Genomic DNA, 71,196 nt, shown 5'->3' on the forward strand with positions numbered 1-71,196 from the left:
CACTGATAAGGCAGTTCTTAACACTGAGAAGCCTCTGGTTAAGAGAAACACCCTGCTTTATTCCCAGCACTTGGGAGGCTTAAGCAAGCAGCTGTCTGAGTTCGAGACCAAGCTGGCCTAAGCAAAACAAGAAAAAGACGAACAGAAACTTTCCAAAGTCCATGAATCTCAGGGCTTTTCCAAATAAGGGTTGAAAATGTCTTTTAAATTCATTTCTCTGTATCAGCACAGAGCTTCTGTAAAATCAACAACCATCACAGATGATCCTGATATAGGCACACATGCAAAACATATATCATACATACATTTATAATGTGTGCATCTATGTATGTGCACACCTATAAATGTAACACCTGAAACCTGTATGGCCATATATAGCGTTTACATCTGTACACCTGTGAATGTGGGCACAGGAAAAGCAACACTTTGAGAACTAACGGCCTCACTGCAGAGGAAGTTAAAGGTGCTTGGCCGACCTTCCCAGTTTGGAGATAGCTGTAGAGAAACAGCCACTGGGGACCCACACATTTCAGGTCACCCTTCTTTTAAACGTCTTTTTTTTTTTTATTTTTCACTCTTTTCCTTTCTTAAATCACCCCTACACTTCTAATTTCGTTAAGTTAGAAAAAGTAATTTATTGAGCCCCTAAATAATGTGCATAGCTTATTAGTTTGTTTTTTAAGACAGTCTCCACTTTGTAACTCAGGCTTTCCTAGAGCTATGCACAACAGGCTGCTTCAAACTCCAATTCTCCGACCTCGGAGCATTAAACTATGCTTCTCGTTGTTGCTGTCATCTCAGTTTGGGGGAGGAGGACTTGAGCTCCTGGCTCAAGTGGCCTTTCTGCCACAACAGCTGCACGATGCAAATCTTGAGCAGCATTTCCAGCCCTGGCAAGAGGCAAGACGTACGGGGGCCAGGCTGCCGGCCACGCTCTGCCGGCCACCAGTGGCATCTATGGTGTCTGGCCATCTTGGTTTACCCTGGCACCACTTTACAACTGTGGCTTAGGCATGAGGAAGGACATCCCTGCTTGGAGTTGAGGCGCACACCATCCGATCCACAGCTCTCCTGTTTCTACTGTGAGACAGGGAATGGTTACATACATCTAATAGCTTTTTGTTTCAGACAGCTTGTGACTTCTATTTTTGAAGTTTCAAAACTTAACTTCTGATTATGAAGATTCTGATTAGTCTAATTATGAAATTAAATATCCTTCAAACAATACTTTCTTCTGGTTAACAGTATCTCTTCAATCAGCTTAGGCTCACCTAACTATGCTTTTATGTAAATACTGACATCCAGGTCAATGAGTACCCAGGAGACTTGGTACCATTATTTTCGGGGTTCTCTTGTGTTTGTCGGGGGGGGGCTAAAGGCACACATGAGCTATATTGTGTGTTCAGGTCAAAAGACAACTCACATGAGTGTGTTCTTGCCTTCCACCATGTGGGTCCTAGGGACTAAATTTAGGCAACCAGGCTTGGTGGCAAGCACCTTCCCCAGCTGAGCCCTCTCACCTGGTCCTCTACTCCTGCTCTACCTCAGTCTCCTCACCTCAGCTTGCACGCAATGTACAAGCCATGCCAGGTTCTGGACACTCCCCACCATCAGTGGGACTGGTGACATAAAGTCCCAAATCCAAACACGTTCTCACCCGAACCTACACCTCGTACCCACAGCAGAAATGGAAAGGACATCAAGACAGAGCCCAAAGCACTCAAACAGAAGGAATGGTAATCATACATGGCAGTAAAGGACAGGGGCTGATAGAGAATGAGAGCCATCATGTCTGACCACTAAGCATTCTCACACTTCACACAAGGAAAACTGTTTTTGGAGTAAATACATTTATTGATACCCATTTTACATATAGTTCAATGAAATAATCTATAAATATAAAAGCATTTTTCCTTTGGATATCACCATGGTCCATGTAAATACTCAACAGTCAGTCACCTGCAGGAAGCGCTCCCAGTCTCACTGCCTAGGTACAGACCTGAGCGTCACTCAGCAGCGGCACTGATGCACTCATGTGGCCCAGCGGTCCTGGACTGTGGCTACTGGGCATCTGCAGCAAAGACAATGTGGAAGTCTAAATCAATGGGAAGGGTATCAGCCATGAACAGGAGAAAGAACTATGAATTCATATTCCAGGCAAAGTAAAGTCCCTCAGCTGACACTTAGTGTCAGGACTCCGGAGACAGGGATGTAGAGTAACACACACTGCCCACTGCATGCTTCCTCCAAGCCACAGTGGACAGTCCACCCGAGCCTCAGGGCCACCTGCGTCAAAAACAATTCTTAAAGAGCCTACAGAGCACAGAATAAAAGACAGGGCATCAAAATTAAAGAAAAGTGAGTTAAGCACTTCAGTGACGTAATGAGTTTGCCCCTCTCTGCGGGGACTGTGGGGAAAACCCTTCTGTCCTAAATTCCCTTTGTTACACTGTGCATGACCCCGACCAAACAAAGAGAGCACATCCGTCTGCCACCAAAACACGGGTGTGGAAATCCTCTTGTTTCAGTTTTTTCCTCGACACATCCAGGGAACTGATGCAGCCCTTGTTGAGCCTGGCTCTCCCCGATGCTGCACAGACACCTCCTCTCTTCTCTCCTTCAGGACAAACACAGAAACACCCTTTGCAGCATCTTCCAAGGCAGCAAGTTAACGCATTTCCACAGGCTGCGAGGTACAGTGAAACCTGAGCTCTGAGAGGCAGTGTTAGAACGTAAGCAAAGCAAGGTCTTTAGCCACTACTCAAGTGAGAGCCTAAGGGAAGCATACAAAACTCAGTTTTCCTATAGTTTTAGGCTGGAACTGACAGCAACATTCACTGGTAAAGATGGATAACTGGTATCATCTCCAGGTCCAAATTATTCCAACTATTTAAGGTTGGACCCAAAGAGGAGAAAGACACACTGAGTTCTGAGGTCTCTGTAATTCTTTTGTGCCGTATTTTAAAGAGATAGTAGTTTCAGGTGCACAGACTGAAGGCCTTTCATCTAAACGAGAAACTCCACCACCGTCTCTAGACTCCCACAGGCAGCAGCTCCCGTGTCCTGTAGCACATGGCATCCGACTCTGGAGGGAGGAGTGGGCTGGCACTGGGCCTTGATCGCTGAGATTCAGACTAGATGGCATTCCGCGGCGTGCCATTGTGTGCCAATGCTTTCAGGCTCGGGGCACTGGTCTGGTGACTGCAACTCCTGTGAGACGTCACACCCACCTCAAACACCTCATGGATAGCTTTTCGGAAACAGTGGAAGTTGTAGTCTATCAAACCTGTGAGAGAGCAAAAAAGCCTGTCTGTTTAATGTCAACCGTGAAGCTCTCCACTCTCTGAAACTCTGTACACTGCAATCATGATAAACCAAGAACTCAGCTGCTGACACTGTTGAATTTAAAGCAGGAGTGGACAAGAAGGACCAGTAATATAACAAATCAAGAGGGGCCCTGCGGTGGTGACACACACCTTTAATCCCAGCACTTGGAAGGAGCAGAGGCAGGCAGATCTCTGTGAGTTGGAGGCCAGCTTGTTCCTAGATAGCCAGAGCTGTTACACAGAGAAACCCTGTCTCTAAAAACCAAATGAAATGAAATGAAAAGAAATAAATAATCAAGTGGGAAGGTGGATGCGTTAATGAAACCTGAAGTGAGGGATGCAGGAAGCAGGAGGCAGCATGAGTGCAGCTCATCAGGACCCAGCAGCCTGCACCCAGCTTCAGGAGGGGAGACTTCCTCTCCATTTGTTTTAGAAACTGAACATCCACTTGAGGCTTTGGGGGAACAAAGGTTTCTCCTGTGACAGAAAAGCAGATCAACAGTCTCTCCCTGCCTTTTTTTACATGTGGAACCCCAATTCCGAATGAGCAGCTGATATTGAGCTTAAAACACTCCATTTCTCAGTCTCCCGAGCTACATCAGGCACTTGGCTTAAAATTCTGAAATGCCCAAACTGAACAGCAAACTCTTCAATTCTTAGAACCACCAATATACACCCACTGGCGTAGTAAGACCACCCACCTGCACTTGTCCATATCAAACACCAAAAAGCACTCTGTGGCCTACATAAACATCATGTGACCTTTCAGTAATTTATAGCAGACTGGATAAGTCACTGAACCCTATTGACAGCATGACAGCGGATGTAACGTGTCAAAAGCAGCAGCATCAGGTCCACACTTTCGAGCATATGCTAGCCAGGGCAGAAAGCCAAAACACAACAAATCAAAACAATCTGCCAGCTCAAGTCCACAGAAGGGAGAGCTAAATGCAGGCAGGGCAAAGCTGGCAGTGAAAACTTCCTAGATGGGGCTGAACTTTGGATATACTGGCTAGATTTCAGTAAGTCCTCTCACTTTTGTACATGTGCACACATACACATCAACAAACGTAACAAAATTCTAAAAACAAAAACAAGTTACCAAAGAAAGCTGACTGTCTATGAAAAGATAACTGAAGATTAACTATGTAGACAAGAGACACCATTTCACACCTACAGACCGAAAACACGGAAGTCCAACAGTATCAAGCCTTATCAAGGACACAACATGATGAGACTCCCTCACATTGCTGCGAAGGTGAAAATGGAGAAGTCATTTGGGAGAGCCCTTTGTCAATGTGTCTACACATTCTGTTCCTGCATACTCACCCTAGAAACAGATGATGCGGTACAAAGCAAATCTGGTCATGGACATTGGCTTTGGCTTGGGGTTTGTTGCTGTTACTGCTGTTTGTTCCTTTTTTTTTTTTTTTTTTTTTTTGAGCAGTATCTCATGCAGCACAGGCTGGCCTCAAATCCATTAAGTAGCCAAGGATGACTTAACCTCCTGATCCCATCTCCATCTCCCACGTGCTGGAATTATAGGTGTGCCATACCCAGTTCATGTGGTGCTAGGAACTGTGAACCCTACATGCTACAGAAACACTCTAACAGTGGAGTTACATTCTCAGCTGAAATGGGAGGTCCTTCTGTATATGTGTTGCTTTTATTGGTTAATGAATAAAGCTGATTTGGTCTATGATAAGGCAGAATATAGCCAAGCTGGAAGATATAGAGAGAGAGTAGGAGGCGCCAAAGAGATGCCCTGTAGCTGCCAAAAGAGAAAGACACCCACAAGAACCTACCGGTAGGCCAGTCTTGTGGTAATACATAGATTAAATGAGTTAATTTCAGATGTAAGAGTTAGTTAGAAATATGCCTGGGTAATTAGCCAAACCGGGTTGTAATTAATACAGTTTCTGAGTGATTATTCAGGTCTGGGCAGCTGGGAAACAAACAAGTAGTCTCTGCTTACAAAATGGCGCCCAACGTGGTAATCCCATAGAAATAACATCACCTTCATGAGAGCTGGAACTAATTCAAGAAAACAATGTCCCCTCTCTCCCAACAAAGTTTGTCCTTAAAAAAAAAAAAAGAAAGAAAAGAAAAGAAAAGAAAAAAAAAACAATGTTTGTCCTCAGGGCTAGGGATATTATTAGGGGTTGGTTATAACTGGTATGGGGTTGGGTGTGGAAATGAAGTAGGCTCAAGGATCTCTCTTGAAAAAAGAAAAAAAGGAATGGATGGGATGGGATAATAGGTAGATTACTGTGAGCTTACTCAGACCAATAATAATAATAGGGAGTAATAGTGAGATCACTTGTGAGCTATTATTTATAGATAATTTACATTGGTATAGATTCTTGTATATTGATACAAATTCAAATTATATTTGTTATATTGAATATGCTCCTATTTCTGTCAATAACATTTGTGCACCCATGCAAAGTTATTTTGTCTATTTTATGCATGCATATTTCTACCTCTGCTTAAGATATTTTGCATAGTGATACAATTTTAGAATATATTTATCATATTGCATGACACATTTCTACCTCTGATCAAAATACTTATATATTGTTTAGATTTTGAGGTCACTTTCCTCATTTGCTGCACATTTGTTTAAAGATTGTTTAATATTCTAATATGAAGTCTTAGTCTTTAAGCTATATAAGTATTAAGAAATACAGGCCAATAGTCATCCACGTTTGTCATGCTTATAGTTAGACTAATCAAGTTCTTTAGATGCATAGAGATTGTATTCTACATAGGGAGATAATCTTCAAATACTTCAAATAACTGTAGAATATGACATTTAAATAACTTAGGGTTCTGTTGATGTGAGACACGATTGCTCCTGGCAGCACCAATCCATTCCCAAGCGAATGTTGGGCACCAAAGACACTCCACTTGGACCTTTTCTTTCTTTCTTTTTTTTTTAGATTTTTTTCTTAATTATGTATACAATAATCTGTCTGCATGTATGCCTGCAGGCCAGAAGAGGGCACCAGACCTCATTACAGATGGTTGTGAGCCACCATGTGGTTGCTGGGAATTGAACTCAGGATCTTTGGAAGAGCAGGCAATGCTCTTAACCACTGAGCCATTTCTTCAGCCCCAGGACCTTGTTTTCTTCTTGGCAAAACTAGCCTTTGGGCAAAGAACTGTCCCTGCCTTGACCACTGACAAAATGCACAGTGTCCAGATTGGACAAGCAAAATACAGGCAAAAGACCGTCAAACCTTGCCAAGACAGAATAAACAGTTTTTCAAGCTTTTCTGCCTCTGAAAATGGTCTATTAGATACTCTAGGCCTTAGTCAAAGTTGGTGGCCCCAATGTTACATATGGGACTTTCGATTATTGCACAGGTAGTCGGTTGTCTCTGTCATTTCTTGTACCTTTTAGAAATTGCATGATTGCACCTCCTGTTTACTCGGGTCTTTGATGGGATTGAAGATTAGATAAGTCATAGTTACTTTTCCTCTCTCATGACTTAGTCAAGACATTTTTAATATAAGACAGACTCCTTAGGATAGAATATAGGGTAACTACTAAAATATTTAGGGTACATTTCTTGTTTGGTGTTGTTCATGCTGGCTGTAATTCTAATTTTTATATATGTTTTTGCCTCTTCTTTTCCCTGGACAATACTTGATATTTGTTCTTATTGTATATGGTTTTGTCATAGGCTTATAACTCTCTTATTTAGACAAAAGAGGGAGGTGCTGTGGGAGCTCCTTCAGTCAATAGTCTTTAAGATAGAGGTCCACTTTGGGCATGGTCTCATGTACATGCAGATGAAAAGCATGCATGTTTTGTGTCAACTTGACATGAGACATGAGCAAGTCATCTGGAAAGAAGGGATCTTATCAAGAAAATGCTGTCTGAGGAGATGCCTGTAGGAAAGTATGTACAACACTTTCCTGACTGATGATTGAGGGCCCACCTTTGTGGTGGTGCCATTCCTGGGCTGGTAGTCCTGGGTTCTATAAGAAAGCAGACTGACCAAATCATGCAAAGCAACCCAGTAAGCAGCACCCCTCAATGGCTTCTGCCATCAGCTCTTGCCCTGTTTAAGTTCCTGCACTAACTTTTCTCAGTGATGGACTGATTGGAACTATGAGCTGAAACAAACCCTTTCTTCCCAAAGCTGTTCATGGTCATGGTGTTGATCACAGCACAGAGACCCTAATACACCTAGCTGGCCTCAGGCGTACAACAACCCTCCTGCTTCTGCCTTCCAAGGCTGGAACTAAAGAGATGAGCCATCATATATGGCTTACTCATGGGTATTTGTCACAAAATTAGTTGTACCTTTAAAATAATCCAAATGGGAACTGGACAGTGGTAGTGCATGCTTGTTATCCCAGCACTTGGAAGGCAGAGGCAAGTGAGTCTACAAGTCAGTTCCCAGACCACATAGAGAAACCCTGTCTCCAAAACAAAACAAAATTTAAATGTCTAGCAACAAAAACAAACTTCAAAATGCAACAGTAGGAAATCTCAAAAATAACCTTGAACAAGGAGAAAAACAGATGTTGCAAAAACTAACTTCAATTCCGCATCATTTGCACAATATTGCTTATGGATAGGTACAAAACAGAATAAATTATGCATAGGAAAAATAAAATACACAGCACCAAAAAAGGAATCTAGATCAAGAAAAATATACAGAAGACTGCAGGTGAATGTCATGCCAGCTCTTTTCTTAGCTATGTGCATATGTGTATGTGGATTTATGCACTTGAATGCAGTGCCCATATAGGCCAGGAGGCATCAGATCCTGGAGCTACAGTTATAGGTGGTTGTGAGCTACCCTGCCTGGCTGCTAGGGGCATTTGAAAGAGCAGGACATGATCTTAACCACTCAACTACCTCTCCAGACTTCACACTGGTTCTTAATATGAATGCACATAATTTGTTTAATATGGGGAAAAATTTATATATAAATCTTTCTTTTAAGGATCAGGCAGAAAAATGAGATTTTTTTATGTGTTTTTTGAGACAGGGTTTCTCTATATAACAGCTCTAGCTTTCCTGGAATTCTATCATTCAGGAGGCAGAGGCAGAGGCTGGCAGATCTCTGTGAGTTCAAAGCCAGCCTGGCTTACAAAGTGAGTTCCAAGACAGCTAGGGCTACACAGAGAAACAGTCTTGAAAAAGCCAAAAGAAAAAAAGAAATAATTGATAAAAACTCAATGTGAGAAATGCAGAAGAATGAAAAAAGGAACTATGAAACCCCATCTATGGACACCAATCTACAAAGAAATCTTAAAAACACCAATTACCTACCATAAGAAACTGAAGTTTAAACATGAGAAAAATGACATAAGGTATGTCAAAAGCAGGGTAGGGAAGCATCAGAAGGGAAAAGAAGATGTGGGGGGTCATCATCAAAGATGATGCACACAACGGCCAGAACACTGGCAAATACTGAAGCAGGGATGCTTCACTAATAGGTCCACACACAGTACAACACAAGCTCCATAAAGTTGCAGGTGTAAATTTTCAGTCACAAACTGACTAACCCAAGCCATGAACTAGGGCTGGAGAGCCAGCTTAATGGGCAAAAGCACTTCCCCATTTAAGCCTAACAACCTAAATTCAATCCCTGGAGCCCACGGTAGGAGAAAACAAACTCTCCAGACATCTACTGAAGGAGCTGACCTGAAGAGACAGAAGCAAGCAGAAAGATTTGACTCTGAAGAACATGGGATAAGGACAAAGGAAACCAGCCAGAAGGGATTAGGAGACAGAAAAAATACACAAGGTGATCCAGAGAAGAAAGTCGTGATTGCTCAAGGAAGGACTGACAGCCACACACTCCAGAAGACTGGGGAGGCTGCAGAAGAAAAGGCCATCGATGAAACAAGGGAAGATAGCTGAGGACTGATTCAGATGGAAAACAAACCACAGGCAAGAACGGCCAACACAAGTACATGGAGGAAGAGGGGATGGGATCAAACCTTGATTTAAAGCATAAGATTAAAAGGAAAGAGAATGTCTGGGCTATGTGTAGTGAGTGATATTTCATTTTTTATTTTAATAAATAAAGTTTGCCTGAAGATCAGAGAGTAAAACAGCCCCACTGGTCAGCCTTAGAGACCAGGCAATGGTGACACACCTTTAATCCCAGTAGCCACACTAGTTTGCCACAGAAACTGGGCAGTAGTGGTACACACCTTTAATCCCAGCCCTAGAGAGTAAGACGGGAGGAAACAGTCTCATTCTGAGATTCCTGGAGGCAGGATTGCCATTTTTGGACTGAGGTCAAGGTAGTGGTAAGAGCCAGTGGCTGGCTGTTTTTGCTTTTCTTTTTTTTTTTTTTTTTTTTTTTTTGCTTTTTTGAGACAGGATTTCTCTGTGGTTTTGGAGCCTGTCCTGGAACTAGCTCTTGTAGACCAGGCTGGCCTTGAACTCCCAGAGATCCGCCTGCCTCTGCCTCCCGAGTGCTGGGATTAAAGGCGTGCGCCACCACCGCCCGGCTGTTTTTGCTTTTCTGACCTTCAAGTTGAACTTCAAAGTCTGACTCTGGGTTTTTATTAATCATGCTACAGCAATATATAGACAGAAGGCATGGAAGTATTTAAGTATCACTTGTATGATAGTAATTAGTATTATGGCATAATACTACTTTCAAGAACCTGAGAAATCATAACAAAAATTGTAATTTAACAGCTTTTTAGCTGGGTGTTTTGGCCCATGCTTTTAACACCAGCATTCAGTAGGCAGATGAGTTTCTGTGAGTTCAAGGCTGGCCTGGTCTACGTAACAAGTTCAAGAACAGCCAGAGTACCATGATAGAGACCCTGCCTCAAAACTCAAAACAACAGCAAAAGAACAGCTCTTTAAACTGGAGATGGCTCAGAGGTTAAGAGCTCTGGCTGCTTTCCCAGAGGACCAGGATTTGATTTCTAGTACACACATGGTGGCTACAACCATCTGTAATTCCAGTTCCAGGGCATCTGACACCTGCTTCTGGCTTCTGTGGGTACTGCATACAAGTAGTTCACAGACATACATGCAAGCAAAATATGTACATAAAATAATAAAAATTAAAAAAGAGAAACAAGCAACTCTTTGAGGGCTAGAGAAATGGTTCAACAGTTAAAAGTGCTTGCTGCTCTTGTATAGAACCCAAATTTAACCAAATTTAATTACCAGCACCCAACGGAGCCTCAAAAGCACCTATAGCTCCAGCATTCCAGCGGCTCCAATGGCTTCTTTTGCCCACCTTGGGTTCCTGCATCCCTGTGGTACTCATACATATACTCAGGCATACATACAAACATATAAAATAATAAGCCTTTTTTTCTTTTTTTTAGTTTTCTAAGACAGAGTTTCTCTGTGCAACAGCTCTGGCTGCCCTGGAATTCACAAAGACTCCCCTGCCTCTGCCTCCTGAGTGCTGGAACTAAAGGTGTGTGCTGACACAGGCCTTTTTTCTTTTTAATGATAGTTCACAAAACCCTACACTCTGCAATTCCAGTTCAAGGGGAGCCAATGCTTTTTTCTGGCCTCCACCAGCACTGCATATATGTGATACATAGACATGCACATGTACATGTATACCTAGACACACACACACACACACAGTAAAAAAATAAAAAGGAAAGAAATTTAAACAATGAATAATAAATACAAACAGTTTTTTAAAAATCTTGAAAAAAACTTTACCTTTTCGTTCAAAGCTTTCTTCCCTAAGAATGCAAACCAGTGCCAAAAATTTAGTGACTTCCTTTAAATAAAGGACAGTTGTGTTATTCAGCTTGATAATGGCCATCGATTCTTTGTCATAGGCACTTCCACTTCCGTCTTCCTTCAATCTATTTTAAAAGAAAGCACCATTTATTACAAGTTTCCCAACTAGGCATTTTGTACAGGAGCAAACCTTTCCACCCCATCCTAAACATCTTTTGACAAGGAACAATACTGCCTTGAATACTGGGGCAGCCATCACTTTAGGGAGAGATTCCTAATACAACCCAGGAGCCTCTGCTAGCAGCAAAGCTATGCATATCCTTCTGCATTACCATCATCAAGCATTTGGAAACAAAGGTGGCAATGATGTAGCTCCGAACCACAGACATTTCCAAAATCATGCTGGCCAGGCCACTTGCCTGCCCAGACCGTGCTCTCTCTCACGTCCCTCAAGCTGGTGTAAGGTGGCCAGCCAGTTACTGTAGGATATATTCTACAGGTCAATCTAATCACACCTTCTCTCAGACATCTTTTGTTGTTTTCTCAATCCTCATCACCCCAAAAATAAAAACTCAAGAAAATTCATAAAGTCTATAGAAGACTAGTCCCAGACAGGAATTATGTTAAAAATCAAGAACTTTTAGATGGAGTTTCAGGGCTGGTGAGGCAACTTATCAGGTAAAGTTTTTGGTGCTAAGCCTGACAAGTGGAGTTTGAGCCACAAATAGAAACACAGGAATGACTCCTGCCACTTGTCCTCCATGGCACCCATGGCACCAGAGCAAGCATGCAGCTGTGCCTGCTCAGAACTGACAGTCATCAAAACTGCCTCTTTGGGGGCTGGAAAGATGGCCCACTAGTTAAAAGTACTCACTTCTCTTCTAGAGGACCCAGGTTTGGTTCCCATCACACACATCAGACAGCTCAGAATCCTGCCATTCCAGTTTCAGCAATCTGAGGTGCCCTCTGGTCTCAAGGACACACACATACACGGTGCACATAAACTCATGCAGGCACACAGACACATACTCATAATAAACAAAATACATCTTAAAAGAAGTATTTTTGCCTTCCAAAGGAGGATGAAAGGCCCAGCACTCAAGAGTCTAGGGAAGAGGATGACAAATTCAAGGCAAGCCTGGCCTAAAATAAGACTGTTTCAAAGACAGAAAAAAAGCAATCCAAAAAAATTGTTTAAAAAAAAAAGTGAAGGAAACATACAAAGAAAATGCTATCAACAGGTATCTGGAAGGAAACAAGGCTCCCCTCCTGTTTTCTCTTGAATTTACCATCTCATGTATTGTTCTCATGAAGAAGGACTTAGTTTTCAAATTGCTCTAAATCTTACAGCTCACCTTTTCATACATTAATTTGATTCCCACAGCCCAGAGACAAATTGTTACTGCTGCCTTATTTAACCACTTTAACACAGGGGTGGAGCAAAACATAGCAACCTAAATACAAATAAAGTCATAAAACTCTATTCATAAAAAGTAAAAATATGTCTGGCAAGGTCTGGACTCAAACTTAGGGTTTTCATTCAGTCCCAAGCAGTAGGGAAGTCTGATCCATATGCTTTACAGTATAAAAGGAAACCGCTTCCTCCTGATGGAAGAAGAGGAAACGCTCTGTGCTGTCAGCTGATAGCCAGAGGTCAAGGAGATCCTATTCTGTGCCACACAGGAAGTGAGAGCAGGCACCAGCTGACAACAAGCCAGTTCAGACGTGTATGGACATCTGTGGCTGGACTCATAGCCAGCAGTTGCAGTATCCGGTGTGGAGCCACATGATTCCAAGTCACACACTAACATGAGAAAGTTATGTCATGAAGCCCTGAGTTCAATCCCTGGAACCCACATTAAGGTAAAAGAAAAAAAGTGACTCCAAAGTTGCCCTCTGACCTCCATGTGTGTGTCACAACACACACACACACACACACACACACACGCACATTAATCTTTTTAATTAAAAAAAAAATGTTACAAGTACATCCTTGACTGGGGACACAGATTTATAAGCACTTACTTGCTTAGCAAATGCAAAGCTATAGGGGCAGAGAGAACAAGAGAGACATCTAGACAGCTATTTATGTCTAGATTAGACAGATTTTGATGATTAATAAAGTTAAGAAATAAAATATGCTAATGACCTTTAAAAGTAGACTTAAAACTTACAGGGTTTTTTTTTTGTTTGTTTCTGTTTTGGGTCAAACTCTCTATGTAAGATTTTGAGGCGCCTAAATTAGGGATGTAGCTGACTTCCATCCCCAGCACCACAGAAAAGCACGTGTGTGTGGTGATGGACACCTGTAATCCTAGCACTTGGGAGGTGGAGACAGGAGGATCAGAAGTCCAAAGTCACCCTCAACTAAATATACCAAGTTTGAGGCTAGCCTGGGCTACTTGAGACCCTGACTCCCAAAAAACAAACAAAACAAAACCAAAAAAAAAAAAAAACCTTTGAAGCAAGTATGCTTACTCGAATTTTAATCAAAATATGTCTAAGCAGGAGCAGGAAGGTCCCAGACAAGAGGAAGATTTAGAAGCAACAAGACCTAAAGGGACTCAGCTGAGAGGAGAGGAAAGGGAACCTGACAGGTGCTGAAATTCTCAATGAAAAGACTGCTGCGGCAGATACCCTTAGAAGAACGAATGCCAAGTGTCAACACACACATCTCTCCTATGACCCAGCAGTATCCGGTATCCCACTTATATGCTTACAGAAGATGCACACAGCAGACTTCAAACCTTCCCTCATATTTATTTGTACTGACATAGTTTCCAAATGAGAGATCTAAAATATGAAAACTGATAGCAGTTTTTTGTTTTGTTTTGTTTAAAAAAGGGGGGAGGGCACAAAAAACCCAGGTGACAGTCTGCTCTACAAGAGCTAGTTCCAGTTCCAGGATAGGCTCCACAGAGAAACCCTGACTCGAAAAACCAAACAAAAAAAAACCAAAAAATAAAAACAAAAACCAAAACAAACAAACAAACCAAATGACAGGGCCAGAGCTGTCTCAGCTCGTAAAAGCCTGACATCACAGCTGCATGATGAGATGGAAAGGTGGAGACAGGAAGTTCAGCACACGAGGGCCAATCGAGCCTGGAGTACGCTGCACATAAGAAACCAGAGAGTGGCGGGCAGTGGTGGTGCATGCCTTTAATCCCAGCACTCAGGAGGCAGAGGCAGGCGGATCTCTGTGAGTTGGAGACCAGCCTGGTCTGTAAAGCGAGTGTCAGGACAGGCTCCAAAGCTACAGAGAAACCCTGTCTCGAAACGAAACAACACAAAACAAAACAAGGAAGGAAGGAAGGAAGGAAGGAACCAGTGAGACCCTGTCTCAACAGGCAGAAGGTGAGAACCCACTCCTGAAAGCTGCCATCTGACCTTCACTTTGAGCACCATGGAGGACGCACACACAAAATAAATAAATAAATGTTAGAAAAATGTACTGGCTTTTAAATTTTTGGCTAGTTTTCTTTTTTTTTTTTAAAGCAATATGCTCTGATCATCTATTTTTAAGAATGGAAAACATGAAAGTTTACTGAGTAACAGACCACCTCAGTTTTATTACAGAAAATAGTACAAGGGACAGCATATAATCAGCGAGAGTAGATAGAAACAGACAAGGTAAGGCATTCTGTTCACAGGCAGTTGAAGGAAGGTGCTGACAAACCAGGCACGCAGACAGGATGGGCAGGTGTGCATGGTAAGAGACTTATTTCAGGAATCTCATGCACATATCAGATATTTTACGTGCAAGTCCTTCTAACAACTAAAGTTCCGATTTTTTTTTTTTTTTTTTTTTTTTTGCTTATCTGTTTGAAACATGGTCTGTCTCATTAATGATGTAGCCCTGGTTGTCCTAGAACTCACTCAAATTCAGAGATCGGACTGCCCCTGCTTCCCGAGTGCTGGAGTTAAAGGGGTGCATCACCATGCCCAGCTAAAATTCTGATTTTTTTTTTTTAAGACACTGTTAAGATTAAGAATCCTCCCTTTTACCAGGTGTGGTGCTATGTGCCTTAAGTTCCAACACTCAGAAAGCAGAGGTCGGAGAATCTCTGTGAGGTCAGTCTGGTCTACATAGTGAGTTATAGGCCAGTCAGGGCTACATATTAAAACCATCTCAACCAACCAACCAACCAAATCCCAAAGTCCCTCATTCCATGAAACCTGAGTTTAAATTAGGAAACAGCATTTATTCACACCATTTTAGTGTGTTTTATTTACTGTTATTTGGTTATATAGGGCTACCTTCGACTTCTGATCCTCCCAGGGCTTAGATTCTCACATGGCTGTTCAGACATCTTGGGGACAGTTAGAGATGTAGATCTCACTTTGTAGCCCTGGCTGTCCTGAAATTCACTATGTAGACCAGGCTGGCCTCAAACTCAGAGATCTGCCTGCCTCTGCCTCCACATTTCATTCAGTGTAAGCCCGAGGTAGGAATTAGATAAGGTTCCCGCCTACCTGGGATCTTGCAGGAAGGTGTAAAGCACTTACCCATATATACAAGACACATCAATTACAACATCAATCATGTCACAGCAAAGTTCGTAAGACTGCATATCCACAGGAGAACTGTCTGTTGCAATGTAGATTTTGCTGACAACATCAAAGAGAAAAGCTTTTTCAATACCTGAATTCTTGGGAAAACAAAATTGGATAAGTGTTCAGTTTCTTTTAGGAATCACAATTTGCAATTTTTTTAAAGGCCTTAAATTACTGAAAAAACATTCTTAATTTTAAAAGTAATATTCCACATTTTTTTAATGGTTCTGGGATAATGAATGCAGAGTTCAATAAATGCTCTACTAATGAAATCCACCTGAACCCTTCCTATCACCTTTAAGAATACAATTAAACATCAAAAACAAATGATGCTTGGTTGGGAGACCTTAAACAGAGCCTTACAAAGCATGTATCTCAATCATCCTGCTTCTGTGTCTTGTGTTTTGGAAATACAGGTATACACAGCACAACCAGCAACGATTCATTATTATTATTATTATTACTTTTGTGTGTATGCAGTGCTAGAAACTGCTCCTATGGCTTTTCACATACTAAGCAGTGCCCTACCACAAAACTACATCCCAACCTTCAATTAAATAAGCTTACAATTAAAAAAGTACAGGGAAGCCGGGCGGTGGTGGCGCACGCCTTTAATCCCAGCACTCGGGAGGCAGAGGCAGGTGGATCTCTGTGAGTTTGAGACCAGCCTGGTCTACAAGAGCTAGTTCCAGGACAGGCTCCAAAACCACAGAGAAACCCTGTCTCGAAAAACCAAAATAAATAAATAAATAAATAAAAAAGTACAGGGAACTTTACCTAAAAAAACAAACAAACAAACACCAACTACCACCATCACCAACAACAATACACAAGAAAACAACTGAAGCTATACTTTATGCTATTATTTATCCTATCCGACATGTTGAGTCACTGATCTTTATTTCAAGTACCATTTTTGTGGAGAATTAAATGCAAACACATTTAATAACGATGACAGAATTGAAAAATCATATCAAAAGTAAATAGTTCACTTACTGATATAAAAATATTTAATAGGTTTTCCAAAGTTGGCAGTTGTGGAATGAGTTTCTGTACCACCTTACTGAAGGCTTCAAATATTGAATGGTCATAGATGCTAGTCAAATAAAAGCTGGAAAATTCAACACCAGATGGTTACTTCATAAATTCAATAACTACTGTCACAATGCCTATAATTTCCGTTTCTTAACGCTCAGATGTATCCTGTCTCATATCCCCATCATTTCTGATAGCTAAGACCATTTCCCAAACTGGCCGTGCCAATCACCCCCTTGACTACACTACACAGAGGGCAATTAAGGGAGCACCCAAGAAGGCTCATCAAAAGAGAAACCCAGAGGGTCACACACGCTTTGCAAACCACCCCTTAAGGCTTACTTCACAAGAACAAAACTGAGACAAAAGCCAAGACTAAAATTCAAGATAGAGACAGGGTCATTTGTTTTTATGTATGTATGTATGTATGTATGTATTTATTTATTTTAGACAGAGTAGCAGGAACCCAGGTTGGCCTCAAGCCCACTATATAGCTGAGGATGACCCTGAATTTCTAATCTTCCACATCCCCAAGTAAAGCTGGGATTACAGTCCTTTGTCACCACACCAAGCAGAGTTATGTGGTATTTATTAAATAATACAATTCACATTTCAACTAAAACATCACCTCAAGAAGTTCTTTCCTGTCAGCCATGGTGGTATATAAGTCTGTAATCCCAGCCTTGGTAAAAGGCAGATGGATCTCTGAGTTTGAGGCCAGCCTGGTCTACATAACAGAGTTCCAGGACTATACAGTTAAATCCTGTTATTTCCTCTCCTCCCACTACCAGCCTACATACATAGTAAACCTGTTCCTGCTACCCTTCTGCCATAATTTGTTCTTCACAGCACTGGTAAGTACTTAAACTCCACCATACATTTCTTACGAGCTGTATCCTTTCAATCGTGCGCCCCAAGAGAAAAGCAGCTGTCATCTCTCTCACAGTTGCAAGCCCATTGCCTGAATAGTGTTCAGGATTTGCTGAGTAAACAAATCAGTCTGCAGCCATAACACCCTGAAACACCTGACCTCTTCTGATTGCATGACTACACTGGTCCTCAGGATTAAGTAATTAGTCTAGGGAAGATTGAGAACTATAAAGAGTAGGAGTTGGACTCTAAAAGGATTATAGTGAAGAAATCACATGTAGATTTAATAAAACACAAATTTGTCCTTAAACATTATGGACAATTCCACTTGTTTTTTTCATTAAGGACATTTTTTTATTTAATTGCATTCATGATCTATTTTATATAAACATTACCACATCAGAAATGAGGAACTGTATTTGTACTTTACAGATGGCGTAAAGAAAATTTGAAGGAAGTACATAAGAACTTAATCAAGAAGGGGCTCTACTCTAAAGGTGGCAGGTAAGGCTACGTGACTCCTGACACTAGCAAAGAAGGGACATTTCAGTGTTTCCTTTAGGCAAAAACTTGAGAAATGTTAGAGTCATCAGGACCTGTGAGGACTGGAGATGGTGGGGACTCACAGAACCTGCAAGGCACAGAGCATGTTCAGAAGCTGAGTTCCTAGAAATGGAAAAGCAAGCTGTACCTCACCCATATAACTGCTGGTACTAAACAGAGGTTTGGGATGTGCTGGCAGAAGCTCAAGGGCAAAATGCTTACAAAGAGTATGTACAAGGTCCTGGATTCAATTCCCAACACACATAAACAGTAAAAGTCTGATGCAAAATTCTGCCGAGGCTAGGCTTATTGCAGTGCCTTCTAAGTACAGGGGAAAACATGGAATGTCCTGGAGAGCTCGGCAGGAGTTGACAAGGAGCAGACAGAATAACAGTGGTTCCTCACCAGTATAAGGAAGCAGGCTTTAAGTTCTGGCAAAAAATAAAATTAAAAAAAAAAAACTATATTACCAGATCCCTAAGATTTTATGGGATGGCACTTTTACTTTCTCTTATGAACATGTATTTACTTTTGCCTTTCAAGACAGGATCTTACTAAGTAGCCTTGGTTGGATGACTTCAAGTTTGCACAATCATCCTGCCTCTGTTTCCCAAGTGCTGGGATTACAAAGGTACAACACCATGCCCAACTCTGATAAAGACTCTACTTTATTCTTTTTAAGCATAAATTACCTAGAAATGTTTTAAAATTTTAATCTAAGAGGATCAATGGGATTTTCCCTACCATGTTTCCTTAGAACTACCTGAAATATTCTACAGCCTAAGGCCCAGATACTTTAGGAATAGGACAATTGGCTGGAATACAGAAGCAAGTTTTTATAATAGAGCAGGGATAAGGAAACTACACTTGCAACTCTTCTCGGTTTCCCCTTAAGCTGTTTTTATGATCAAGTGGACATCCTCCCATGTACTGTAATTACTCATTTCTTTCCATTATCACAAAAGATAGACAATAACATTCCTCATACACTTTTAGAATACAAATACACAAAATACATAACCATCATTCCATATTAGTATGTGTTCTTTAGGGTAAGTTCTTGATATTTAACTGCAAAGCAGCAGTCCTTCAAACTCAGTAGCAGCACTATGTAAGCACAGAAGACAACTTACCTAACTCAGACTGTCTAAGAACCACAGCTGTCTGAAAAGCTAAGACACACCAGAATCAGTCCACACTTGGGCTCTTCCTACTGAGACACTGACAAGACCCAAAGTCAACTTTCACAAAAATTATGACAGATTTCTTGCACAAAGCCAACTGGGGTTAAAAGGTGAAGAAACCAAGAGGGGGAGAAGTCCCAAGGCAGACTCACGCCATGAGGAAAGAGCCTGATTCCAGTCCCTCGAGATGAGTTTGCAAAAGCACCACTGGAAATACTTCACATGACTTCAACCACCAGGAAAATGAAAAGGGGGAAAGTAATCTCTCAGTAACACAAAGCTTACAAAACAGCTTGGAATTCAACAAAGAAGAGATCAAAATGATTACAGAATTGGGAAAGGGTCCACCAGTCACAGAAAGCTGGTGTGCGTAATGACAGAGATGGGAATACATTTACAAGGCTCTCGTATCAAACACACATGTTGTTACCTAAGATGGAGCTTTTCTAGCCCAGCATCTGCAAGGTCATCATTGGCCCTTTGATGAATGTCCCTCTGTGTTTCTATTTTGTGATCATCAGACAGACCATCAACTTTGTGAATAAAAACCTCAAAATTCATGTCTGGGTTAACTTTGTAGGCTTTAGAGACAGTGATGTGAAGTCGTGTTAAAGCCTCCATGTAATCATCCTGAAAGTCAGAACAAAAGAGTTTTAACAAGAAACCTTATAAAACACAAGTAACAAGTTAAGAAAGCCTCAAACCACCTCTTTCCCCAACCACAGAAAATAGGCTATCCTAATTACTCATAAATATTCAGACGTGCTGACATATAACCAGTAAATAGCTCTTCCGTTTCTTAAGATAGGAAATCAAATACCAAGTCAATGCCTCAAGTTTTAATGCTGTCACTGTAACAGAAGGAAAGGCAAAACGCACATTTTCCCCAATAGAACTGTTAAAGTAATCCCAGCTCTGCCATTTGTCAGGAGTGTGGCTCTAAGTAAACTGCTTAAACCCTGACCTCAAGTCAAGGGTAACTACCCACACCACTCCATAAATCAGATGGTGTAAGAGAAGGCACGCACCACGGAGCTGGCAGCGCTCAGAAAGCATTCCTTCCCTACACAGCCCGCCCATCCGACTCCCTACCATGCAGTGGGCCCTTAGTGTGTGCTGCTAGATTAAGTTCAACTTAAATCAGGAAAAGTAGAATGGACTCATTTCTCATAGTCTTCCTGTGGCCACTGATGGGGATACTTCAATGGATGAGGTGACCACTGTAATATCTACTATCTACAGCAACAGCTACTATTAACCAATAAACATACAAAGTCAATGGTAACTGTTCATTAAGTGGGACTCAAGAAATGTAAATGACATCTTCTAAGCACCTGAGAGTCTGGAATTGTACAATAACAGGTCTGCTCCCAAAAATCCCTCTGTAGCTGACTGTCTTACACTGTCAGGGGATCTACTGGGAAGAGACAAGCTTCAAGCATGTGACAAAGGAAACAAACAAATTTCCTCTGTTCCTACATCTTTTTGCCACCAGAGAAGAAAGCACACATATCATGCCTGACTACCTGCGCATCAATGACATATATCAATGCTCCTGTCCCCCTGAAGATCATTTCGTAGTCAAAGGTTGGGTCAAAGAAGTCCATCTGTCCAGGAAAATCCCAAATCTGGAAGTTCACAAAGGAGCTATTGGAAATGTCATCTTTATAAATCTTGTTTGTACTTTCCAAAAAGAGAGTCTCATTTGGTGACATCTTATGAAACACCACCTGTTAAGAGAAACAGAAACGATTTCACAACTATTTAACTACAGAATTTATATTAAAAATCCCATATCATTGACAGTAAAATTTTGACCTATAACAACAACAAAAACCAAAGAAATAATAATTGGAGGCTAAATCACTGGTAATGTTCTTCTACTTCTGACAGAAGACGCTGAGTCAGCTCCCCTCACCCACTGTAAAATGAGTTTTCTTTTACTATCTTAACTACGTTACTACTAGTGGCACCATCTCTTGCTTACGCTGTTCCCATGTGTTTGGTTTTCATTCAGGGTATTTGTAATTTTTTATTCTGGGAGGGAAGGGGTTTTGTTTTGAAAAGGGGTCTTAGCTATACTGTAGCCCAGACTCAAAATTCAATTCTCTTTACTTCCTCCAGTACTGAAATCAGTGCCATTTCGTCAGGCTCTACTGTTTTAAACTTGTCAACACCTGCTTTAAGATCATGAAACTATTCTAGATGAAGTTTAAAACTAACTCATTCAAAAATAACACAAGCTTACCTCCGCCTCTAAGGAACAAGAAAAAAAAAAATAGATTGGATCCTGCCCTCACTGAGTTCACAATCTGAACAGAATGAGCCGGGCGGTGACAGCACATGCCTTTAATCCCAACACTAGAGAGGCAGAGGCAGGCAGAGCTCCGGGAGTTCGAGATAGTTCCAGGACAGGCTCCAAAGATACAGAAAAACCCTGTCTAGAAAAACAAAAAAAAAAAAAAAAGAAAAGAAAAAAAGAAAAACCAAACAAACAAAAAAACCAATCTGAACAGAATGCAAAATTGTCCAGAGTGAGAAGTGGGGAGGCCTGTGGGAGGAGGGAAGCGGCAGCTACACAAGAAAAGAAATGGTAAAGACAGCAAATTGTTAAGTCTCACAGCTGGGAATGAGCACCAGGTAAAACCTTCACCGTGCTCACACCTGTAATCTCTCAGCACTCGGAGGTAGACTCAGGACCAGAAATTCAATCAAGGCTAGCCTGAGATATGTAAAAAAGAAAAGAAGGAAGTTGGAAGGAAGGAGGGACAGAGGGAACCAGCAGGGCTGGAGATGTAGTTTTTAAGGCTTGCCTGATACAATCCTAACATATAGCAAACTTGCCTCTCAGTGTTAACTTGGAAGAGAGACAAAAATTCGCAGTACCAGTTTGAAAAGGCCTGTGTTCAAGCCTACAAAGTACTGCCGCACCTTTCTTCCCCCCAAAAGCCCAAATTTTGAGACTGACAAAAGAATTAAGGTAAATAAAATAGTTCAGCAAATGCAGGGGGAGGGGGTAGTTTACTTTTATTTATTTTTTTCGAGACAGGGTTTTCTGTGTAGCAGCCCTAGCTGTCCTGGAACCAGCGCTGTAGACCAGGCTGGCCTCGAACTCACAGAGATCCACCTGCCTCTGCCTCGAGTGCTGGGACTAAAGGCGTGCGCCACTACCGTCCAGCTAGAGCTAGGGTAGCGACTTAAAAAACAAAAACAAAAAACAAAAAACACCGCATCTACAAAATACCAGAAAGATCTGGATAAACCTTGTGTCAGAATGGAAACGGGAAAAGCCTGGGTGTCAGCGATACCAGTTTTATCAGAAGTTCGCAGTTTGTAATGGGAACGATTGATGAAATAAAATCAACCCTGCCTCTATTTTCCTGTTCAAGGAAAATAAAACGCCTTAGGCATTCTACTAGATCTTGACAGACCCAAGGTGAAAAAGAATGCACTGTGTGTGACCAGTTACAGGGGACTGTCACCTGTAGCTGCAATCACCGGGCGACAAGAACTAAAAGTCGGTGCAGTGATGGGACCCTGCAGTGATGGGACCCTCCCCCCCCCCCCCCCAATAAACGTCACGGAAGTCTTCACCAGACTAATAACAGCAGGTACTTCGCTGCCCAATGTCTTGGCCACAACTCTTTCTGGAGTTGCCGTGGCCCGCAGCCTGGGCGGGGACTCCCTGAAAACTCGGGTCACCTAAGTGAGGAGCTGCAGGGGAGCACGCTCACCAAGTTCTCCACGTGAGAACCGGAGAGAACGAGTCGGTTTCCTCAACGCCACAGGGGCTGTGACCCAGAGGGCGGAGATGTAGGGCGGTGCCCGGCACCTGCCTCCACCCTCCAGCCAGCGTCGCCTCCTTGCCCCGCTCGGCCCTCGGCCCGTGGAGTCGGGCGTTGGAGGCCCAGGTCGGGGACCCCGGGCGGGTGGCGCCCAAGCTCCGCACTCGCAGGCGTGGACCGTGCGCCGGGACGCAGGGCCAGGCCGCCACCCTCTTCAGGCCTCCCGGGCGGCCGCCACCTGAGCGCTGCGGGCGGAGCGAGACCGAGGGCGGGAGGCCCGGCGCGGGGCGCTCACCTTCTGGATGGAGGACTTGCCGCTGCGCCGCAGCCCCATGAGTAGGATCCTGGGCTTGGAGCTGTCAGCGCCGCCCGGGCCGCAGCCACCGCTGGCCCCCGCGCCCCCGCCGCCGCCCGCCGCTGCCTCCTCTTCCTCCTCTTCCACGCCGTAGCCGAAGTCCTTGGGGAACGAGTCGGCTGCTCCGTAACTGCCGGCCAGGGGCGTCTCCTCCGCCCCGTACTGCAGGGACATGGTGCTGGACCGCCGCCGCCCGCGCCCTGACAGGCCAGGCCAGGCCAGGCCGCCGCCTCCCCCTGCTGCCGCTGGTGCCGCCGCCCCCGGCAGCCGCTGCCGCCGCTGGGCCCGCCCCCAAACCGGATAATTGGACTGCCGCCGAGAACCGGCTCCTTATTGGCTGGGTGGGTTGCCACTCCGGAGCAGCAGGGTAGGTGGTGTGCATCACGTGCCTGGAATCACCTGACTTGCAGCGACTGCTGCGGGGAGGGGGGAAGGAGGAGTCACGAGGAGAGCGGCCCGGCCGCGCCTCTTGTCGGGCTCTGGGCCTTCGCCCTGGGTGCATCCCTCTACCGCCTCGGCCTGCCCGGCGCGCATCGCGCTGCTCACCGCTCCCCGCCTCCTTTCGGGCTCCGAGAGCACCTCAGGGAAGATGCTTCTGGGCGTCTGGGTAAGAGTTCATTGCCCCCCCTCCCCTCCTCCTCCGGTTGCAGCTGCCCAGCCAGTATTTATAGGATGCCTGCCAGGTCCTGGGTACCACCCGGAAGGCACTCGAAACTGAAACCGCATTGCCCCTGCCTGCCCTAGAGTTGCTTGAAGGTTAACAGAGATTGGACATCTGTGTAACTAGACTCAGTACAGATTTTATATGTGAGAAAGCCATGAGCACAGATGAACCGCTCGAGAATTGGGCGAGGAAGTCCACGGGAGGTCGTGAGCCGGTCCTGACCGATGATGCGGTGGGCATGTGCGAAAAAGTGTATAAAGTAGGAGCCAGTCAGAAGGCAGAGACAGTTATAAGTTCCGGTGATAACTTGCCCTAGCTGGTAGCTGAAGCCGATAAGGAAAACAAATACAAGCGTGCTAAAACACCGTATCTGCAAGGAGATCGCGGATAAGTTCCTGCTGTCTTTATAGTCAACAGACTCTAGCTTCCCGTTCCCAACTAGGCAGTGCACCTCCACTATCCCATCCAGCAACTGAGTACTGCCACATCTTTGACTTCCCTGTGATTAGAGACCAGAGGAATTAGGAACAATGACGGCAAATGTTTGCTGTCAACATGTGCTTTAGAAAGCCGTATGAGCGTTTTCATGTTTTGAAATCCAGAAGTGGAATTTGACAGGCCTTAAAGTACAGCCCTGTGGAGTTGGGGTAGAGGTCTCGGTTTTACAAGGTGGCTGTGTTGTTTGCAGGGCCAGGGATAGAATTCTGGGCCTTTTGTGTATGCTAGGCAAATTCTACCACATAGCCTTATGCCCTACTCAGAGACAGACTTGATAGTGAAGAAAAAAAGTAAGCTGGTGTACGCCTGGCACATTGGTTATGCCCGATCCTAGTAAGTTAAAGGCAGTATCTAACAGGCAGGCAGAATGAATTTAAATGTACTTAAATCCGCTGGGCGGTGGTGGTGCACGCCTTTAATCCCAGTACTCTGAAGGCAGAGGCAGGTGGATCTGAGTTGAAGCCATCCTGTGCTACAGAGTTCCAGAACAAGCTCCAAAACTTCACAGAGAAACTGTCTCGAAAAACCAAACAGAAAAATGTGCACGTCCCTCACTGTCCATGGAAGACTGCTTACAGGACAATCCAAACCCATGAACAGTCAGACTGGAAGACAGTCAAGTTCCTTGTATAGACTATTTGCATGTGAACCTATGCACACAACTCCTGTACTTCATGTCAGCTCTGCATTAGGTATAATACCCAATAAATACAACGACTGGTGTCTTAGCCAGGTATGATGGCAATGGCACACACCTGTAAATCCTAGCACTTTAGAGGCAGATACAGAATCCCTCAATTAGTTCAAAGTCAGCCTGCTCTACACATGAAGTTCCTGGACAGCCTGAGCTAAACACTTTTCTAGGAGTCATGGGGGGAAATGTAACCTTGTTATGCCATATTGCATTGATAAGGGCAAGAATAAAGTCTACCTATGCTCAGTACAATTCCCTCCACCACCCCCAAAAAAATTTCCAATTCAGTTGGCTGTGTCCATGGATTCAGAGAACCAACTGTTTGCCAGGGGAAATCAAATTTAAGGGTAGCTGTGGTATAAATTTTAGCAGTTTTGGGTGAGGTAGAGGTCAGAGGACAACTTCAGATAGTTTCTTACCTTTCACCTTGAGTTTTGGGACAGTTTCTTCTTTGTTGTTCAGAGCATTACATTTGCAAAGCTAGCTAGCCTGCAAATTTCTGGGTTGACTCCTGTCTACCTCCCGGCTCACAACGGGAGCCCTGGGATTATAGAAATTACACTAGTCTGCTCAATTTTACGTGAGTTCTGGGGATTCAGACTCAAGTCCTCACATTTATGTGACAAGTGCTTTAACCCACTGAACCATCTCCAAAGCTCTGCCAGCTCAAATTTTTATTCTGGACTGGAGAGATGGCTCAATGATCAAAGCAGTTGGTCCTCTGGCGGAGAACCCACATTCAGTCCCAGCTCCCGTGTAATGGCTCACAACCATCCATAACTCCATGTCAGGGATCCAGTGCTCTCTTCTGACCTCCAGGGATACCAGGTACACACAGGGTACACATACATACAAGCAGGCAAAACACTCATACACATGCAATAAAAATACATCTTTATCAAGTTTCTTATTTAAGGGGCTGGAGATATAGTTGTTGGAATGCTGGCCTAGCTTTATGAAATCCTAGATTCTGTCCTCAGCACTGCATACCCCAGGCCTGGTAGCACATGCCTGTCTGTAATCACAGTACCAAGGAAGTACAAGAGGACCAGAAAGAAGTTCAAGGTTATTCTCTGCTATAATATCAGTCAGTCTCAAAAAAGGCTTCGAGCCAAGTCATACTCCTCAGTGCCTGAAGTGGAACAAAATAGTCACTTCTTCACAACAGCCCTTCTGCTATTCCAGGGCAGCCTTCATTACACACCCAGTCTTCTCAGCCTCACAGAAGAGAGCTCCAGGCGCTCCTAGTCTTCTCTGTTCCCTGCTATCCTCAGTTGCTCTGTCATTGCTTCTACAGTACGGTTCAAGACGACTTTTGAGTAGAACCATTTTGTCTGTACTGTTCGAGATAGCCATATGAATGAATGCCAGAAACGCTGCTGGTGTGATTGAGGAACTGAGCTTTTGTTTTTGAGTGAACTGCCCTGTGTAACTAGTGGTAACCACACTGAACCACTCAGCCATGCTTTCACATCCCTTCTCCCTGTTGATCATTCTTCCTTAAAATGCATTCATGCTCGTCAGCGTCCCTCAGCTACCTGGTGCCTACACAGTAACCAGCAGGGCTTCCAAGCAGACTTCTTTAGCACCTGGACATTTGTTCTCCAGATGTTTGTTTCCTTGGACTGTAAATGGTTCACATTAGTGATCACTATGACTAGAATTTTGCCAGAAACTCTACTCTGTAAGCTTGTGTAACTACATTTTGTAACTGCTATATGACTTGATATTTGTAACTTTTTTTGTTTGTGCCCAGCAGTTTAGGTACTCCAGATTATCAGGTTAAAACCTGTTCCAAAGTAGTCAACCAGCCAGCCTTTCCAATTCCATGGTATTTACAGATGTGGCACTACTACAACTCACCTGTAGGTAGCCCTGTAGTCTGCAAGGCACTTTGATACTCACTGTATTTAATCTGATCCTGACAGTAACTTTGTAAGGTGGGTAAGATGCAAAAGTACACATACACACCTTGGGGGGGGGGATTGAGCCAGGGTCTTATGTAGACAAGGCTACACACTTAACTTACTGTGTAGTCAGAGATGACTAAGTCCTCACGCTCTCCCCTCCAGGTGCTAGGATTACAGGCATGGGCCATCCACCCGCCTGTTCAGAACTGTTTTAATATGTATTGTGAGCACATGTGGAAGGACAACTCTTGGAAGCTGATTTTTCTGCCACCTTGTGGGATCCAGGGATTAAGCTGAGTTCTTCAGGCCTATGCCCACACACCTCTACTTACTTAGCCCATGTCTGTAGCCCATAATTTTTATCTTCTAGATGAAGCAGCAGAAGTGTAGCAGGAACTGAAGAGATGACTTACATTTCCTACTCCATTTAGCATCATCTTGTATACAGTATTCATTCAAGTCATTGATAGAAATGATGGAAAAGGGGTTCATGCGCTGCTTTTGGAGAGGACCCAAATTTGGTTCCCAGCACCCATGTCAGGTGGCTCACCATGCCCAGTGACCCTGAAATCTTTTTTTCTTTTTTAGGATTTATTTGTGGAGGGGTTTTTTTGGGGGGGATGTTTGTTTGTTAAATCTGAGTACTCTGTATGTACTCCACATTGTGAGCCACCATATGGTTGCTGGAAATTGAACTCAGGACCTCTGGGTTCAGACAGCCAGTGCTCTTAACCAGAGCCACTGCTCCAGCCCCAGACCTTGAATTCTTAACTATCAATGGCTGGCCCAGGTCAGTTGCACCTACAAGTGGTAATCTAACTCACATACTGCAACTAATGTGCAAAAGGTGATTCAAGAGGCAGTCACAGAACAACTGAGTAATAGAACATTAGACCAGGCATGGTGGCACACACCTTTAATCCTAGCACTTGGGAAGCAGAGGCAGGAGGATCCTGAGTTCAAGGCTACCATCTGCTACATAGTAAGTTCCAGGCCAGTTACAGCTACATACAGTTAGCCCTGTCTTAGAACAAATAAATAAATAAATAAATAAAGAGATAGATAGATAGATAGATACATAGTTAGATAAATAAATAACAGTAGTGTCGTGAGAGAAAAAACTGCCAGAAAACAAAATTAGTTGTCTGTTTCAACAAAACAGCTGCCATACAAACTGCCTAAAGAAGCTAAGTCGCCTCTCTTCCAAATCTTCATGAGCCTGTCTAGCTATTCCACAGTTCCCAGCACATCCTACTCGCCTTGTAGTTGCTTACATACATGTCTCATAATAAACAAATCCTTACCAAACCAGCACTTAGCCCAGTGCTGTCCATCTAGGAGGCACTTTAGTAAAGAGAATCTGTCCAGCTGAATGTTCTTCCAGTAGTAGCTGGCCACCCTCCAGAAACAAACTTGTGGCTGGCAGAAACACAGACCATTGCCACAATCCTGCCATGACTGATTACAATGCCCTTGTAAATGGCTTGGTCAGAGTTTCCAGCAGGTGCCAGTGCCTCAGCTGGTTAAACCAGCTTTGATTGGATGTGTGCTGTTTAAGGACAAGCTCCCTAACAATAAGGACAGAAGACATGAACTAGAAGGATTTCACTGTGAGGGAGGAAAGGAAGTAACCAGCAACACATCTGACTGATTAGGGCCAGATGGAGTGGTGAAGGCCTATAATCCCAGAAGCTGGGGGCAAGAAGATCAGAACGTCAAGGCCAGCCTGGGGGTACGTGAGACTGTCCCCTACCCAAAAAGAAAGAAGAGGACTAACAAAACGTGGTACTTTACCATTTACAGATCTTTCATGTACATGATCTCATTTGACCTCACAACAACCCTGTGAGGTAGGCAGCACATGTGGTCATAGTACAGACAAGGAAAGTGAATCTCCAAGCCATTAACTGACCTGCCCAGAGGCCGACAGTAACAAATTCATATAAATGTCAGTCTTTGGCCTAAAAATTCAGCACCCAACGTCCCCTCATACTTGCCCTACCTCCTTCACAGGGATAATAAAGATAAAATTAATTCAAGGCTCAAAAAAATACCTTTAAGGGGGAAAAAGCACTATATAATTCATATTATAATCATCTGTGACATAATGGTTCATCCTCCTTCCCATCCCAGCTTGTGCATGAACCCAGAATTTTATATTATCTCTCTTCTGTGTTCAACTAAGGAACTAAGTAAGGCAGGGTAAGAGTGTAGTCCTACTGGAAGCTATGTAAATTACAATCAAGGTAACTGCAGCATTGGGCAAACTGAAAACAACACAGACTAATGTGCAACCAGGACGCACTAAAGCACACAGCACAGCAAGGCAGCATTATCAGATGGGCGGGATTGCATAGAAAGAAAACGTGGTGTCAGAGTTCAACTGGCACACACACAGTTATCTAAGGCAAAGTGGTGGCAAAGAGTTCTTTGTTCCATATTATATAAGGGAGCAGAAGACGCATGGGAACCCATGCAGAAGCACCCTACATCACACATCTGTCCAGCTGTCTACTTGGAATACACTGTCAAGAATGAGTGTGCCTACTATGCTCAAGTCCTCAACCAAGGAATAGCTCCATGCTAAATCTCCTAGCTAAAATACAACCAGTACCGTCATTCCTAACTGGATAACAAATAAAATGTCTTTGAAGGTGAAAAGTTACATGGCTCTTTAGCTTTTCTTCGAGATCTACTTTGGATTCTCCTCCTTTAAGACCCAAAGAAAGTTATATTGAGTTTTTATTGGTGATTCTATGTATATGTGTTTATAACATTAAAGTGTGATGAGTGGATTTTACATATTAAAAGTTTATAGCATCTTTTCAGGAAAGATTATATACTATACAAGCTATTCAAGTGATACAAAACCAGTTTTCAGTGTCTTTTCAACTGAGAAGAATCCTATTCAGCACGCTTCTCCTCCTGAGGTGGCTCATACTGAGCAAGCTATGGGGCAAAGACAGAGGATTTAGATGAATTTTATTTAAATTGGGTAAAAACTTAGTAACACAATGAAATTAGATATTATATTCAACTTAGTTATTGAGTCAGTAATCAATTTCTGAACTTATCCTTCTTAAACCATTTGCTTACTTAAGATTGAGCACAATTAAGCCTAACAAAATCCCTTTTCATATAAACCTTTAGCATTGCTGGGGAACTAAACTTTAATTTCAATTTATGACTCAACTGTTCAGATACTAGGTACATAACAGTCTAGCTTTCCAAAACTGCTGTGCTGTGTAATATGGAGCTGTCTTGTCTTAAAAAAAAAAATCAAAGAGTCACATGATTTCTACTAGCATAGTCAATGAAAAATAACTAATGCCTGACTTTAAAAAGTCCTAGAAGGGCCCTGGCATGGCGCATGCCTTTAATCCGAGCACTGAGGAGGAAGAGGCAGGCAGATCTGAGTTCAAAGCTAGCCTAATCTACACAGAGAGACACCAAGTGTATCTCAGCGTCTTTGATAATCTAAGACATTTTCTTTTAAAAAAGCTTATGGCTCTTTACAAGAACATTCACCTTCATAAGATTTGGCTTCTTTCAATTAGCTGTCAGACATGGAAAGTGCATTGTGTAGTTCAGACTGTGGTAAGCCTCAAAGACTGCGTTGACGTTCAAGTTTATGAGAGTTTGAACAAAGGGAAAACTTCAGCTATAGAGGGCAGTTTACTTCTGTCCTTGTACCTAGAGCTAGCATGCTTGAGACAGTGCAGACTGTGCACTGTCCCATTCTAGATGCCCTTAAAGCAGTGGCCCAGAGTGACCTGAACTGCCTAAGAACCTTAAAATTATCCATTTACTTTAAGCAGTATTAACAAGTATTCCAGCCTTCTTATTGATGCAGGTTCTCAATTCCCTCTTCTTGATCACACTTTGCTTACCCTATTTATTGTTGGTCTTGGGATTTTTCTAAATGAGGCTTAAGTTTGCCATGTATCTGATTCAAACTATACTCAACTGTCCTTCCCTGCTGCCCATTTAGTGAAGTGTTGGGTTAAGTTGTTTACTCTGGTTTTATCAGGCTGCAGATGGAACCCAGGACCTTCGCACATGCCAGACAGATGCTCTACCACTGACCTACATCCCTGGCCTGTAGTGAGGATTTGGTCAGATAATCATCAGAGACAAGATTGGTTTTTAATTTGAATTTCTTTTTTAAATTTACCTTTGCTTTCAGTTTTTTATTTTCTTCTACAGTAGCTTCATATTTCTCTTTCATTTCTGCCAATTCTAGGCGAAGCAGCTCTATTTCTGGGCTTTCCGGGGTAGCAGCTCCTAAGTGATGCTTTAAAAAACTAACATCAGTGTTAAGAATGTACTCACAGAGAATGAGGCTGGGGACAGTCACCCACCACACACCAGTAGTTATCCAAGGTCATGTCAAGATTCAAAAGAACTTTTCAATAAACCAAAGTATTTAAAGCTTATTATATATTTGAATAAATTAAAATGTCAAAAATATGGCCTTTTTGACTTCAGAGATGAAAAGGATACTCCAGAGCACTGGTGGGCTTCTCTGGCTCTTCATATAAGGCTACCAACACTGCAAACCAAAGAGAAAGAAAAGAATGAGGTGTTCAGTGTAGATGGCTGAATATTCAGAAACTCAGTAAATACTATCTGCCTGCTAGAGGGCAAGCAGACTGCTAAGATTGTCCATACAGTGGTGAATACTCAGTGTTCTTGCTTGCAACAAATTTACAGTCCATTGCAAAAGATAAGGAACACAGAGAGTATTGAACTGCAATAGTAGTTACTGAGTTTCGCAGTGAGACTGGAGAAATGCTTAGCATCAGAGGCAGACCTGAGACCTAGCTGTGTTTCAGATAAAAACGGGAACACTCAGAGCACATACTAGGGAATTAACGTGTCAAGAATGTTGTGAGTAATAAACAGAAAGGTAGCTAGGGTCAGGCGATGGAAAAATGATCCTAGGAGCTACAAATATTTCACCAGTTTTAAAGAAGGGGGTGGCAAGATCACTTCTGAAGGCTGTAAGACTGACTGAAGTGGGACATGGAAAATGGCAGAACAATTCAGAAAGCTGGGTGTGGTGGCCCACGCCTGTGATCTCAGGACCTAGGAGGTGAGGCAGGGGGATAAGGAGTTTGAGGTCATTCATTTGTGGAAAAGCAGTGAACTACAGACCTGAGCTACAAGGAACCCTGTCTTTAAAAAGTCTATGTAATCCAACTAAAGAAATTTTATGTAATTAACTGCAGTATTCCATTCAGAATATTCAAGAATTAAGTTTTATGTATGACAGGCTAGGCACCAACCAAAATGTTCCCAGTAATCAACATGCTCAGATTGGCATTTAAAAATATATTAGTGCCTCACATGAACACTGTCTCACTCATCTACCAAACAAGTACTCTTGCAACTCAGTATTCACATGGCAAGTTCTCCAGACTAGTGCTGAGGACCCTTTAAAAACATCTCCTGAGCTTGTAGACACCTGAATCTATATGTAGAGACAGATAACCCACCGGGCGATAGTGGTGCACACCATTAATCCCAGCATTCGGGAGGCAGAGATGGGTGGATCTCTTGTGAGTTTGAGGCCAGCTTGGTCTACAGAACGAGTGCCAGGACAGGCTCCAATGCTACAGAGAAACCCTGTCTCAAAAAACAAACATGACAGGTAACCCAAGCTGGCCTAGAATTTACTATGTAGCCCAGGCTGGCCTCAAACTTGTGGCAGTCCTCCTGCCTCAGTTCTCCCATACAGGTGTGTGTTACCACACCCAACTTTGAAAATCTGACAAAAGCAAAAAGTATAACTGTTCAGTGTGTATAACTTTAAAAGTCCAAATTAAGAAGTCCTGTTCTGCGGGACACACACCTTTAATCCCAGCACTCAGGAGGCAGAGACAGGTGCATCTCTGTGAGCTTGAAATTAGCCTGGTCTACAAGAGCTAGTTTCAGGGCAGGCTCCAAAGCTACAAAGAAACCCTGTCTCGAAAAACAAAGCAAAAAAGTTCTGTTCTAAACCAATTTACATGTCCTCTTCTGGTTTTTAAGAGTTTTAATAAATTAAATACAGTATGAAAAACAGCCAGTGAACAGGTACTTTTAACTTACACCAAAATACACAAAATTTTTTTGAGCAATCGCATTTATATCACCACTATCTTCCAATCATCTTATCTAACAATACTCAAATCCCTACTTACTTTTTTAAAAATTATATATTCAAAAGTGTTTCTTCCATTTACTACCACTAATCTGTACTGAATTGTAACCTGTACTTCCTGGTTTTGAAAGACTGCATCTCTCCATGTAGCCCTGGTTGTCCTGGAACTATGTAAAGTAGGATGGCCTTAGCTTGGAGAGACTGCCTGTCTCTGTGAGCGCTGCACCCAAGCATACCCGGTCAGCCAGGATTTACACTTTGTAGGTGTGACTATCAAGGCTCTCGCCTTTGCCTTCCAAATTCCTGTCAGCAGTTCGTGCAAGACTGCTGCTACAAAGTGTTACGTTTCCTGTGCTTTTCGGTGGGATGACTGTATTTTTTATCTGAAGAGAATTTGACCAAATTATATTCCCTTTGCTTTAGCAGCTAGATTTATTTTTATTAGTTACATGGGGGAGGGGAAGATCGGGCAGGTCAGAGGACACGTTCTACACTCGCCTCCTAAGGTATGAGTTCCAGGAATCAAACTCAGGTCCCTCTGGCTTAGCAGCTAGCATCTTCACCTGCTCCGCCTTCTTGCCGGTCCCAGCAGCCAGATTATTTTAAGCCAGGTATTTTATAGGTTGATACCCTGCTCAAAATAATAAAATGCTGCTCCAGATGATTTGTCATCATCACTTTATGTTTTTTACTCGATGCTCTTTTGGTTATCAGTTGATGGGTTGGTTTGGTTTTTGTTTATAAGATGTAGTCTCACTGTGTAGCCAAGGTTGGTCTCAGACTCAAGCACTCGTCCTACTTCAGTCTATCAAGTACAATTAGAAATAAGACAAGACACCGTGGTCTTCTGCATGTGCCTTAGACCTTTGAGGCAAGGTCTCTCACTGAACCTGGAGCTTGCATTTTGCTAAACTAGCAGCCAACAAGCCTTGGAGATCATCCTGTGTCTGCCTCCACCCCCACCCCTCCCAGCACTGAGATTATACAGAGGCCCTGCCTGACTTACTACACAAGCGCTCGTATGGGAACTCTGATATTTATGGTTGTGCATCAGGTGGTCTGAAGCTCTGAGCTATCTCTCCTTCCTAGCTCTAGTTTGCTTTTTTGAAATGGGTCTTTTTATGTACCCCAGACAAGCAGTAAATGCAAGATCCACCTTCCCTCACTAGAGCACTAAAAAATGTGCTGCCATGCCTGGCTTCTTACAGTGTTTTGACCTTAAAAACCATTTTAAATCCTCTCTGAAATGTTTGCTGGATAGGAAAAATTAAATTCGTATAAATCATGTTTGACCCTTTTAATCATATTAATAGATAGTATCTATGTTGTCTGATGTTATTTAGGAAAGTAGAATTTAAAAAGCGTGAGGAAGGAAGCGTGCAAAGGTTTCCAGTCTCTTACACGGCCTGAAAGCTGCACATCTTCTCTGTATTCAGTTATCTCCAACTCCTCCACTGCCTTTTACTGCGTCTCTGTCCCCTTGCTGCATCCAACCCCACCCTACCCCATACACAGAATATCTGGGACCAAAAGCATTTCAGTGTTTGTCTCAAGTTTGGAATATCTACACATACATAATGAGATATCTTGGGGATGAGATCCAAGCCTAAACATGAAATTTATTTACGTTCCATATGGACCTAATACACATAATGTGAGCATGGCCTTTACAAGCAAATATTTCTCGGCTCCCGTATTTTGACTGACATAACTTATGCAGTCAGGTATGGGAGTTTCCACATCAAATTACAGGCTTTCCACAACAAATTACAGCAATTTAGATTTCAAATTTTCAGATTAAGGCTACTTATCTGTACGTTAGCTTCTGTTCAAAGGTCTTTCCTTTCCACTCAATGTGAAGTGTCACAGCTTTATCACCCAGCCTCGCTATGGTTTGAGTTATACATTTACCACTCGCTGGCACTGTGTTCTGGTGTATGCATCCCTATGTTACAGGCTCCTGACAGTGGGGACATTTCCATGGCTCTAACCCTTGGTGCCCAAAACACAAGGCTGGGATAAGATCATTCCATGGAAGAAACAAATATGAGGGGCTTTTTACCAAAATTCCAAGCATCTGAGACACTTCCGAGGCCACAGAGTAGGTTTCCCAGAGTAGTTCTTACAGTTTGCTCACACTGACTTGCAAAGACAGAGGAAATTAAATCTGAGTCGAGAATAGGTAGTAATTCAAACCTGTACACTCATCCGAGTGAAGGAATTAGAAGCTAAATTCTCCCAGAATATCCCCTAGCCAGCCTTTGTTTCCCTAAAAAGCAGATGCAAATAATTTCCCAGACACCTCCCATTCTCAAAAGGACCAAGGTTTCAGTCCCTGCCAAGAATTCCATTCTACTCCTTGAAAACACCGGGCAACGTTTTGTTGAGTAACATGTAGCAGGTATTCAATATACGGTCCGGCTAGTTTAGCTGTATTCTTTCTGAGGACCCTCTGGTTTCAGCCACCACACTCTAACCTTACACCCAAAAAGGAAGGGATGCAGGTTCACTTTCACAGTGAGCTTCCATTTTTTAAGGTGAATAATATAGTCATTTTTATGTGCTCTGAAGCGCTTCAAAATCTAATTCTACTTTAATTATAAAATCTATACAGTGTAGGAAATACTACAGTTTGAAAGAGTGGAAAGGCCACGGCCCAACTTGTCTATGAATCCCCAGCTTTGAGGACTAATAGTAACCCTCCTTCAAATCCAGTCATTTTCTTAGGTGCCTTTCGTCCAAAGGAAAATGTATGAGGTCCCGCACACTATAAGGCGGGAGCAATTGGGATCTCAAGGTCTCTTGCTAACGTGTTCACTGCGGCTGCTCGAGGGAAAGCAACGGAAGTTGGAGAGACTTTGCAACAGCTGCAAGAGTTTCAGTCCCGGGCTCAGAGCGACGTCCCGCCGCCGGCGTGCGCCCGACCCGCGGGACCCCAAGGCCTCGCCGGTCCCCAGGAGGGCCCCACCTGGCCGGGAGCGCGCGGGTGCTGGCAGCCACCGCCCGCCCCGGCTCACCTTTCGTCAGCGTGTCCAGCACCCCCGACTTCTCCAAGTACCTCCGGAACTGCTCGCGCTTCGAGTCCGCGGCCTGAGGAGACACGGCGGGTCAGGGACCGGAGCCCGGGGCCGGAGCAGGAAGACGGCGCGCCCCGCCGCCGCCCCCAAGCCCTGCACGCGCCCCAACTCCCACCCGGCGCCGCCCGCACGCCCCGAGCCACGCCGCGCCCCCCTCACTTTGTAATGGGCCATAGTGACAGCCACAGCGGCGTAGCTGGCGCCGGAGACACGGGCTGGCGGGCTCCAAGCCGCACTGCTCATGCGCGGGACGGCATGTGCGTCTGCGCACTGGGCAGGCACGGGCCGGGATAGCCGGGGTGTGGCCTGTTTTCATGGCGACCGGGACGCTGTGTTTCCCTGTCTCCGCGGAGCCCAGGGAGACTGCGTGCGCCCGCCCTACGCGTTCCGGGCAGCCCTGCATCTTCCTCTTCCGGTCGCCGTGGAGATTCTGTTGCCTAGCGAGAGGCGAGGTTTTGGTGAATCCTGGCGAGCGTCCTGTGTGCTGTGGCCTGGAGTCAGCGGCTCTTGGCCGAACTCCTCCCCCACGTGGTAACGGGCACACTCCTTGTCTGTTAGGGTCTTTGGAATTGGTGGGGACCGGCCAACGCCCGTTTCTTGACTCTCAGAAAAAACCCAGCCGGGCGATGGTGGCGCACGCCTTTAATCCCAGCACTCGGGAGACAGAGGCAGGCGGATCTCTGTGAGTTCGAGACCAGCCTGGTCTACAGAGCTAGTTCCAGGACAGGCTCCAAAGCCACAGAGAAACCCTGTCTCAAAAAAACCAAAAAAAAAAAAAAAAAAAAAAAAAAAAAAAGAAAGAAAAAAGAAAAAACCCAACATGGGGGGGTGGTGAAAGCAAGAGGACCAGGGAAACGTTCAAGGTCACCCTCGGCTACGTAAAGAGTTTAAATCTAGGTTGGGCTCCACATTCAGGGCCCACTGTAAGCACTAAGCCCAGTGAGGTTTGCAGATACAGCTAGCTGGGAGAAAGCTTTGTGGGCTGCGGGCTGACCTCTATCTATAGCAATGTTGGTTTAGAACAATGACCTCTAAAAGTCGTGGTCCTACCTTTATTATTAGTTACCCCCAGTATTTAACGTTTACTTCTTTTCCATACATAATATGCGTGTTTTTGTTATTATCTGAGCCAATATGTTGAAAATAATTACAGGTAGTATTAAGTATGTATATCTCTTTAGTTTCTTTTCCTTCATCCAAAATGCTTGTCCCACTTTATCCTGTGATCCTCAGGAGCTTCCGGAAACGCAGAAGATGAATTTAAACGTAGGTCTTCTGCTGTTTTTCTACTGAGAACTTTCCTAGGCGCAGATGTACCCATTACTTGGCTAGATTTTATTTTGACTCCTTTGCGTAGAATTCATTCTATTCGCTGGGCTGTGATGGCACATGCATTTAATTCCACCACTAGGGAGGCGGAGGCAGTCTAATTTGAGTTCTAGCCCAGCCTGGTCCAGGACAGCCAGAACTACACAAATAAACCTTGTCTCAAAAACCAACAAACAAAAAAATTATTTTAAAAAAATAGATTTAAGTTTATTCATGTTTCAATGCATATTGTCTCCCAAGCCCCACTATCTAGATTTCAAAGAAAAATCTAGATGGAATTTTTTTATTACTTTTGGGGGATGGGATGGAGAAAGGAATTCCTGCCATGGCAGAGCTGGAGGTCTGAAGACTGCAGGAGTCTTAAGCTCTCACCTGTAATGAACTCCTCATGCTTGGACAGAAAGCACCCTCCCCCACTGAGCTATCTCTCTAGGGCTCCCCTCGTCTCTTATACTTAATGATAAAGTTAGTGTACTGAAAGGAGACTAGATGCAAGATAGATGCTGTATTAAACTGTTAAATTATTTGAGATGTAATAAAGCAGTTTGACCTGAAAGGAGAAGAAAGGAAGGGTAGACAGATCAGGGCTTGCTTGGGGCCCATTAAAGGGAAGTGTGTCCCTCTGGTCAAAAGAATGGAATCTGACTTTGACCACTGGCCCTAATTGGAGACGTGATAATTTAATCTTTGAGAAATTGAAATAGTAAATACTATCGTCTCTTGCTTTAAGGGTGAGTCCAACCTATCACTGGAGCAAGAGACCACTCCTCAGGAAAGCCAGTATGCCTGAAGACATGCCAAGGAGATGAGAGGAATAATTATTCCCTTAATGAGATAATATGCTTGATCATCCCAGGAGCCCCTCTCTTGAGACAGTTGTTGACAGATCTTCACAGCTAAACCTGCCACCTGAGTCTTAAAAATTTAACTTTTCCCTTTCCCCCCCTCTTTTTTTATTGATATTTATTGGAGCTCTACATTTTTCTCTGCTCCCTCCCCTCTTCAACCCTCCCCCAAAGTCCCCATGCTCCCAATTTACTCAGGAGATCTTGTCTTTTTATACTTTCTACTTTCCATGTAGATTAGATCTATGTAAGTCTCTCTTAGGGTCCTTATTGTTGTCTAAATTCTCTGGGATTGTGGTTTGTAGGCTGGCTTTCATTGCTTTATGTTTAAAAACCACCTATGAGTGAGTACATGTGATAATTGTCTTTCTGTGTCTAGGTTACCTCACTCACTCAAAATAATGTTTTCTAGCTCCATCCATATTTCTGCAAATTTCAAGCTGTCGATAATTTTTTTCTGTTGTGTAGTACTCCATCGTGTAAATGTACCACATTTTCCTTATCCATTCTTCAGTCGAGGGGCATTTAGGTTGTTTCCAGGTTCTGGCTATGACAAACAAAGCTGCTATGAACATAGTTGAGCACATGACCTCGTGGCACGATTGAGCATCCTTTGGATATATACCCAAAAGTGGTATTACTGGGTCTTGAGAAAGGTTGTTTCCTAATTTTCTGAGAAATCGCCACACTGACATCCAAAGGGGTTGTACCAGCTTGCATTCCCACCAACAATGCAGAAGTCTTCTCTTTTCCCCACAGCCTCTCCAGCATAAGTTATCATCAGTGTTTTTGATCTTGGCCATTATGACATGTGTAAGATGGAATCTCAAGAGTTGTTTTGATTTGCATTTCTCTGATGACTAAGGATGTTGAACATTTCCTTAAGTATCTTTCAACCATTTTAGATTCCTCTGTTGAGAGGTCTCTGTTTAGGTCTGTACTCCATTTTTTATTGGATTATGTGATCTTCTGGTGTCCAATTTCTTGAGTTCTTTGTATATTTTGGAGATCAGACCTCTCTCTGATGTGGGGTTAGTGAAGAACTTTTCCCATTCTGTAGGCTGTTGTTTCGTCTTGTTGACCATGTCCTTTGCTTTACAGAAGCTTTATCAGCTTCAGGAGGTCCCATTTATTAATTGTTTCTCTCAGTGTCTGTGCCGCTGGGGTTCTATTTAGGAAGTGGTTCCCCTGTGCCAATGCATCCAAGTGTACTTCCCACTTTCTCTTCTATAAGGTTCAGTGTGGCCGGCTTTATGTTGAGGTCTTTGATCCTTTTGGACTTGAGTTTTGTGCATGGTGGTAGATATGGGTCTATTTTCATTTTCCTACATGTTGATATCCAGTTATGCCAGCACCACTTGTTAACTATGCTTTCTTTTTTCCATTTGATATTTTTTGCTTCTTTATCAAAGATCAGGTGCTCAAAGATGTGTGGATTGATATCCGTGTCTTCTATTCAGTTCCATTGGTCCTCTTATCTGTTCTTATGCCTTTAATCCCAGCACTTGGGAGGCAGAGACAGGTGGATCTCTGTAAGTTCGAGACCAGCCTGGTCTACAGAGCTAGTTCCAGGACAGGCTACAAAGCCACAGAGAAACCCTGTCTTGAAAAACCAAAAAAAAAAAAAAAAACAAAAAAAACAGTAGCAGGCTGTTTTCAGTACTGTAGCTCTGTAGTAGAGTTTGAAGTCAGGGATTGTGATGCCTCCAGAAGTTCTTTTATTGCCCAGGATTGTTTTGGCTGTCCTGGTTTTTTTTTTTTTTTTTTTTTTTTTTTTGGTTTTTCGAGACAGGGTTTCTCTGTGGCTTTGTAGCCTGTCCTGGAACTAGCTCTGTAGACCAGGCTGGTCTCGAACTTACAGAGATCCACCTGTCTCTGCCTCCCAAGTGCTGGGATTAAAGGCATGCGCCACCATCGACTATATTAATTCTGCCTACCCAAGAGCATGGGAGGTCTTTCCATTTTCTGGTGTCTTCTTCAGTTTTTTTCTTCAAGGATTTAAAGTTCTTGTCACACAAGTCTTCCACTTGTTTGGTTAGAGTTACTTCAAGATATTTTATGCTATTTGTGGCTATTGTGAAGGGTGTTGATTCTCTTATTTCTTCCCCAGCCCTTTTATCATCTGTATACAGGAGGGCTACTGATTTTTTTTAAAGACGAGACATGATGTACAAATATTCTAACCATGCAGAACACACGTCTTGATTTACAGTTTGTACCTAAAATGCCAGTGTACATAGTATGTCCATTGCTTGTAATAGCTAACTGGGTCTCTTCCTCAGCCATGCATAGCAGTTTCCCTTTGCACACCTCCTGCAGGAAGAGGACGAAGGTTATTAGCTCACATCTCTGTGGAAGCTCATTGCGGTTACAAACAAATGTACGACTTCCAGATGTGCTCGAATTTTGTTGACAAAACTGCCAATCCTGACCGCATGAACCTAAGCATGGTGCGTTCTAACCATCTTGGAGCTATACTGCCGTTCTGCCAGCAGATGGCGCATCATCTGTAAGGGGCGGTATGGGGGCTGGCACAGCAGGAAAACAATTTTTTAAACCTGCTCTGAAAATATATAATGCAGTTAATGGGAGAGGAAAATGATGTAATTATAATCTCAAAAATTAAAAAAATATGTATTTTAAAACCTGCAACTAGTGTTAAGAATAAAATACAACCATTATTTGTAACAAGTCATTTCAAACAAATCAAACAAACCAAATAACAAAAAGTCACATGGAAAATTCTAAGCAGCTCAAATGAACAAATACACCATTAAGCACAAACCATTTCTTCTAGAACTACTTAGCACAATGTTGAGGTAAATTCTCATTAAAAAAAAAAAAAGTACGCTTGATGTCAAACGCCTTTAATCCCAGCCCTCAAGGGGCAGAGGCAGCAGATTCTGTAAGTTCAAAGCCATCTGGTCTACAGAGCAAGCGCCAGGGTATAACTCTTTCTCCAAAAAATATTTTGTCAGCTATGGCAAGATGAACAAACAGAAAGACAAAGACATAACAACTCTCTGAGCAACCACAAGCACTGCTTCTGGAGGGGTAAAACTCAGCCCATTATTGGAAGGACAGCAGGCAGAGATAAAATCACCACCGCTTGACAGGTTTCTTCAGGCCCCTGGGAGTGTACCGCTGAAGAAACATGTGCGTCCACCTCAGTCTTCCTCCTCATCAGGCTATGCCAAGAAACTGGACTAACCCTAGAAATCGATCCCACAGGAGGAGGGACTTGTCTGAGGGTAGGGAAAGGGATCTCTCACCGTTCTGACATCTTGTCTGACCGCCTTGCAAAGAGACTTCCACCAAGACAGGGAAGGGTCAGTGCTGGATGGACCCATCCTTCTGCCAGGATGGCTTAGCTGCGCATGACTACTTATACCTAAACTTCATGTCGGGACACCCATTAAGGACCCAGGTCAGTGCATCCTCTTGTCCTATGTCCCAACACTGCCACATTGAATAAATCTTTTTCTACTTTTCACTATCAAGTCTGTCTTTAATATGCTTTGAAGATGCATTACTAAGCCTGCTTTGTTGGGCTGCTAAGGCACTAGCCTAATAGCTCCAGAACATAAAAGTATATATCAAGAATGAGCAGAAGAGGGCTGGGGAGGTGGCTCAGTGGTTAAGAGCCCTGACTGCTCTTCTAGAAGACCCAGGTTCAATTTCTGCAGTTCCCGTGGCAACTCACAGCCATCTGCAACTCCAATCCCAGGGATCTAACACCCTATTCTGGCTTCCACAGACACTGCATGCATTTGGTGCACAAACATACATGCAAGCAAAACACCCATACACATTAAAAAAATACAATGGAAAAAACCCTCTAAAACATTTCCTCCCAATGGCTATTCCCTGGCATTTAAATTTTTCTGTTCAGAGCAAGTGCGTCCACATTCACCCGCTTGGCCATGATCTCTGTGAGGTATGCTGAGTGGCCACCCTGTCAAGCTGTACTCAGGATGGAACTCAGGATGGAACAGCCCCTTGCTGTGCAACCCACTCTTGCCCAAGGGTTTGTGCACCACAGGACTTGCAAAAGTCTTGAGCTCCAGGGGTCCTGTCAAGCTTTGGAGCAAGAAATCCTCCAGCACACAGTGGAAATAGTTAGGAGGGACCTGGTTATAACAACAGAAAGCAGCTGTGTCCTTTTCAGACAAAGGGAGGAAGGACAGCGAAGCTCAAGAACACAGAAGTCACAGGCAGTGCCTTTCCTTGTTGGCATCATTCTACCAGGCAGTCTCTCAGCCCTCATCGAATCTGCCTGATGGCATGGCTCTCCTCATGCTCAGGACAGGCATGATGGGCACTATTTCTCCCATACCCACGGCTTTGGTACCTTGGCATCCAAGTATTTGCCAAATAGACTCCCAACATCATCAAAAAACTAATTTCATTAGGAGATCCACGCCAATATTTTTATAAAATTTTGAGTATCACCAGCTTTCAAAGAAATGAGTTCCTTTACTGCAAGGGCGCCTGTCCATCCTTGGCCACCTGACCCTTGGTTTCGGGGGTAGGGGATGCTCAGAGCTACCTAGGAACAAGGTTCATGATTCTTTGCCCTACGAGCAAGTCTACCTTTTCCTCGAAGGTTGGTGCGACCTTCACCTCCTCATCTCTGGATCTTCGGCGCCTTTATCTCCTGACAGCATCTGTTAATAGCTGTATGTGGCAAGGCGCAGGCATAGGTAGCTGAGGGGAGCTGTAGCAAGCAGAAGACCAGGGACAAGAGAAGGAGTTCTCAGGGGACCTAGAGGGTGGGTGGCCAAGCCTGACTAGTCATTGCCACCAGGACAAAGGCTCTGGCTTTGGTAACCTCAGTGACAGCTGTCAAGCCAGCCTGGAGGAAAGACACATTTTGAGTGGCAGCCACTGGCAGCAAGCTGACCCCAGATGGAGTTGAACTGCCCCAAACAGCTTCTAGAATTGCTTTTTTTCCAGGGATTTTTTTAAAGCCTCCAGTTTCAGCCAGCATCATCTGCTCTGTTAGGTAAAGCAGAGAAGCGAGCATTTGGACTTCGTTTTGAATATTTTAGGAAGCTTGACCCCTTACCACATCTTTCCCCAGTTGGGCTTTGGCTTTCCTTTGGGTCAGAGCGCTTTTGTGCACTTTGGGTGCTGTCTAAACCATTTTTGGTGACTGCCACGTGGTGATTAGCTTTATCTTTCCTAGTTCATCTGAGCCATTTGAGTTTTGTAGAGCTAAGTTTGGGCGTCTGGTATGGGACAGAAGCAGCCGGGGGAGGTTTGCTCAGAGCACTGTGCTTCTCCGAGTCATCATATTAGATCACGGGCATGCCTTTGGAAGACACTGGAGCCCTAAGCTGGCCAAATCTCACGGGCTGAAAAACTCAGACCACGCCCCCCTGCAGCTCTCTGCCCGAAATCGGACTCATTTCTCAGAGTCTCATGATAATGACTGAAAAGCTGTGACTTTTACTTCTTGCTAGATTTAGTCCACTTTATGCAACGGGGACCAAACAGCGTTTACTGTTACCGTCTTCCTTGACCACTTTTTATGGCATAGCTCATGTCATGTCTCCAAAATCGAGTGTGAAGAAGTCATACTGTGCTACAATTTTTTTTTTACATCCCCTAATTTATGGTCTTCCCCCATACCTGGCTCTTCCATGCTAAGGAAGGCTATCCCAGACCAAATAGTCAGGTAGGCTATCCCAGACTAAATCCCACGGTGTGAAATTTACCACCACCCACTTGGGGGGGGGGGTGTTTTCTCGCAACTCTGTTCTGCAACCCTGCACCATCCTGGCCACAATAACTCTTGTGTTTTAAGCTATCTTTTCATGGTGCTCCACTCGAGTTTGGAAGGGCAGCCTCTCCTTCCCTTTCAGGCCCGTCATGTCCTCTGATATAACATACTGCTGATTTGATGGAGACCTTCTCTCCCGCTAAAGCTCATTCCTGAAGGGTTATTTGTTGGCCGCTCCTTTCCCAAGCCAACCCCCTGCACCCCTTCCTTAACACATTTGAGAGAGAGAAATGAGAGTTTAGAGGACATTTCTGTTGCAGTGATGTAAACATGAAAAATATTAAGCCTACTCTCTTAGTGCCCCCTAGAAAAAATTCTGACTAGCCTTTGATAATCTATGCTAATTTCTAAAGCAACATGGGGCCAAGCCAATCTTGCCCACAGATAACTTACTACTCAACCCAGGCCACCTGATTTGTGAATTTTTCTTTATCTGCATACTAAAATTTCCATTCTCAGTGTGTCTGTTTGAAAGGCGTATGTGTGTAAGCATGTGTATATATGTTTAAGTGTGAGTCTTTGGGAGACAGTTTTGGACAGTTAATAAATTGCAACTACTGTCTTTATATTGTTCTCTCTCTCTAAAAACGTGGTGAGTGAAAATGGGTGAATTTAGAAACTAAAATGAAAACCGGCTTTATAGGATTTGACTTCAAGCAGGCCTATCTGAATTGTCATCTAATTGAAACACTGGTTTTGTGTCTGCTTCGTTGTGAAATGGATTCGGTCTGGTGCTGATAACTCTGGAAACTATACAGTTTTGTCCAAACAGCTCTATTTGCAACTGTTCATTGGTCTGCTTTGAGGCCCCTGGTCTCCACTACACAATCGATGCAAGACCCTCACTAAGACTCTTCCTGGACATCTCTGTTGCTGCCCTGTGCTGTGGAGATCTGCAGCTTTGGGTCTGCGGGTCAGGCTCAAGCAGATCATAGATGGGGTGAATGTTGGGGCACGCCAAGTCGTAACCCTCTGTCTGGGCCTGGGCAGCTTTAGGGTTGGTCTGCCAGATGGGAAGTGGGGACAGCTCTCCCATTGCCAGAGTTCCGCCGCTGGCTCTGCCACATCTGCACTAACGGTGTTGACTCTATAATGCTGCCCTGGCAAGGTGCCGTGCCTGCTCCCCCAAGCGCTGCAGCTGGTGGGGGTCAGGGATGGCTCTCCCACTCCTATGACCGCAGGGCCATCAGTCCCACCTGCCCCGGGTGTTGATTTAGGGGGAGGGTATCTCTCCCCAGTCCATGTTGCTATGTTGCAGATGGGGGTGGGGTTAGGTTGCCGGTGCTCCCATCCTCAGAGTTTGCTTGCCTGTGCTCTTACCAACAGGATCATCTCTGCTGTGCTGCCCAGGCCAAGTGCAGGGCTCACTTCCCCGCGTGTGGCTGCTGATCGTGGGGTCAGCTCCTCCACCGTGCCAGCCCGCTCCCTAGCTCTCTAATTTCTTCAGATCTGCCTCTGTCCATAGGACCTGAACCATTCTGTCTGTCTGTCTCTCTCCCATAACACACCATATCGTACCTCTGTCCATAGGACCTGAACCATTCGTACCTCTGTCCACTCTGGAGCTACAAGGCACCAGGTAGGTCCATGTTTTCTCCTCGGTGCCCAGGGTGGGCAGCTCCAGGCCTGGGCGTGGGTCTCCCCATCTCACTCAAGTCGCTGTGACTCTGGGTGGGACCAGGCTTCCACATCACAGGGAGATTATTATAGGACCCAGGTCCTCAAACCACTGAGTCATCTCTCCAGCCCAAGGAATGTTGACCTTTTTCTTATTCCCTTACCCCTACCTTTTACGGCCTCATCTGCTGCATCTTTGAGCCTATTGCTCCTAAGTGCTATAACTACCTCAAACAAGGTTAATGGGTGGTATCTTTGATGGAGGAAGGTCATTGGTTAAAAAAAAATAAAGAAACTGCTTGGCTGGCCCTCATAGGTTAAAACATAGGTGGGAGGAGTAAACAGAACAGACTGCTGGGAGGAAGAGGAAGTGAGCTCAGACTCCACAGCTCTCCTCTCAGGGGCAGATGCCTCAGAGAGACGCCATGCTCCCGGCTCCTGGGCAGACACACGCGATGAAGCTCCGACCCAGGATGGATGTAGGCTAGAATCTTCCCGGTAAGCGCACCTAGCTGTGCTACATAGAATATTAGAAATGGGCTAGTCCAGGTGTGAGAGTTAGCCTAGAAGAGGCTAGATAGAAATGGGCCAAGCAGTGTTTAAATGAATACAGTTTGTGTGTTGTTATTTCGGGCATAAGCTAGCAGGCGGCTGGGGTGTTGGGGATGCAGCCCTGCCGCTCGTACCACTACATATCTTTATCCGAAGACTTTTACTTGGGGCTTATCTTGTGAATTTCCTAGAAGATTTACTCTGACTCGACTTCCCAGCTCCTTCTGATATTAAGACTTCTCCATTAGTACATAATCTATTTTTAAAAGGGGGCAGTAACCTCATTGTCAGCTCCTCTCATATTACAATAAAAAGGCACACATTCAACCCTGCAAAAGTCACTACCTCAGTACCTTCATTGATCCCTAAGCTAACTGGGCCCCTGTCTTTCCTAGGCCTGCTGGTGAGGATGTCCCAGCGCTCTACCTGACAACTAGCTTTGTCTCTTGTGGTCGGCTTGACAATGGGAGCAAATATGGAAACTCCTCCCAGCTTCTGCCACGGGCCTCTAGATCAGCGGCCAGCCTTTGCCATCGTTCCCAAGCAACAAGCAGCAGCCAGACAGGTATCACCCCTGTCTGTAGGAGTTCTCTCAAGTGAGCAATGTTAGACAGGAGTTAGCTAGATGAAAGGAGTTAAGTGGAAGGCACATGAGGGACCATTCCCTCCACCCTTTTTTTTTTTTTTTTGGTTTTTTGAGACAGGGTTTCTCTGTAGCTTTGGAGCCTGTCCTGGAACTAGCTCTTAAAGACCAGGCTGGCCTCAAACTCACAGAGATTCACCTGCCTCTGCCTCCCGAGTGCTGGGATTAAAGTCGTGCACCACCACTGCCCGGCTTCCCCTATTTTTTTTTTATACATAGAGCATAGTCATCTCTCTGGTTGTATCCAGGGAACATGCATAGGGCATGCAGACTCCTCAGGATGTGCTCGAAAGTGACTATCTTACTGAGGGCTTCTGTTGCTGTGAAGAGACACCGTGACCACAGCAACTCTTATGAGAGAAACACATTTAATTAGGGTGGCTTATATTCTCAGAGGTTTAGCTTATGATCATCGTGGTGCAACAGGGTAGCATGCAGGCAGACATGGTGCTGGTGATGAAAACCCTACATTTTGATAGACAGGCACTAGGAAGTGGTCTGTTACACTGGGTGGGATCTTGAGTGTAGGAGATCTCAAAGCTCACCCCCATAATGAGACACTTCCTCCACCCCTACTCGAATGAGGCCTCACCTCCTAATAGTGCCACTTCCTTTGGGGGCCATTCTCTTTCAAACCACCACAGTGACCAATCTTCATAACACAAAGAAAAAAGAAAGGAAGAAAAGAAGAAAGAAAGAAAGAAAGAAAGAAAGAAGGAAGAAAATGTGAAATTGGTGTTTCCTTAAGAAAAGCTGGACAAACTATACATGTGTGTTTCTACAACACGGAAACATCATGTCTGAACCCTGGATCCTCACTTAGGGTGCTGTGGTGGTTTGAATGAGAACCTCCCTAGGCTCATGTGTTTGAATGCTCGGTCCCAGTTGGTAGAATTATTTTGGAAAGATTAGAAGGTATGACCTTGCTAGAGGAAGTATGTCACTAGGGCCATGCTTGGAGAGCAAAAGAGACACACCTGACTCTCTGCCTCCTGATTGCAATTCAAGATGTGAGCTCTCAGCTGCTGCCCCAGCCCACCATGGACTCCAACCCTCTGAAGTTTACATCCAAAATAAATTCTTTCTCCTGTAAGTTGCCTTGGTCATGGTGTTTCATCACAGCGATAGAAAAATGACCAGTACGGCTGTCCTTACACGTCTTTGACTGTTTGAGGTAGGAGTGAAGGTCAGTGTATGTGAGAAACCCTGACTCTGGAACCGGATTGCAGCCTCAGGCAGGAATTGAGCAAGAATTCTAGCACAATTATCTGCTGCCAAAGGCCTTTCTGCCCTTGAGCTGTAAAATTGCCACAAACCTGCACTTTTCTAGAACTCTCACCAGAGACCCGCCCGCCTCCTGGGAAAGGACGCGCCAAGCCCCTTGTGCGGCACTGGTGTCTTCGGCTTTCACTTAGTAAGGTTGTCAGTTCAGTTCTTCCAGGACAGCTCCGGAACCACGTCCCAGGAGAGGAGAGAAAAGACTTCTTAGCAGACTTTTGAGGTTTGAGAGTCACTGCCAGGATGTATGCAGCTGCTATGACAAGGGATCCCTCAAGGAGATCGCGCCGTGCTTGGGAAAGCCTTCCTTTCTCACCTGCTCTCACTTGGGGTTCGTGCGTCATCCTTTGCTCTATGCTGAGTCCTCGCATAGCTTCAGGAACTTGGACCTGATTCAGGGTGGTAAGGAATGAAAGAAAAAAAGAATGACGAACACAGACAAACACACAGAGAAGCTGGGATCAGGTGGTCTGGATTTTCTGATAAAACCAGACTAACCTGGAGGCTCAGTGTGTTCCTTACATAGAGTTGAACAGAGAATAGGGTTATTGCATACAGCCAAATAAGAAGGCAGGCTTTATGGTATGCAGAAGTAAAGTCTAGCTAATCTAAGGTGGGAGCAGAGCGGTCTCTGTGGGGGAGCAGCGTTCAGACTGGAGTCGAGAGGGAGAAAGCTATGGGGGGCATTTTCTGTACATGCTGTGAACATCCATACAAACATCAACAAAAGCCTTTGCCATCCCTCTGAGCCTCGTGGCAGGAGGGGGTAGGGTAGGGGGACATTTCCCCATGAGTCTTGGTCACGCACATATCCACAGCATACGTTCTCTCAGGACTTCACTCACTTGGGGCTTGAGGGTTAAGAGAAAGACACTTGGAAGTGTAGGAGCCAAGGAAGCCTATACTCAAGGATCTTTTGTAGGGACTGGAGAGAAGGCTCCCAGGTAAAGAGGGTGCTCACTGCTCCTGCAGTGGGGGTGGAGAGAGGGCTCCCAGGTAAAGAGGGTGCTCACTGCTCCTGCAGTGGGGGTGGAGAGAGGGCTCCCAGGTAAAGAGGGTGCTCACTGCTCCTGCAGTGGGGGTGGAGGGAGGGCTCCCAAGTAAAGAACATGCTAACTGCTCCTGCAGTGGGGGTGGAGGGAGGGCTCTCAGGTAAAGAGCATGCTCACTGCTCCTGCAGAGGACTCAGTCTTGGTTCCCAGCACCCACATGAAAAGTCACAACCAGGTGCAACTCCAGTTCCAGGGAATCCAAGGTCGTCTTCTGATCTCCCCAGGCACCAGGGATGTACATGAATACATGCAGGTAAAATACCTGTCCACATAGAATAAATAAATCTTTAAAATATACATATCTTTAAAAACTTTCAAACCCTTAATGCTGGTTAGTCCTGAAATTCAGCACCAAGCCATAAATCTCTAGGTCCCTAAAATCTAGGGCAATGGTTCTCAACCTGTGGGTCACGACTCCTTTGGCAAGCCTAAGCCTCTCTCTCCACAACTATTCACATTACAGCTCATAACAGTAGCAAAATCACAGTTATGAAGTGTCAGTGAACATGATTTTGTGGTCAGGGTCATCAAACATGAGGAACTGTATTAAACATTAGCAGCGTTAGGAAGGTTGAGAACCACTGGTCTAGGGGAAGTCCCTGGGCTCCTGTCGATGGAGTTGTATCCTTGTCTCTTCAGCAATGACACTTGAAAAATATTTTTTTTGTTTATCTGCACTTCACTGTGTCTTTTGGTTTGCTGAGGACAAGCTGTTAAGACCGGCTTATCAGAGGTGCCAGGAACCAGGCTCGCCCCCTAGTGGCTGTGTAAATGCAAAGTCAAGAATTACCAGACAGGTTGCTGGACATAGGCCTTAGTGGGAAGGGTGTGGGCATCTATGAAAGAAACCCCGTGGTTCCATCCCCAGAATCAGAGAACGTGGGCAAAGTGGCACACCTCAGGGTCTCAGCACTTGGTAGGTAGGGGCAGAAGGATCAGGAAGCCAAAATCATCCACAGCTACATAGACACATTTCTCGTTCAAGGCCAGGCTAGGCTCCATAGGGCCCTGTCATAAAAAAAGAATTGACTGAGGAATAAAATGAACAACAGAGCCCCCCGACCTGAGCAAATTAAACATAATAAACCTTTAAACAGTGAACAGGGGAAAAAACCATTTCTTTAAAAAGAGAATTAACAGGAAAAAAATATCCTTTAAGTACTAAGGAATTGATAGTAGAGAACAAACTGGTACACTTATACTGTCAGAATGATTTATTAAGCTTCCAAATTTCATGCCTGGGATACAAGAAGATTGCACCAAAAACTCTTTAGTCAAGTACCAGGTCCATACTGAAAACTATGTCATCAAGTCTCCATGCCCACGATTTGCTACGAAATCAGCGTGTCCAATCTATTACCCCTAAAAACACAAAATAAGATACTGTGTTAGTACAGATATGACCGAGGGGACCGGAAAGACTCTGAATGGTTAAAAGCTATTCTGCCAGAGGACCTGTTTTGGATTCCCAGCACCCATATGGCATTCACACGGCTATAACCACAGTTCCAGGAAACCCAAAGGCCTCTTCTAGCCCCCATGGAACCCAGGGATACACATGGTACTGACATATATGTGGGAAAAACATCCACACATACCCTAATTAAATTATGCATGTATATGTACACAACTATATCCAACTAATATTAAAAATAGTTCAGCAATGATTGCACACAAAAATATGCGTGTGGAGCCAGTCCACCTTTCAAAGAAAGTGACTAACAGAGGTCAACTCCCACTTCCACCCCAGAGGAACCAACCTCCCAAGAGAGTCCCCAAAGCAAAGTCAGGAAGGGCTGGCAAGGCAAGAGATTTAGGAGTTGACCTATTTGAGTTTAGAAGAATCACCCAAGCCGGGCAGTGGTGGCACATGCTTTTAATCCCAGCACTTGAGAGGCAGATGCAGGTGGATCTCTGTGAGTTTGAAGCCAGTCTGGTCTATGAAGCAAGTTCCAGGATACCCAGAGATGTTACACACAGAGAAAGCCTGTCTCAAAAAAGAAAAGGGAGGAAGGGAGGAAGGAAGGAAGGAAGGAAAGAAAGAAAGAAAGAAAGAAAGAAAGAAAGAATCACCTGATCCCAGGCACTTTAAAATTTCCTTCTGGAACAAGCATCATCCACATCCATTCCTCCCTGTGACCTCAGTGTGAGAAGCCACCCTGCCACTGTCACAGCACTGTATCCATCCACTGAATGAGCTGTTTTCTTCATCAAAGCTGCTGGAGCCCTGACTTTGTGTGGGATAGCAATGGGTCGATGCAACAGACCTGTGGCCACCCCCCTAAGGCATACTTCTCGCCTGATGATATAGGCAGTGGTCTCAGCTTCTTTCTTTTTTTTTCACCCCGCTGGGTTTTCTAAGCGCTCCATCACTTCAAGCTAAAAGTCAGGACAGGGAGCTGCTTCAGCTTGAAGTGGTCCAGGACTCCACCCACTACAGTGCGCCTGGTGTATCCATCCACTCCCTGCTCCTGAATGGCAACAAAGCACTGGCCTGCTCCAAATGCAGAAGCAACCAAGCCCCAGCAGCCAAGCCCTTGGTCTGGAGACTCGCCAGCGCCACGTTGTCAGTCCGAAGGCCTCAGAGTGGCCAAGCAGGCCTGATTCTCTCTAGTCTGCTCCGGGAGAGACCAGTGAACAGCTTAAACAACTCTGCCCTGTCCTGGCTGCGCTGCAGCCTTTGCTGAGACATCCACCACAGTACACAATCTGAGGGAGGGCCCAGAAGGAATGAGGAAAGCAAGCAAAAAGAGGTGCCAGCTCCATTGAGAGCCAAAGGCCTGAAACAGTGACTTTCATCAGGGTCTGAGAATTAAACTCATCTGAAGCCTTCCCAATAAATCAGAAGGATGGCTCTAAAGGGATGGACCCAAGGGGCCCGTGTCCTGTAGAGAGAGGGTCACAGACTGTCATTCCTAACAGTATCCTTCCACAAAAAGGGTCTGAAAATGCTGGCACAGGTCTCAAGGTCCAACTTCTGAGTAGGTGTCCTTTCCCTCAAAGGATTTCCCTCCAGACACTGGACCAAAGGATTTCCTATGGCGATAGTTCGCTTGTGTTATAACACGTAAAGCTTGCCTGAGGATCAGAGTCTGGAGGACAGACTTTCAGAAAGACCTTCTTTTTGAAGGGACTTCAGGAGTGGGGTGTCTTCTAGGGACCCCATCTCAGGCCAGTGGTTACAGGCAAAGAAAGACCAGGATAACGGGAGACTCACCAGCGTGATGTCCCAGGAAATCCCTAGAGGGATGATGGACATAGTCTCAGGAGGGCCAGCCAGGAGACACAGGAGGGAGAAAGGGAGGGTGCCCTGTAGGGGGTGTCTAGGAGAACTTTGGATTTCAGCAGACTGTTGCCCTGGCCAGAAACCACAGCCCCGGGGCCTTAATGAGGATCTTTAATCTTCTCAAGGCACAAAAATGGCGTTTTTATAACTCAGTCTGCCTATGGGAAAGCTCGGCTTCCACGGGTCACTCTGGAATCTTGAACAGGTCTTGTGAGGAGATTGTTCACGCTTGGTCAGTGTGACTGGGTCGCCCCAGAGTGTGGGATCCCACCACTCTGTCCTCAGCTTTCTTTTCTCCATCTTTGGCTGTTTTCTTGTGGTCTCCTTAGCGCTCTCATCCTGAGCAAGCGTCTGTATGTTTCGTCTGGGCACTCTGGGGTCTGACTTCAGACAGTTGTCTTTGGTTGACAGCTCTAAGGCCTGGGCCTTTTTCTTGTCCGGCAGACTTGCTCCTCCCCCAGGCACAGGGCCCAGTTCCCTCAGTTTTCTCTGGAGGAAAGCCTTTTCTCTTGAGAACTGGTACTGAGCCTCCCTTTCCCTAGCTCTCTTATTCTTTGTTTTCTCCCTCTTTGGTGCCTGTACTTCCTCCTCCTGGCCCCCCTCCACACTACACCAGGACAACATTTCCTGTGCTGGTGGCCTTGATCTCAGGTGGATCTTTCTTCCCTCCAGGACATGCCCTTCAAGATTATCAGTTAGTTTGGGGTATAGGGACACCATTTGTAGGCCTCTCCTTGGTGACACAATGCCATAGTTTAAGATTATGTCCTTCCACAAGTCCTGGTAGCCCTGACCTTGTGGGATTTGAGGTTTTTCTGCTTGATTATTCCCCTGATTAGGAAAGGCCGTTGTCCTCCCTTTTCCCTGAGTCTCTATCGGGGCTGTGGCCTCAGGATTTTTCTCTGTCCACGCCTCCTTTGGATTTGGAAGGGAGCTTCTTCTGGTCCCTAACTCCAGACGTTTAGTGATGGAGCCACTTTGTAACATCTCTGTGATGAGGGATGCAGAAAAGTCCTCAGTGGCACGGTCCCAGCACTCTACAGCAGAGCTTGCATGGTGGGGGTGATGATGTTCTCCTTTCCTTGGTTTCTGGGAAAAGGGAAGTGACTCTGTTTGGCTTCTACTCTTGGATTGGGACCTCCGGAGGTTTTTCACTTCCTGAACAGGATGTGCCCCAGCGCTTGGCCAAATCGTAGAACTGCTCCATCTTTGGGTCCTTTCAGTCGCCTCCAGTCTCCTGTGTGAGCCAAGCTCTTGGCCCTTCATTTTCCCTGTCACGCTCCTGGGGACAAGGGCTTTGTCCCTGATCGATCCCGCACTATCTCTCTACAAGATCTCTCAGCCCTATCAGTCTACAAGATAAATACACTTCCAAATTCACCAGCCTCTGCCACCTGCATTCTGCTGTTGCCCTAGGTTTGGAGAAAGTGAACTCTCTTTAGTCACTACTTTAGCTGCCTTGCCTGTCTATGATGCAATGGGCGGGGCTAGAGGAAAGGTGGCTGTGACCTGGGCTGACCTCCATAAGCAGGGTAGCCTTGGGCCCTGTGTCTGCTGGTGTTAGGAGTGTCATTGTCTAGGAAGATGTGGTTCACGGAGGGCACAGATGTGGTGTGGCCAGGCGAGAAGTGAGCTCTGCCAGGCAGATCACTGGGTGTGAAGGAGTTCTCTGGGGACTCATGGGATGGTTGGCTTGGCCTGGCTTGTTAGGGCTGCCAGCACAGAGGCTTTGACCCTAAGAAGGATCAGAAGACCCTGAATGTAAGAGGGCTTGTCACACAAACCTGAAAACCTGAGTTAGTTCTCAGGAGCTCTCAGAGGTAGGCGAAAACCAACACTTGTAAGTTGTTTATCCTTTAATCTCTGTGCTCCTGGATTCTCATCGTCTCCACTCTATAGTATTTTGGGTTTTTTGCTTTGGGTCTTTGGTTTTTCGAGACAGGGTTTCTCTGTAGCTTTGGAGTCTGTCCTGGAACTAGCTCTTATAGACCAGGTTGGCCTCAAACTCACAGAGATCCTCCTGCCTCTGCCTCCCGGGAGCTGGGATTAAAGGCATGTGCCACCACTGCCTGGCTTTCCACCCTATAATATTAATAATGGCAAACATTAGATTTTTTTGACAAAACAACACTGATTGCAACTGTGTGGAAACGAGCCTGGAGAAAAAGACACGTTTTGCTATTCCCAGCATGCTGACTGCAAAGGGACAGGAAGAACTCGAAGGACTCCTGGCAGCTGCTGGAATCACATCATTGGCAGGACGTTTTCATAGCTTTCCTCTTGGGCCAGCACCTCCTGTTTTCCCTTCTCTGTGACGTGGAGTGGGGAAGAGTAGTTGAAATCTGTTTTAGGGTCAAGAATGTTTCCCCATAGTAAGTGTCTCTCTGATTGGTGCACCTGGGGCATTTCACGTCCTTTGAGAGCTTTGGGTGCCATCTGATAGCCAGCGTTGTCTCTCTGCATGCTCAGTTTTCCAGACCTATTTTTGAGCTGTCAGACCATTTGAATGATGGGCTCTAAGCTATCTGGGTTTCCTCTGTGACAGGGAAGATTTTTCAGGATCAGTTCAATCATTGGGGGCTACACCAACTGAGACGAAAGAACAAGAGTATTAAGCAGATTTCTGGTGTGATTAATGTAACCACCAAATATGGAATCTTAGTCTGGCAGTGGTGGCCCATGCTTTTAAATCCAGCACTCAGGAGGCAGAGGCAGAAGGCTCTCTCTCTCTGTGAGTTCGAGGCCACTTAGTCTAAAGAGAGAGTTCCAGGACAGGAAAGGCTACATGGTGAGATGCTGTCTCAAGACAAAAACCAATGATAATGTTGTCCTCTTTTTACATTGTTCTACCTTTTAAACTACAGCTGTCCGAATCAACCATTGCAACTCCCACTCAGCAGCAGTCTGGCTGAAAGAGCCGCAGCCTGAAGGAATTCTGTTCCTTCAGGCCCCGACTCTCAAAGCTCAGAAGCGAATTTATCTAAATCTCTGGCCCTCTAAAGAACTCAAGATTCAAAGGTTGAGGTGGAATCCCGCTCCCCAGAGAGGCTGAAGAGCAAGCGGCTCACCCAGCTCACCTCCTCCCCTTGTGTCTCTCCAGAAGCCCTCCTGCATCTCCTCACCCTACTTAAAAACCCTTCCCCACCTGACTGCTCCCTACAACTTCCTGTCAGCCTCCTGACCGCAGGTGGATTTTATTTAATCAAACACATCTTTGTGTTTAATTAAACATTAAGTAAATGTTCTAGAGCACAAACAAAAGTAGCACACCTCAAAATAACATTCTACAACCCAAAAATATGGAGTCTTGGGCCTGGGAAGAGGGTTAAGACTGGGGTTCAGTGGTTAAGACTGCTCTATCTGAAATGGCGACTAGTTGCCACGTTAACCTAGAGTTGGTTTCCTCCAGAAATTGATGAGTCTGACACTCAGATGTTAATTCTAGAAACTGAGGCTGACAAAGCCACCCTTTTTATAGGATTTCCAAGAGAGATAACCTAAACTTGAAGTCGAAATGGTCCATAATGTCTCTGATCAGATTCTCAAAAATCCTGTATACTGTCAAAATGTCAATTTCAAGTTTAATTCTAGGACTATTCTATATGGAGATGAGGCAGGCAAGCACCGTTACAGCAGGACTATTGGAGGCAACACGGAATGAGAGAGGAGACCAGGCTGTACAGAGCAGATGGCCCTTTCCTGGGGACAGTGAAGGGCAGCGGGCTCTCTCTCGGCGGGAGTGGCTGCTGTGCCCGAGGGCACAAGAGTCTTACGGGACAGAAAAACTTTGGGGGTGGAAGATGCCATCTGTAGGTCTGATCCCTGTGATTTCAAAGTGGTAAACACCAAAGGGGGTTACTATGTTGATCTTTTGTCTGAAGCTTCCTGGATCCTAACAGCCCAGGGTGTTGCCTCAAGTTCTCAGCCCACCTGAGGTTTTTGGGCTACTAGCCATTTGAATATAATAATTATCTTAGCAACCTGGGACTGCACTTGCCTGGGAATAGAGATTTCATCACTCTCAGAAAAGAAAGGTTTATAGCCTGCTAGCAATCCAGGAACCACAGCCAACAGTAACTACGCTTAGACCTGCACTAAACTGGGCAACCGCTTCTCCTCTTAGCATCTTCTAGACAAATGGCAACTGTGTGCAAAGGGCTGATCCAGCCTAGACTGGTTTCGGGTGGATGCACAATAAAGCAAATTCTGTCCTCTATTTATTTATTTATTTATTATATATACAATATCCTGTCTGCATGTATGCCTGAAGGCCAGAAGAGGGCACCAGACCTCATTACAGATGGTTGTGAGCCACCACGTGGTTGCTGGGAATTGAACTCAGGACCTTTGGAAAAGCAGGCAATGCTCTTAACCGCTGAGCCATCTCTCCAGCCCAAATTGTGTTCTTTTAAGTGACCCGTTCTGGAGATTCCCTTGCCCGTGATTATATTCCTGGGCATAATTTTCATGTATATGCAAATTAAGGAACTGAATCTTTCAACCAAAATAGAAGTTTAACATGAGGTCCCTTTATCAACTGCTTTAGTCAGCGCTCTCTAGAGTCACAGAACGTATGGAGGGAATCTCTCTCACGCTTTCTTTATAGAAGGGAATTTATTGGAATGGTTTACAGACTGCAGTCCAGCAATGGCTAGCCATGAATGGAAAGTCCAGGAATCTAGAGTTGCTCAGTCCCGTGAGGCTGGGTGTCTCAGCTGCTCTCCTGGGCTGGATGGAATCCTGAAGAAGGCTCCGATGCCAGAGAAGGAATGGACGCGTTGACAGGTGAGGGCAAGCAGGCAGAGAATGAATTTACCCTCTTCCTTCTTCCTTGTCCTTCCAGCAGAAGGTTGGCCCACATTAAAGGTGTGCCTTCCAGCCTCAAGATCCAGATCAAAGATCTGTTCACGTCTTCTTGCTTCAGGGTCTGGATCACAAGTAAGCCCTTCATTTCTGGATTATCATTCATTCCAGATATAGTCAAGTTGACAACTAGGAATAGCCATCAGAGAAACCACACTTCTCTGGAACCCCATACAATAATCTGAGTGTTTGAGCTCTTCACTCATTCACTTGAGGAGACTGAGCTCGCTCTCTCTCTCTCTCTCTCTTTCTCTCTCTCTCTCTCTCTCTCTCTCTCTCTCTCTTTCGTGTGTGACATATGTGCAAGTGACCAAAGAGGCCACAAGAAGGTGTGGGACCCCCTGAGTTACAGATCCGGGTACTGATGACCCCCAGGCATGGGTATTGAGAACTAAACTCAGGTCCTCTGAAAGAACATCAGACGCCCTTAACTCCGAGCCATTTCTCCAGCTCTCCCCGCCCCCACATTAATCTTGATGGTGTGTTACTCTCTAATCAGTGAACTATCACTTTGCTTTGAATAAAGTATTTTTGCTCCATTGTGAACTCCATGTGCTTATTTCAATGCTTTGAAGAAGACACAGGGAACCGGGGATAGCCCACACAAGTTAGACCCTGAAAAGTGATAACTTCCCTCTCTCTCCCTCTCTCTCTCTCTCTCTCTCTCTCTCGTGCATGCGTGTGCGCTCTTGCTCTCGCTCACTTTGTCTTTTTGCCAAACAAGCCATCATATGAGAAAATATATTTTTCCTATCTTCCTGCCAAAAGTTTCCTTCAGTACTTTCTGATCATTTTTCATTCTGGCTCCTATGTAAATGTATTTTATTACATTTATTTATGCAGTTCTGTGAATATGTGTGGTCAGAGAAAAACTAACAAGAATCAGTTTTCTTCTACCATGTGGGACCCAGGAATTGAAGCTATGTCCATAGGCTTTACCTGCTAAGCCAGCTCATCAACCCAATCCCTACCTCTTTTAATATTGTTACTACTGTCTGGATGGAACCAAACTTGAAAGCCATGTGGGATTTTAATAAGTTCTTTTAAATTAAAATCCCAGAAGTGGTGGTGCTCACCTTTAATCTCAGCACTTGGGAGGCAGAGTCAGCGGATCTCTGAGTTTGAGGCCAGCCTTGTCCAATCAGGGCTTCACAGTGAGCCTGTGGCAGTTGGGATAACAATGCCCCTCCCATAGGTTCATATAGTTGAATTCTGGATCATCAGGGAGTGTCACCTCTTGAGAGGGATTCAGAGGTGCGACCTTGTTGGAGTAGGTGTGGCCTTAGAAAATGTGTCACTGGACGTGGGCTTTGAGGTGTCTCTCTCTTCCTGCTGCCTACAGATCCAGATGTTGAACTCCCAGCTACTTCTCCAGCACTTTTCAGCCTGTGTGCTGCCAGACTACCCACCATGATGACAGTGAACTAAACTTCTGGAACAGTACGTGAGCCCCAGTTAAATGTCTTTATAAGAGTTGCACTGGCCATGGTGTCTCTCCACAGAAGAGAACACTAACACAGAGACCCTATCTCAAACAAGACTTTTGTCTACCATTGATATTGATTAGCAGGTACGGGCCAGACGACTAAAAGCCATTAGGGTGTCCTCAGCTACAATGCTTACAGGATAATTGTGTTGTTGGACTAGGAGAATTAGGTTCCTCCTGTAATAACACAAACCTTCACATCTGTCAGGTCAATATTTATACGACCAATATAAATTATTTATGCCTTCTTTCCTGGGGCTTAACCTCGTGTGACCTGTTCAAGTGTCTCCTTACTAAACGTAAGGGACCTCATCTTTCCTAACTACTATATAGTCCCTAGATTTAAGAGTACACATGCCTGTTCTTTCTGCAATATAAACTGATGTCTCCACTCTTCATTAGATGAAACCTATGCAACATACTATGGATTGTCCCTACCCGCCTTTCTACACAGCTCCTGCAGAGGAAGACGCTAACAAACCATCTCTGGTTTTCTAGTTACGTTAGAAAAATAACGGTCATCTTTGTCCCACGTAGGCCTCCTGAGCAGATGAATGGAATACTTCTGACCCTAGGGAGAGATGTGACCTTCTCTGATGTACTTCAAAGGATAGAAGAGGACATGCTACTGTCTCTTCCCTGAAGAGTTAACACCGGGCTGGAGAGAGGGCTCAGATGTTAGAGCACTGGCTGCCCTGCACCACACAGTGATTCAGAAGCAGCTGTAACTCCAGTCCCAGGGGTTCCCACGCCCTCTTCTGGCCTCTTCGGGCAGCATGCTCATGGTGCCTAGACATAAGCAGGCAAAGTACCCATGCACACAAAATAAAAAGAAAAAAATCCTTTTCAAAAAAAGAATTAGCAGAAGAATAAAAAGCAACAATGTGGTCCTTTGAGTGAAAAGATGTCCCTCCCCCTCCAGGCTCATGTATTTCTGTCACCAGCAGATGACCTAGTTAGACAGAATTAGCTATGGCCTTGGAAGAGTGTTATAGAATATTATTTTAAGGTATACATTTGTTTATGCTCTGGAACATTTGTTGAATGATGCAAAGATGTGTTCCACCTGCTGTCGGGAGGTTGTGTCAGCAACTATCTGACCAGAAGTAGTAGGGAGGAGCCAGGTGGAGAAGGGATTATAAGGAGGGGCGAGGAGAAGCAGGGGGACTTCTGAGAGAGGAGAGGGGTGAGCTAGGTGAGCTGCTTGCTCTTCAGCCTCTCTGGGGAGCAGGATTCCACCTCAAGCTTTGAATCTTGAGTTCTTTAGAGGGACAGAGATTTAGATAAATTCCTTTTGTAGCTTTGAAAGAGTCGGTACTTGGCCGGGCGGTGGTGGCGCACGCCTTTAATCCCAGCACTCGGGAGGCAGAGGCAGGCGGATCTCTGTGAGTTCGAGACCAGCCTGGTCTACAAGAGCTAGTTCCAGGACAGGCTCCAAAACCACAGAGAAACCCTGTCTCGAAAAACCAAAAAAAAAAAAAAAAAGAAAGAAAAAAAAGAAAGAGTCGGTACCTGAGGGAACAGAATTTCCTCAGGCTGCGGCTCTTGCTGGCTTCTGTGGCCTAGCTGCTGCTGGTGGGGGCAGATTTGCAGCAGCCGGACTAGGACAGTGGCAGTTTAAAAGGCAGCAACAACTGAAAAGAAGTGGCCTTGTTGGAGGTGTGTAACTGGGAGTGGGCATAGAGGTTTCAAAAGTGCAAAAGCCAGGGTTTCTCTCTGCCCGCTGCCTGTGGATCAGGATGTAACTGTCAGCCACCTCTCCAGCACCATTGCCTCCTGCATGCTGCCATGTTCCCCATGTTAATAACGGACTAACCCTCTGAAACTGTAGGTAAGCCCCCAACTAGAAGCTTTTTTAGTAAGAGTATCCTCCATCATGCTGTCTGTCCACAGTAACAGAATACTAACAAGGACAAACAAACGCAAACAGAATCAACAGACGGGACACGGTGGCGCACACCTTTAGTCTCAACAATGTGAGACACAGAGTCGAGGGACCTCTTTGAGTTGGAATCTATCTAGGGAGTTCCAGACCAGCCAGGGCTTCACAGAGACTCGATCTTAAAAAATACCTTAAAACAGTAAGGGATGAAAAAACTCTGGAAAAATTGATGCATCAAACAAAATGATTTATTAAAATATAAACTCCGAAACCAGACATGGTGGTGCACACTTTTAAACCCGGCACTCCAGAGGCAGGAGAATATCTGTGAGTCCAAGCCAGGCTGGTCTAACATAGAGAAACCCTGACTCAAATAAACAAACACAGAAAATGATTTTTGCATTTCTATGTGATGGTCAGCACCACCTAGACACACCTGGGGAAGAGTCTTGGTGAAGGATATGTCAATTGGGTTGACCTGAGAGCATGTCTGTAGGGGCGTTGCCTTAACTGATGTGGAAAGACTCAGCCCATTGGGGGCAGCACAATTCCCTAAACAGAGGGTCCCGAACTTTGTAGAAGAGTGCAGAACTCCAGCTGGCCACAAGTGAGCAAGCAAGCAGCTAAGCAAGCATGCATGCTTTTCTTGCTGGTCTCGACCGTGAATGTGCTGTGACTAGCTTTCAAGTTCTGGCACCATAGTATGCCTCCTCCCATTGACTCTTTGCCAAGGCTGTAAACTGAAATAAACTCTTTCCTTAAAGTGCTTTTCTGTCAAGGTATTCGATCACAGCAACAGAAATGAAACGAGGATAATATCATTCCAAATTTCAGGCGTGGGGACCAAGCAGATTCACCAAAGATGTGAAAGCCTGGTAACAAATCCGCACATCAAAATAAGCTACCAGCTACACCCAGCTATTGCTAGAGAACCGGAAGTCCACACAGTTGTCCTTACAACACAAAACATCTGCTAGTATAAAAATGACCAAAGTCTAAGAATATAATTAAAAATAGAATCTATCTGTCACTGCATGCAAAAATGGGCTGGTGAGGCCCAATCTACCTTGAGAAGGAGCCATAGACAAGTGACAGGCAAGCAAGAGACAGTCCCCCACACACCCACACCTACCCACCTCTGCTCCAGAGTAAGCAGGCACATAAGAGACACTGCCCCCAGGAGGCGGTGACACAACCTTTGATTCCAGCACATAGGAGGTAGCACCGCGCCAGTCTCCGTGAGTTCGAGGCCAGCCTGGTCTGTAGAGTGAGTTCCAGAACTGTCAGGACTACACAAAGCAACCCTGTCTCGAAAAACCAAAAAGAGAGACAGAGTGGGGAGGGGTTTGGGAGAGACAGTCAAGACAAAGTGAGGGGCCGGGCGGTGGTGGTGCATGCCTTTAATCCCAGCACTTGGGAGGCAGAGGCAGGCGGATCTCTGTGAGTTCGAGCCAACCTGGTCTAGCTCCAGCTAGTTCCAGGACAGAACCAAAAAGCTACGGAGAAACCCTGTCTCGAAAATCCAAAAAAAAAAAAAAAAGACAAAGTGAGGAAGGAGTGGTGGGGAAAGGGACGCACGCGGGTGTTGAGTCACTTTGGGTTGTTGAAAAGAACTACATTGCTACTCATGGGCATTTAAGTCTTTCCTTCTAGAACAGGCTGTGTTGTCTACATCCACCCCTCAGTCATGGCCTCATTGATACCAATTGTGAGTGCAGCTCCCAGTTCATCTGCCCCAAGGAAGCTGCTCAGTCCTCACACCACCCTGCGACTCCCATCCCGGTGTTGCCTCTGTGGCACCCTGGACAATTGCTACTACCGTGGGTGTCGTCCTTGGGAACCTCAGCTTCCCTGCCACACTGTGGCACCAAATGGATGCAACTGGCTCTCTGTTCTCCCTCCCCTGCCACCCCTAAGTGACACTCGGGACCCCCTAGCAGTCTAGGTCACACTTCTGGTACAACTGCTATGAGCAACAATCTCTGCCTTCTGCACAGTGCTGAGCTTGAAAGTGACCAATTGGCCTTAAGCCGCAGCTCCCATGCAGAGGGGGCCTTGTCTGCACCCTTCTCCGCATGGAGTAGGCCACCACGCCTCAGCAGCCAGTGCCCTTGGCCTGGGGATTCACCAGCATCAGACTCCAACCTAGTCCCAAAGACTTCAGATAATCTACGCCCTGAGGTGGGCTCAGCTTTGCCTCTGCCCTACAAACTGCCATTTCATCCTTCGCATTCACCGGGTCTCCCTGCAGCTCAGGGCCAGCCTTTGCTGAGACATCCACCACAAGCCACAATGAGGATCTGAGGGAGGGTCCAGAAGGAATGAGGAAAGCAAGCAAAAAGAGGTGCCAGCTCCATTGAGAGTCAAAGGCCTGAACAGTGACTTTCATCAGGGTCTGAGAATTAAACTCATCTGAGGCCTTCCCAATAAATCAGAAGGATGGCTCTAAAGGGATGGACCCAAGAGGCCCGTGTCCTGTAGAGAGAGGGTCACAGACTGTCATTCCTAACAGTATCCTTCCACAAGAAGGGTCTGAAAATGGTGGCACAGGTCTCAAGGTCCAACTTCTGAGTAGGCGTCCTTTCCCTCAAAGGATTTTCTGTGGCAATAGTTCACTTGTGTTATAACACGTAAGGCTTGCCTGAGGATCAGAGTCTGGAGGATAGACTTTCAGAAAGACCTTCTTTTTGAAGGGACTTCAGGAGTGGGGTGTCCTCTAGGGACCCCATCTCAGGCCAGTGATTACAGGCAAAGAAAGACCAGGGTAACGGGAGACTCACCAGCGTGATGTCCCAGGAAATCCCTAGAGGGATGATGGACACAGTCTCAGGAGGGCCAGCCAGGAGACACAGGAGGGAGAAAGGGAGGGTGCCCTGTAGGGGGTGTCTAGGAGAACTTTGGATTTCAGCAGACTGTTTCCCTGGCCAGAAACCACAGCCCCAGGGCCTTATTGAGGACCTTTAATGTTTGTGAGGCACAAAAACAGGGTTTCAACAATTCAGTCTGCCTATGGGAAAGCTCAGCTTCCTCGGTTTGCTGTGGGCTTCTGAACAGTTTTTGCGAGGAGACTGTTTACGCTCTTCGAGTATGACTGGGTCGCCCCAGACTGTGGGATCCCACCACTCCAGTCTCAGCTTTCTTTTCTTTCTTTTTTCCCGTTTTCTTGTGGCCTCCTTATTTTTGTCATCCTGAGCCAAGGGCTGGGGGTTCCCTCCGGGTTCTCTGGGGCCTGACAGCAAATGATGGCCATTGGTGGACAGCTCCAAGGCCTGGGTCTTTTTCTTGTCCAGCAGACTTATTCCTCCCAGAAGCAGTGAGCCCAGCTCCCTCTGCTTTTGCTCCAAGAACGACTTGTCTGGTAAGAACCGGAGCCAAGCACCCCTTTCCTTAACTCTCTTGTTCCTCATTTTCTCCTGCTTTTTTAAGGTCTGTATTTCCAAGTCATGTCTCCTCTCTACTCTGTAAATTGGCAACGTCGCATGTAGCAGCTGTTTTTTCTGGGACTGGATCTTTTTTCCCTCCAGGCCTTGTTCTTCAAAAACACCAACTTTGGGGCACTGGGCCACCTTTCTTCGCCTCCTCCTTGGTGATGCGTTGCCACCCCCTATGATTATGCCCTTCCACAAGTCCTCCCGGCTCTGCACTGGAGGGCTTTGAGATTTTTCTTGTGTGTTCGCCTTACTAGGGAAAGCCGCTGTCTTTCCTTTTCCCTGGCTCTCTGTTGGTGGCCTTGCCTCGAGATTTTTCTTTGGCCATACTCTATACGATGTCTTCATAAAGGAACTTCCCTGGATCCCTGACTCCAGATGTTCACAGCTGTTCTGCAGGATCTCTATGGTGACTAAGGAGGGGCTGGCTTTGGTGTCAGAGGCCCAGCTCTCACTGGCAGAGCCTTCAAGTAGAGGGTGGTGTCCTGGTTCCTTCAGTAGCTGTAAAAAGTCAGCCAACTCTACCTGAGTAGAACCCACATCAGCCAACACCCTGCTGTTGCCCGGCACAGCCCTGAGGAATTTCACAGCCTGTGGAGCAAAATGTGCCCTGGTAACTGGCCCTGAGACTCGCCTGCCCAGTCTTTGGAGGCTCACAGTGACATACAGTCTTCGGGGCGGGTTAAATTCTTGCCAATTCATTTTCCCTCTCACACTCCTGGGGGCTAGGGCCTTGTCCCTTGCTTATCGATCCTACACAGCCATGGGAGGACTCTTTACTGTCTGGTTTTCTTCTCTCTGGCACAGTCTTTCCGCAAGATAAATACACTTCCAAGTTCACCAGCCTCTGCCACCAACACTCCACTCTTGCCCTGAGTTTGGAGAAAATGAACTCTCTTTAGTCACAACTTTAGCTACCTTGCCTGTCTATGATGCAATGGGCGGGGCTAGAGGAAAGGTGGCTGTGACCTGGGCTGACCTCCATAAGCAGGGTAGCCTTGGGCCCTGTGTCTGCTGGTGTTAGAAGTGTCAGTGTCTAGGAAGATGTGGTTCACGGAGGGCACAGACGTGGTGTGGCCAGGCGAGAAGTGAGCTCTGCCAGGCAGATCATTGGGTGCAAGGGAGGGAGTTCTCTGGGGAGTCACGGGATGGTTGGCTTGGCCTGGCTTGTTAGGGCTGCCAGCCCAGAAGCTTTGACCCTAAGAACTCTGATAAAAAAGGGCTGGAGAAATGGCTCAGGCTCTGATTATAAAAGCATTTCCCACACAAATCTGATGACAGGACTTGGATTCTTGTAATTCATAGTAAAAAAAAAAAAAAAAAAAAAAAAAAAACCAACTCCAAAAGTTGTCATCTGACCTCTACGTGGGTGCTTGGGACCTATGTGTGAGTATCCTAACACACATACATCACACACACACACACACACACACAGAGAGAGAGAGAGAGAGAGAGAGAGAGAGAGAGAGAGAGAGAGGAGGCCAGCAACCAGGAGAACAAGGAGAACACATTCCAGTGACATACTGTCTTCACACCAGAAAGGCTAGGAACCCCTAGCCCCTCCATCCCTGAGCCTGGATGCCTCACCAGTCCCATCTGGCGCTGAAGGAAGGAAGGAACGGTTTCTAGAGAGCCATTTCCGTCCACATTGGAAGACAGGAAAGACTGGGTTCTGTTGATAGCCACGGGGCCAGAGCTGCAGCAGTTAGCTAAACTCACCAGCTTACAGCAGAGAGATGAAGAAAGCCAGCAAGCCAAGGCTCTTCCCTTGACACTCCTTAAATCTTGGCAGCCCTGGGAAGTCCTGCCCACATTTAGGACACATTGTCCCACTTCAATTAGCCTGATCAAGAAGATCCCTCAAAGGTTCTGTCTCCTGGTTGATTACAGATATAATCAAGGTAACAAACAAGATTCACTCCCCCAGAATCTCACCCCCACGTAGACAACACCTATAGTTTGGATATTAAGGAAATAAGATTCACTGCGATTATGAAACTGCGTTCTAATATAAAGGCATCGAGGTTAACTTTTACGGGGATTGCTTTGATTTCAGTAACGGTTTGCAGCTGGTTTAAGATACAAGATTTTATGTTTTGTTAAAAACAAGTGTGAGGACTGGAGATGGCTCGGCGGGTATGACCACTTGCCACACTTCTCGAGGACCTGAGTTCGGTTCCCAGCATCCACGTGAGCTGGCTCACAACTGTCCATAACTCCAGCTCTTTCAGATCTGATGCTCTCTTCTGGTTTCCATGGGTAACATACACATACACGTTTAAAGTTAAACACATCTTTAAAACTGTTTTCTGGACATGGCATGGCCCTTATACTACATGATCCAGTGTGAGTACCTGCACAAGATGGGACCACCAACATTCCATCATGGACAGGGAGGGGACTCATGAGACACAACCCTCTCCAGAGATGTTCTTGGAAATCAGTTGTTGCTGGGAGAAGTAGCAAGGGTTCAGAGGGAGCAGAAGGGGGATAAGAGGGGAATAGGAGATGAAAATCACCAAAACGCATTACAGAGATGTATGAAGCTGTCAAAGAATAATAAATAATAAATAAAAATAAAAATAAAATGTATTTACCAGACCACTTCAGGAGGTATCTTGATCATTTCAGAGTTCATTTAAGTATCTTTGTATGTTAGTCTTTTCGATGACCTGTAAAAAATTTATTAACACACATTGCAACGCTTGCGCTATAGAGGGTTTCCGAGCCGGGCAAGGACCTGGAGATTAAGGAACACACAAGAGACAGGGGTCATCCGTGAAAAGAGAATGCCAAATGCCATTTATTCAAGCTTAGGAAAAACCTTATACACTACACCTAACTGCTGTACAATGGAAATCCCCCCAGGCAGGTCAGAAATTACCAGGCCCAAGAAGGAGTAAACAACAGCCCTGTAGCTAACAGGGGGGGGGGGGACGGGGACGGGCAGAGGGACCACATGAACAAACAGGATGTTTTGCCAGAAACTGCAAGCTATCCTCAATATGAGCCCCAGTGTGTGTTTTTGTAGGTGAGTGCAGGTACCCTGATGTTGGGTGCCAGAAGATGTTGGGTCCTCCATCACTGGAGTTACAGGTGCTTGTGAGATCCCCAACTTGGGTTCTGGGAACCAAACACAGGTCTTCTTGAAGATCTGTAAGTGCTCTTAACAGTTGAGTCATCTCTCTAGCCCCTAAAATGATTTTAGGACATTTTCATGTCATGTGTAGAACTACATGCCTGAATTTGATATATAATGAGAATGTTTGCAGTTAAAGATGTCCAATTATCTGAGATTTACTCACGATCTTCTGGGTTCCTTCTAAGGGCTTAGGTCGCTTCTCCAGCTCCACTCTCTGTAACACAGCTTGTCTTCTAGACTACAGCTGAGTCTACTCCACTGCTGCTGCTGTTGGCGGTGATTGTCCCATGGTGCTGCTGCTGGTGGTGGTTGTCCCATGCATGGTGCTGCTGGTGGTGGTGGTTGTCCCATGGTGCTGCTGGTGGTGGTGGTTGTCCCATGCATGGTGCTGCTGGTAGTGGTGGTTGTCCCATGGTGCTGCTGGTGGTGGTGGTTGTCCCATGGTGCTGCTGCTGCTGGTGGTTGTCCCATGGTGCTGCTGGTGGTGGTGGTTGTCCCATGCATGGTGCTGCTGGTGGTGGTGGTTGTCCCATGGTGCTGCTGGTGGTGGTGGTTGTCCCATGGTGCTGCTGGTGGTGGTGGTTGTCCCATGCATGGTGCTGCTGGTGGTGGTGGTTGTCCCATGGTGCTGCTGCTGGTGGTGGTTGTCCCATGCATGGTGCTGCTGGTGGTGGTGGTTGTCCCATGGTGCTGCTGGTGGTGGTGGTGGTTGTCCCATGGTGCTGCTGGTGGTGGTGGTTGTCCCATGCATGGTGCTGCTGGTGGTGGTGGTTGTCCCATGGTGCTGCTGCTGGTGGTGGTTGTCCCATGCATGGTGCTGCTGGTGGTGGTGGTTGTCCCATGGTGCTGCTGGTGGTGGTGGTGGTTGTCCCATGGTGCTGCTGGTGGTGGTGGTTGTCCCATGCATGGTGCTGCTGGTGGTGGTGGTTGTCCCATGGTGCTGCTGGTGGTGGTGGTTGTCCCATGGTGCTGCTGGTGGTGGTGGTGGTTGTCCCATGGTGCTGCTGCTGCTGGTGGTTGTCCCATGCATGGTGCTGCTGGTGGTGGTGGTTGTCCCATGGTGCTGCTGCTGCTGGTGGTTGTCCCATGGTGCTGCTGGTGGTGGTGGTTGTCCCACGGTACCGGTGTCTTCAAACTTCTGTTGTTGCTTTCTGCAATTGGGCTGCACTTTCATTGGTAGCCTCTCCTGGGCTTTCTTCAGCAATTCCAACCCTACCACACAGTACCAACCTCGGCAGCTTTCCATGACCCCTTCATGCCTTCAAAACCAGCGCCACCTGGGTGACTCTTATACTACCTGGTTTGGCTGCCAGAGCAAACTCCAACCTTGGCCACCTCTGGAACATAACTTCCGGTGCTGACTCTGAGGAAGCACTTCCGCAGTACTGCTGATCCCTTCTTAGTCACAGCTAATTTCTCAGCATCAACTGTCCCAGGAACGCAAAGATTTTCCTTCAGTGGTGCTGGGCTCTTGTTAATCATGGCTGACGCTTCAGCCTCAGCTGACCAGAATAACTGAATCTTAATTAAAAATAGAAAATGGTCCCATAGAGCCTTTAAACTTCCCTCTGAGACGTCACTAGCCAGCCTTCCATCCTCTACATTTCTCTCAGCATCCTTATCTTCAGAGCTTACCACGCTTTGAACATTCCATGGCTCCCCTAGTCCAAACAGCCACAGTCCTTCCACAAAACCCACAGGTCTGTCAGAGCAAGAATCCATTATCCTGGTACCAATTTCTGTCTTAGTCAGGGTTTCTATTGCCATGATGACACACCATGACCAAAAGTAACTCGGGAGGAAAGAGTTTATTTGGATTGTGCTTCCACGTCACTGTTCCTCACTAAAGGAAGTCAGGACAGGAGCTCAAGCAGAGTAAGAACCTGGAGGCAGAAGCTGATGCGGAGGCCATGGAGGGGTGCTGCTTACTGGCTTGCTCCTCATTGTCTCCTCAGCCTGCTTTCTTATATAACCAAGGACCACCAGTCCAGGGATAACACCACTCACAATGGGCTGCCCCCTCCCACTAACACTAATTAAGAAAAATGCCTTCCAGGCTTGTCTACAGTCAGATCAATTGAGGTTCCCTCCTCTCCTGCCACTCTAGCTTGATGTTGACATAAAACTAGCCAGCATACCAAGTGAGACAAAATTTTGCTTCAGGGGGCTGGAGAGATGGCTCCAACATCGCCTGCTCTACCAAAGGTCCTGAGTTCAATTCCCAGCAACCACATGGTGGCTCACAACCACCTGTAATGAGGTCTGGTGCCCTCTTCTGACCTGCAGACATACACACAGACAGAATATTGTAGACATAATAAATAAATTTTAAAAAGAGAACTGATGGAGGAAGGTCATTGGTTAAATAAAAAGAAACTGCTTGGCCCTCATTGGTTAGAAGATACGTGGGAGAAGTAAACAGAACAGAACGCTGGGAGGAAGAGGAAGTGAGCTCAGACTCCACAGCTCTCCTCTCGGGAGCAGAAGCCCCAGAGAGATGCCATGCTCCCAGCTCCCAGGCAGAGGCACGCGATGAAGCTCCGACCCAGGATGGACATAGGCTAGAATCTTCCCGGTAAGCGCTACACGGATGATTAGAAATGGGCTAAATTAATATGTGAGAATTAGCCTAGAAAAGGCTAGATAGAAATGGGCCAAGCAGTGATTAAATGAATACAGTTTGTGTGTTGTTATTTCGGGCATAAGCTAGCCAGGCAGCTGGGATGCTGGGGACGCAGCCCCGCCGCTCTTATTACTACAGAGAACAAAAAAAAATTTTGCTTCAAAAGTAAAAGCTAGATCAGTATGCAGGCTGGCTGTGTAGTTCTTCAGTATAATGATATTAATTACTACTGACACTTTGTGTTAAACCAACCCTTCTGAGAGGCATAACTTCAGACCTTGAATCTGAACTATTAATAAATAATATTAACATCTCTCTCTATAGCCCCAGCTGTCCTGAAACTCACCAGGTTAGCCTCCAACTCACAGAGATCTGCCTGTCTCAGCCTCAGCACTGTGTCAGTGCTGAGGCTAAAGGGGTGTGCCACCACCACCCTGCCATTATATTCAGACTAGCTGTGTGCTATGGCAGTGCCTCCTTATAATTCAAAGATATTAGACACTGGTAACAAGGAGAACATCTGTGAACGCATACTTAACTTTTGTGAACTGAATCTTCCTGATGGAAGGGGGAGGAGTGTAGGAAGGAGAAGGAAAAAGGGGGGAAAGAGGAAGCTGTACCTGTGTTAGAGGATCCCACAAGGCCAAATGACTAAACTTCAAGATTATAGATGGCGTTAAAATGTTGTAGAGCAGAGTCGAATTATCTTGGGGGAGTTTTAGTCTCCTGGAAAGCCACTCATTGCCCACCTCTGTGTCTGACCTAGCATACTTGTGAAGGGGTCGAAGTCTTAAAATTGGTGTTGGAGAAAAAATTCATCAGCAAGCACTAGCTGTTCTTGCAGAGGACTGGGGTTTGGTTCTCAGCATCCACGTGGTGGTACACCACCACCCGTAACTCCAGCTGCTGGTCGTCCAAAGCCCTCTTCTGACTCCCAGGGGCACCAGGCATGCATGTGGTGCACATGCATATACATACATACAAACATGCTGCAAAATATTCACAAATTAAATAAATCTTAAAATGATTTTTTTTGGTTTAAT

At 45.3% G+C, this 71,196-nt stretch overlaps 2 protein-coding genes and 1 long non-coding RNA gene across 4 annotated transcripts; 1 reads left to right on the top strand and 2 right to left on the bottom strand.

Moving 5' to 3' along the window:
- Window positions 1-1,831: 1,831 nt before the first annotated feature.
- Rragc (Ras related GTP binding C) lies at window positions 1,832-23,647 on the bottom strand. The gene is made up of 7 exons (XM_041651542.1): window positions 23,295-23,647; window positions 20,741-20,944; window positions 19,645-19,844; window positions 16,579-16,693; window positions 15,535-15,677; window positions 11,005-11,153; window positions 1,832-3,286 (listed from the first exon to the last, which is right to left on the bottom strand). Exons 1-7 carry the CDS (start codon window positions 23,526-23,528, stop codon window positions 3,135-3,137), a joined length of 1,197 nt encoding a protein of 398 aa, XP_041507476.1. The 5' UTR covers window positions 23,529-23,647; the 3' UTR covers window positions 1,832-3,134.
- A 213-nt stretch (window positions 23,648-23,860) lies between these two features.
- LOC121448011 lies at window positions 23,861-59,757 on the top strand. 2 transcript variants are annotated; one of them, XR_005974338.1, is made up of 4 exons: window positions 23,861-23,961; window positions 45,832-45,880; window positions 46,866-47,035; window positions 59,616-59,757. It is a non-coding gene; the product is annotated as an uncharacterized LOC121448011 (long non-coding RNA). The 2 variants fall into 2 exon arrangements; XR_005974337.1 differs by lacking the exon at window positions 59,616-59,757 and having other exon boundaries at window positions 46,866-48,188.
- On the bottom strand, window positions 29,850-36,607 carry LOC121448010 (MYC binding protein). Its single transcript, XM_041651543.1, has 5 exons — window positions 36,502-36,607; window positions 36,283-36,355; window positions 31,624-31,672; window positions 31,295-31,424; window positions 29,850-30,069 (listed from the first exon to the last, which is right to left on the bottom strand). Exons 1-5 carry the CDS (start codon window positions 36,583-36,585, stop codon window positions 30,025-30,027), a joined length of 381 nt encoding a protein of 126 aa, XP_041507477.1. The 5' UTR covers window positions 36,586-36,607; the 3' UTR covers window positions 29,850-30,024.
- Window positions 59,758-71,196: the final 11,439 nt, after the last annotated feature.

This window comes from Microtus oregoni, unplaced genomic scaffold (genome assembly GCF_018167655.1).
Source record: "Microtus oregoni isolate MIOR12 unplaced genomic scaffold, Mior012 000005F_ref0000423, whole genome shotgun sequence".
In the NCBI taxonomy this organism is placed as follows: domain Eukaryota; kingdom Metazoa; phylum Chordata; class Mammalia; order Rodentia; family Cricetidae; genus Microtus; species Microtus oregoni.

What these genes read in the sequence shown, in the direction of transcription:
- Rragc (XM_041651542.1), bottom strand. Translation starts at nt 23,528, where the DNA reads ATGTCCCTGCAGTACGGGGCGGAGGAGACGCCCCTGGCCGGCAGTTAC. An exon ending in TATTAAATATTTTTATATCA is followed by an intron (nt 15,678 to 16,578) that starts GTAAGTGAACTA and finishes TGTTTTCCCAAG; the next exon opens with AATTCAGGTATTGAAAAAGC. An exon ending in GATGTGTCTTGTATATATGG is followed by an intron (nt 11,154 to 15,534) that starts GTAAGTGCTTTA and finishes CTTTTAAAATAG; the next exon opens with ATTGAAGGAAGACGGAAGTG.
- LOC121448010 (XM_041651543.1), bottom strand. Translation starts at nt 36,585, where the DNA reads ATGAGCAGTGCGGCTTGGAGCCCGCCAGCCCGTGTCTCCGGCGCCAGC. An exon ending in TCACTATGGCCCATTACAAA is followed by an intron (nt 36,356 to 36,501) that starts GTGAGGGGGGCG and finishes GTGTCTCCTCAG; the next exon opens with GCCGCGGACTCGAAGCGCGA. An exon ending in AAGCCCACCAGTGCTCTGGA is followed by an intron (nt 31,425 to 31,623) that starts GTATCCTTTTCA and finishes CACTGATGTTAG; the next exon opens with TTTTTTAAAGCATCACTTAG.